Raw genomic sequence first — 72,089 nt, 5'->3', positions numbered from 1 at the left:
GCAACTGTCTCACAGGGTTATAGAAAGCAAGCCTCTTCTGAAGATAGGTAGGACCCAGGCCATATAGGGCCCTATGAGCAATAGCCAGGGTTTTGAATTTTATTCGAGACTCCACCGGGAGCCAGTGTAGAGAATGCAAGTGAGCACGCACACTGCACCTGCGAGGTATCCCCAGCAAGAGTCTGGCAGCCGAGTTTTGAACAACCTGCAATTTGTTCAGGAGGTAGCCGGAGATGCCCACATAAAGTGCATTGGCATAGACCAAGCGTGACAAAATCAAAGCACGGACAACCGTTTCTTTGGCAGGTCTAGGAAGAACAGGTAGAAACTTCCTCAAGGGTTTCAATGTGCAGAAGCAGGTCCCAACCAGCTTTTTGACCTGGGTAGAGAAGGACAGATTCTCATTGTACCAGACCCCCAGGTTTTTTGCAGCAATACCCATTGCTTTAGGCAAGGGGAAGCCGGGGGACCATAACCTCTCTCGAAAGTTAGCTGGAAAGACGCCATGCAAAAGGACCTCTGATTTCTCTTCATTATATTTTAGCTGTGCCTGTGCGAGCCACCAGAAAACCGAGGACAAACAATGTTGAGCTGCCAGAACCGAGTCATCTTCCTTTCCCCAAGAAAACAGAAGCTGGCTGTCGTCGGCATAGGCCATCACCTTAGCCCCTAATGACTCCGCTAGGTAGATCAGCGGAGTAACATAGATGTTGAAAAGAAGGGGACTAAGGGCAACCCTTGTGGGACACCAGTAGCTACCTGCTGAGATACGGAGACACAAGGTGGAAGCCAGAGCTGCTGTGAGCGGCCTTCGAGTAAAGATTTGATCCAGGACCAGACAGAGCCAGTTATCCCGATCTCCGAAAGTGTTGAATGCCGCAGAAAGATCAAGTATAACCAATGCAGCTCTCCCGCGGCATCCAAACACTCGCAAATTGCCTCTGTCACCTCCAGTAATGCAGTCTCTGTTCTAAACGAGGCACGAAATCCCGATTGAGCCGGATGCAGCAGACTCGATACCTCAACAAAATTAGTCAGTTGATTGGTAACGACCTTCTCACAGACCTTGGCCAGGCTTGGCAAAAGTGAAATGGGGCGATAATTTGTTGGTATCATTGGGTCAAGAGACAGCTTCTTGAGGAGAGGGAGAATTTGCGCCTGCTTCCAGGGTGCCGGAACAAGACCTTACCTGCAAGGGCATATTAACAATTTTATTAGCTTCGGGAATAATGGTATCCGCAACAGCGGCCAGAAGTCTAGTGACACAGGGATCAGTCGGAGAGCCAGATTCAAAGACTTAAGAATTTTGAGAGAGCAGGCCAGCTCAATAGGCTCAAAAGTTGACAGGGTATTGATAGGACCAGCGACCGGCAGGCAGAACAAAGAGTCGGTGGATGCCATAGATTCAGAAATAAAACTGGCATGTATAGCGCAGATCTTGTCCAGGAAAAACTTCGCAAGAGTATTACACCAGGTCTCCGAGACTGGTGAAGCTCGAGCTTGGGCGCTAGGTGACATAAAACTTTTCACAATAGAGAATATTTCTTTGGAGTTTTTGTTGGCATGATCACTACGTAGAGAGAAATAGCAACTTTTTGCGGGTGCTAAAGCAGTGTAGTAGCTTTTTTGTTTAACTCTAAGTGTATGTTTTGTTAGAAGGCAGTAGCCGCTAGAGCGCCATGCCCTTTCCAGTATTTTACATTCATGTTTTAAGGCTTTCAGATCTGATTAAAACCATGGTTTGGACGGAGAATCTCTAGCCAGCTTAGGCCGGCAAGGTGCAGCGAGAGCAGACACTGAAGCAGAAATCCAGTCAGTAAACCTGGAGAGATTACCCTCGAGATCTTGCTGGAGAGTAGGCCAAGACGCAGCCAAAAAGCTGGAAAACTGGGTAGGGTCAATTTTGGTAAATATTGGTGGACGATAGCCACCAAGCTGCCTAGCGGACTGGGTAACTTCCCAGGAAAAACATATGAGAAAGTGATTGGACCAGGAAACCGGCAGGGGTTTGCCTACCTGAATCGTGTAGTTAGAGCAAACGGGGTCTAAGTTATGGCCCCCTGATGGGTGGGGTGGGCAACGCATTGTGAGAGATGGGCCAGTTGTAGGGAGCTAAGGAAGTCAGCCGAATCTCCTGCATCATATTGATCGAGATGAAGATTAACATCTCCCAAAACCAAATAGCGAGCGAAACGGAATGCTCGCTCTGCCACCGCATCCCCACATGATTTAAGAAAAGCATCCGATGGAGTGTGGGAACAGTAGATAAGAGAGCCCCCTAGTATGAGATGGGACGAGAACTGTATATTAAGTCCAATGCCTTACATTCACCCCACATGCCGGAGGCTTCACTATGGACCACCCAGCCATCCCTATGCAAAATCGCCAGTTCGCCCCCTCTTCCAGCTAGGCGGTCCACGTGATAAAGCTTATAGCCTGCTGGTGTCACAATGTGATTGGAGGAAGAATCTAGCCAAGTCTCAGTGACGAACAGCAAGTCCAAAGAATTATCAGAGACCAAGTCGAACACATCCATATAATGCTTCCTTAAGGATCTAGCGTTAATAAGGGCAGCACTGATACACAGGACCTTTACAGCTTCATTAGGCAGAATACCCGGGGACGTGGCAGGCGTCAATATAAACCCACAGTCTGAGCAAACAAACTTCGACTGAGAGAACATAGAAAAACCGCTGTGTGAATGACAAGGGGAAGGCCGGAGTGTCTTCAGTAACTCACCCGGTAGCTGCAATGGATTAACAGCAAGAAGCCTGACTCAGGCAGCATAACTGGCCCTTGGCACAGACTTGACGCTGACGTGCACAGACAGGCTTGCCTTAGGCGCACCCGCTGCGCGCGTTCGCTGCGCATCCGAGTGGAGGCCTGTTAGATTTGGGGTTCTCTAGTTGGCACAGGTAGGTACTTGTGACATATAGGGACCCTTGCCTCTAGTCAGGGTAAGGGGGTACACTCCTAAAATAACCCCTGCTCACCCCCTTGGTAGCTTGGCACGAGCAGACAGGCTTATCCCAGAGGCAATGTGTAAAGCATTTGTGACCACATACAGTAACCCAGTGACAACACTACAGATGGACACCACACAAGGTTTTATATAAAAAATAAGTATACTTTATATAGATTTACCACAAGACCATAAACGACAAAAATACACAATACTGTTACTTTAAGATGGTAGTTTTAGCTTAGTTAAGTTCAGTTCTTAAGATGCGACACTTTGCGTCAATGTACCTTACGATGATTTGCGCTTCCTCGACAAGCAATGTCGCAGCAAGGAAAATGCGACAAAGTTCCGGTGGAAAAAAATAAAGACGTGAAGATCTTCCAGATGCGGCACACTTCTCCGGGGATGCAAGAAGTTCTCGGTTTTATGCGTGGACTGCAGCGGCGACACCCTTGTTCAGAAGTGCGTCGGCAACAGCTTCAGCTGTGACACTCTTCTACCACGTTTGCATGAAGCTTCCTCACGATGCGACAACTAAAGCAGCGACATCCTTGTTCAGATATGCGACGGCAGCAGTTCCGATGTCGGCGCGCTTCTTGGGGGATGCGAGGCGCTTTCCTCGATGCGGTGCAAAGTGACAGTTCCAGCGGCGACACCTTTGTTCAGTAGTGCGACGGCAGCAACAGCGACGGCGACACGCTTCTACCTCGTTGAGAGACTCTTCTAACAATGCGGTGCAGTGCGACAACTCCAGCGGCGACACCCTTGTTCAGAAGTGCGACAGCAGGCAGCAGCGACGGTGACATGCTTCCTCTGCGTTGCGAGACGCTTCTCTCGATGCGGTGCAGTGCGACAATTCCAGCAGCAACACCCTTGTTCAGAAGTGCGACGGCAGCAGCGACATGCTTCTTCTTTGTTGAGTTGCGTTTCCAGCTTCTTGCGAAACACAGTTCTTCAGAAGGCCCAAAACAGCAGCAGTCACTTCCAAAAGAACTCTGGGGAGCTGGGGGTTGAGGTTTGTTGTCCCTGAGACTTCAGCAGGAGGCAAGCTCTTTTCCAAGCCCTTGGAGAACCTTCACAAGTTGAAAGCAAAGTTCGCAAAGTTCCTTTCTACTCTCTTTGGCAGTAAGGCAAGCACTGCAGGCCAATCCCCTAAGCAGCAGTTCAGCTTAGGAATAGTCTCTCCTCAGTTTCTTCAGGTTCCTCTCCTCAGCAGAGGTTTCTTCTTGTAGTCCAAAAGTGATCTAATTTCTTGGGATCAGGGTCCCAATATTTATACCCCAAAATCCTTTGTTCTCTGAGGGGAGAGGGGCCTTTGCCCAGTCCAAACCAGTTCTGACGCACTCTGATTACCAGACTTCTCCTTTCCTTTCACAGTGCAGGGCAGAAACATCAGACGCCCCACAGGAGGTGGAGCCAGCATTGTGGAAGGCAAGTACAGCCCTGTAGCACTTTGTTGACAAGACTGCTTCTCTTCTTTCAGTGTGCAGGGCAGAGACATCAGCCGCACCCCAGGAGGTGGAGCCAACATTGTGGAAGGCAGGCACAGCCCTATTCAAGGTTCAGATGCAACTCCTCCCTCCCATCTAGATGCAGATCTCTCTATTCACCACTGGGCTCACTCATCCTGTCTCTTGGAATCCCCCAGTCCTGTCACTCACAAACTCCAGACAAGGAATACACAACCTAGCAGAAGCAGGCTTGAAAGGTTAGACAAGAAAATACCTACTTTCAAAAAGTGGTATTTTCAAACACAGAATGTTAAAATCAACTTCACTAAAATATGCATTTTATCATTCTGAGTCCAGGCATACTAAACTCAAATTTCTACCATGTTCTCTGAGTCAGTTAGGATTATAAAATGTAATAATTCTAACAGCCAATTCTGGCCTATGGAGAACAATTTTTTTAAACATTCTTTTAAACACCATTTTCCTTTAGTTTGTTTTTAACGTGGATGATTGATGGGAATCTATAAGAGACATTTTGCAGAAAGGTTTATGTTTTTAAACACCATCTAAAATCCATACACAACGCTTCTTTTAGATCAGAACAGGACCACACATATGAAAAATGGGTGTGGGTCACAAAGATTAGTTGCAAGAATATTAGTGAGCTGCTGTTGCATAACAATATTGAAAACACACATCACTATCCTCAAATATTTTATGTAAACATATTTAGAATTTGGACCAGTGTATCTGTGCACTGTCAGTGACCTAGATAAACGTGGCATGAATGAGTTGAAAATGCTTCTTAAATTCAAAGCTCTTCTAAACAGGGGCCCACACATTACTCTTGGCTAAGGCCTCTGAAATCTTTAAGATGCCCCAGTGAGAAGTTGGAAAGGTCTGCTCAATTTGCCATTATTACTTAATCTCACTATTGAAGTAGTTCCAGTGAACATCCTTTTAATGGATAACAACAGCTCTTTATTCATTTCCATGTCTGCCAACCTCCATCATAGTCTTTCTCTGGATACCAGATAGAATGCTGATGTAATATTCATAAATGCTACATCTAGTGGCATCTGTTTTACCATTCTGTACTTATGCAATATGTGTGGAAAAACTAAAGACTGCAGATAGACTTGGAAAGACCTCAAGGATTAGATTCAGGGTGGTTTCATCTTCACTCCAGTCTACTTCCACTATAAGGATTTTTTTGGAGTAAAGCTAGTAATTATTGTTGATAAGACTAAAAGGTCTCTATGATGATTTTGGCCCACTTCTGTTATACAAAGGAATTATAACACTATTTACCTCAAGGGCAGACTTATATTTATGTAAAAAAACGTGTAATGTAAAGGTTCCCTGCAGGCCTATAGATGTTTAGGAGCCTCAAGAGAAATCATATTTGAACCAGGGTCTTTCCCTTTGCCAATTCTGGTATTGTCTCCAAAACATTCTCCTCCCTGATTAGTATGACATACATTGCTCCATACGTAACCTTCCATGTTAAGCCTTTATTTGGGTGTGAGGAGCTTGCCATATTATTTTCTTCGTTGTTGTCAATACAGGGAAGAAAGTTACCCAGTGAAGTGAAGTTAGCTTCTAAATTTGCCCTCATTCCAACTACTCTTGCTGTGATTTTTTTCAGAACTTTTGTGGTTTTTTTTCTGCAGCCATGTCTTCAAGGGAATACCACCTCATCATAATATGCTCCTGACTCAAAATTGTACATGCTTACCTGGTCATATTGATCGCCTTGATATTGCTACCTTTCCTCACACATGGCTATCCTCACAAATATTGACAGAGAATCCTTCCTCCTCCTTAATGTATTTTTATGTTTACTCCCTGCTCACTAACATTCCCAATAGTACTGCTGGAAAATTGTGCCAGGTGCATGATTCAACGTGTACTAGTGGGAAGATTAGTTGACTTTTCCAGAGGAGTCCTGTTTCACTGTCAATTTGAAAACTGACATGACAATTCGACTAAACATTTTGCCAGGCCTAATCCTTCCTTTTTGATACTTATGAAGCCCTAAAGTAGGGTTTATTAGCCTTAAGGCAATGTGCATTGTATTTAACAGTAGCACACATGTTTTTAATGTTTTTACATGTCACTACAGTGAAAAAGGCCCAACACTGTTTTTCACTTTAGAAAGGCTCGCTGTGCCTACAAAACACTGGGTTACTTTATTAAACCTAATCCAAGCTGGCTTCAGATTGGCACTAGATTGAAAAATACTTCAAACACTAATTTTCCTAGCAAAACAAAATCCAACTTTATGCAAAAGCAACATTTTGTCTATTTCAAAATTAGTGACATTTTAAAGTCACTAATCTCCTGCTGTTGAACCTGGACTTGGAAATAAGGTTTGGACTAGAGGAAACCTTAGGGCAATCGATAGTCCAAGGTCCTAAGGGTACAGAAGAATTAGAGCGTAACAGTACGCTGGGCCTGGACATTTCACCAACTTCTTCAGCTTCAATGTTGGATATAATGTTATTGATGCAAAAAACCCTGCAAGGTCTGCTCGAAGTGACATTGTCTAATAATAAAACACTAAATTCCCATGAAATAAACTGAAAACAAACTGTAAGAGAATTACAAGGCATCAGAGGTTTAATGCCATCGGTGGTTAGACCTGTACTTGACAGTCCCTCTCAAGGTGGAGATGGGGAACCCGGGCAAATGAATAACTGTAACGATGTCTATATCTCCAGATGTCCAATGTTAATCAGGAGACGGGGGAATACCCTTGGTATAGGGGAACTAGCTCAAGGATTCATCCAAAAAGACAAATCTACCAAAAGGGGAAACAAAAGGGCCTAAAGAAAGGTGGGGAGAAGGGAACGAATCCCTGTGAATTAGATCATGAAAGAGGGACTCCCCGTCAGAATAAGAGGTCAATTAGGGTGACAGAGAATCCCCAAACCAATAGACAAGTGGCAACCTGGGGGAAAAGAGCCCATCAAAAAGTCCCTCCTAAAGTGGAATGCGAAGTGAAAAAGGTGGCAAAGTGGGTAGAATTGCAGGAGGAGAAGAAATGCCCCGGGAGTTCAGGGAGGGATAGAAAAAACCTAGAAAATCCTTTAAATCCTACCATAAAGAAAGATATAAGAGGAAAGGGAAATGTGGGTCCAAGAGTATTAGATTCAGGTGATAAAAAATGGATATACTTTGAACCCTCTGAAGTAGAGAAAGGGAGGAAAAAGTTAAGAAAGATTATCCCACTTAATCGTTCAAAACTCCTTTTCGCTTTCTCAAAATGCCCTAGCCTGAAGGAAATTGAGACAAAAGACTTGAGACAGGTAGGATTCAGCTTGAACAATAAAGGCACGGAAGTTACAAAAGTCGAAGTTTACTCAGGGTTGGTAAAAACAGCAATTCTTAAAGCCGAAAAAGAAATGTTGAAGGAAGGAATAAGATTAATAACATAAATTGAAGTGGATAGAGCAAACCAACCAGATAGTGCCTTTCTGAATTGTCATGCGGGCCTGCGTAGAAGGCATGCAAGAATGATAGCAGGGGCACGTGGGGAAAGAGCTAATATTAATATAGTTGTAGAGAACCCCGAGCCAAGAAATAACTGGGGAAATTGGAGTTTAGTAGAAAACCTCACAAGTACACCCGTATGGGGTATGAACAAGTCTGGTAGCCTTAGTGAGAATGATTAAGGAGGCGGGTTGTCGCATAGCACAAAAGTCGTTTCATGGAATATAAATGGGCTGATAGGGCAAGTAAAGATTGAGAGCATAAAATCAGCCTTCCAGCAAGCAGATATTATCTGTCTGCAGGAAACATGGCTATGCGACAACACCCAGACATTTGAAGGATTTGTGCAACATCATAAACCCGCTAAGAAAAAAAGATTTGGTCGTCCTTCTGGGGGGATTATAACACTTATGTCTACTAAAATGGTAAACAAGGTGAAGTCTATATCTACAACTTGTAAATGGGTGTTGGTCAGTGAGCTAACCCTGCGTGTCTCTGAAAGGCCAAATGAACGACTAATTTTGGTGAATACATACATACAATGGGGCTCTCAAGAGGAGTATGAAAAGGAAATGGCTCTGTTTAAGGAGGAAATGAACTCGGTGTGTGATAAATGTGGGAATGATCTGCTAATTATTACAGGGGATTTCAACCATAATATATACCCTAAAAAACTAGATCCCTGGTTAAAAGAATTTGTAAAAGCATTTGAGTTAATGCCAGCACTATTCCCCACTTGTTCTATGACTAAACAAGATGAAGCCTTAGGGAAATTCTTGGGTTCAAAGGGGTTAATTAGTTGGTTGCTGCGCCGTTTTAATGAATACACTCAGAGCGGGTGGCACTGAGAGACGATGATGACATGGGCTTATTCAACAACCATTAGGATGACGGACTGATTTTAACAATAGAAATGTTATCTCCACAGACCATTATGGCCGATACCACCATCAGTGACGCCAAGGAACAACTAGCTAAAATACAGAGTGATCTGGGCGAGTACAAAACGTATATGGTGAACCAAAAAATAAAGGGACTCAAACGCAATCTAGAGAGATATAGCCACGAGTGGGCTTTCCCATATACTGAATATAAACATTATCAACCGGCCGTGGAACAGTTACATCAGGCAACAGGCCAAAGAGGCGGACGACGCCAAGGTAGAAGGGGCCCTAATAATTGGACCTTTGAGAACACAAGTAGTGTGCATTCTATGGGGTGACAAAGATCCACAAACCTCAGCGCCCTCCCCCGGGACCCGCGATAGTCTCGGGCATCCAATCATTTCTTGAACCATTGTCCCAGTTCTCAGACTTTTTTCTGAGGGAATGTGTTATTTCACAACCCTCATACATTCAAGATACTACTGATGTCATCAATATCATAGACACATTGGATTTTGACCCACTCAGCAATTCCTGGTTACCATTGACATAGAGTCCTTATATACCAGGACTCCCCAGGAAGCCACGCTCGTGGCAGCAGCGCGAGCCCTGGGGGAATGTGAATGGTTCTACGATGTCCCACAATCTTTTGTCCTACGGTGTACTGAAATTGCCTTGACCAGAAACTTTTTTGCCTACAACTTTATCTACAGGTGTCGGGCACTTCGATGGGTTCAACTTTTGCCCCCAGTTTGGCCTGTATCTATGTGGGTTTATTTGAGGCTAATTTCGTATATCATTCTGTGAACCCCTCACAGACCAATCTTGGTCTCTGGAAGAGGTTCATAGATGATATCCTCTGTATCTGGAATGGTACAGAAGATGATCTTATCCAGTTTTTGAGTTGGTTGAACAATCTGGATCCTAGTCTGAAATTCACGTGGACTTATAGTAGACACACAGGGGTCTATTTGGATTTTGACATCTACATACAAAATAATAAAATTCTGACAAATGTCCACCAAAAACCCACAGACAAGAACTCATTACTTCACTACAGGTCATATCATCCTCGCGCTTTGCGCGATAATCTACCAGTAGGGTAATTTTTAAGGTATCACAGAAATTGCACCAGGTTCAAACATTTGTACGACAATCTGATGACCAGAAACTTTTTTGCCTACAAGGACCAACTTTATTTACAGGTGTCGGGCACCTCAATGGGGGCAACTTTTGCCTCCAGTTTGGCCTGTATCTATGTGGGTTTATTTGAGGCTAATTTCGTATATCATTCTGTGAACCCCTTCCGGACCAATCTCGGTCTCTGGAAGAGGTTCATAAATGATATCCTCTGTATCTGGAATGGTTCAGAAGACGATCTTATCAATTTTTTGAGTTGGTTGAACAATCTGGATCCTAGTCTGAAATTTACGTGGACTTATAGTAGACACACAGCGGTCTATTTGGATTCAGACATCTACATAGAAAATAATAAAATTCTGACAAATGTCCACCAAAAACCCACAGACAAGAACTAATTACTTCACTACAGGTCATATCATCCTCGCGCTTTGCGCGATAATCTACCAGTAGGGCAATTTTTAAGGTATCACAGAAATTGCATCCAGGTTCAAACATTTGTATGACAATCTGATGAGTCGGTTACTAAATTGGAGCAAAGGGCTTATCCCCTCAAAATTATCATACAGGCAAGGAAAAGAGCCTTCAACACCCCAAGGTCAGTGCTGCTTGAAAGAAATAAGCGTGAGAAAGTGAGAAAGGGGACTGCATCCCTGTGGTAACAACTTTTGACCCAATGTCCACTAAAATACGGGGGATTATTAGGAAACATTGGCCCATTTTGAATACAGCCACCATGAAGATGCTACCTTCAAGGTCTGCTTTTTAGCGTTCCTTCAACCTTCGAGACAAGCTGGTCCACACTTGTCCGATTCAAAACACAAAAGAGACAGGAATGCCCAAGGGACATTATCCCTGTGGGGGTTGATCAGTGTGGGAGCTAACTGAGCCCCTCAAATCTGTGACCTTGTCCAATGGCACAATTTGGCATTTGAATAAAATGAGTAATTGTAACACTCCCAATGTGATCTACAGGCTAACATGCCCCTGTGAGCTCCACTATATAGGCCCAACAACACGCAAGGTGAAGGTGAGGATACAGGAACACCCTAGTACCTTAAAAGCCAAGAAGTTAACAACCAAATTGGTACAACATTTCATTGAAAAAGAACATCACCATAAAAGTATCAAGCGGGTTGTACTGGAGAAAGTGGGTGGTGACAAAATCAATATGGAACTGAGACTGGTACAAAAAGAAGCGCGTTGGATTTATCAGGAAAGAGTGGACCAACGGGGCGTCAATGATGTTTTTGAGTGGAACAAGGTTGGCACATAAACCCTCCTAGATATGAGACTATAAGGAAACCATAGCAATATCTAAGACTGAACAGCTAGGTGGACATCCTTGGTGTCAATGATGATGGTGTGCAGGCACTACAATAGACCCGGGTATTTTAACTTAAATGGGGCATTGGTGACTATGTAAGAAAAACATTGCTATAGTAGGCATGACCCCATATAATGCACAAATATATCAACATCAACATCATGCACACATTGAGACCGGTGTACTAACAGAATTAAGATACTTAGGATACTTGGGGTACCTTAATTGAAGTGCCTGATGGTTGAAAAATGTCCTTTGATGAATTACTTGTGAGACCCATACTTGTAACCAAGGAAAACGCTATAACAAACATCATATTAATATTAATGCAGAGGAATTATTGAAAGCAATTACGAATTGGAAAGGAGTCTTTTTCCATCAGCCTTATATTCACATCTAAATAGAGGTGATCATTGTACTTCTTAAGGCACACCAAGATGGCGCCCGCGTTCGCTGCGCCAGGCTCGGCGTAGTCACACTGGATGACGCGTACACATCACCTCCAGTTGGACGTAGGGGCGGGACGCACAAGCCAGCGTCTCCGCTGCCTTCTTAATGGACACCACCACAACACACGAGGGAGCGGTTGATGTACCATGCCGTTTTCTAATACACCCAGTAAGGAGTAGCAGGAGGGGGTACTGCAGTTCCAAATAGTTTTGAAGTGACGTGCATGCACTCTTTGAGTGGTGCACGGGTGGCACCCCAGAGGCATAAGTCCCGTTGTCCCAACCATGAGTATTTAATCTTTAAAAATGTCTTTTTAACATACTAGCAATCCGCGATATAGGCGGGCTGATTATTACGGATTACCACGAATTTTGGCGCATTAGTTAACAACACGCAGAAATGGCACAAAAGCCCCACTTAACTATAAGATAATTATTTCAAGACTCAAATTGGTGCTGCGCCGTTTTAATGAATACACTTAGAGTGGGTGGCACCGAGAGGCGATGATGACATGGGCTTAATCAACAACCATTAGGATGACGGACTGATTTTAACAATAGAAATGTTATCTCCACAGACTAACCGATGGTAGAAGGGGATAAAGACTGTGACAAAGGTCACGGAAAAAGGGTCACCGGTATGCCCAACAAGGGCACCACAGCGGTAATCATACAATGGCTAATCGTGTGAACCAGTATGTGTGAAGGGGATTTACCACTCCGGAATGTACTAACTATCTGTTGTCTGTGTTTTTAAATTGTGTTCTCCAGGTACTCATTGGCTGTTGAAATCAAAGCAGAAAGGTGAGAACTGACCCTCGCCCTGAAGAAATTGCCAAAAATTATTAAACGCAATGAAACATGTTGGCCTTTTATACAGTTAGAAGGCAACTGAGTGTCTTTTAATTGAGCAAATCCACGGCACAGAATAAAGGATGATAGCTAGTGACGGTTTAGCTAATTTTTAATATAATGAGGTGGTCCTATTAGTAGTAGGTTCAACTTTGTTTGGGGTCAGGAACTAAGCAACAGGGGAACACGTCCTATTGCTTATTTTAACAGTCAATAACAATTCACTGACTAGGGATAGTATTTGCTCACTACACCTGCGCACTTTATTTACATACTACTTTTTTGTCTTCACACTTTTTTGTTGGGTATGGAGGTGCTAATGATGAGAACCAGAGTCCACTGGTGAGAACCTATCAGTGGACTCCCATGGGGTTACTTCCGTGAGGCACTCCATACCTTTGTTAACTTTTTCTTGTGTTTTACATGTGTTGATTTTTTTACAACATTGTAGAATGATAAGTGCCGCACCACACATCAGGATGAGTACAGTAAGGGAACACAACGTATAAGAGAGCAGAGATCCATGTTGGCATATTGGGATAGTGACAATTGCCAGTTTAGTACATAAAGGTTTAGTGACTACATATATACATCTGGTCTACATATTAGGGTCAGGTCACATATATTGTGTAGTATTGAGTGAGTGGGGGGGGCTTGACCTGATCCTTATTGAACCCCTCAAGCTCTATGTTGAATAGATCCTCCTACATCTGACCTGCTGATGACCAGTCAACAATCTTTTCTTTAGAAAATCTTATGAGCCACAAGGTAAACTTTCCACCGATACAAATCTGGTCCCTACATCAACCAGCAGAAGCATGCGGTTGGCCTTAACTTTTGATTTGGACTCGATCTAGCACGGCTAGATAACCACAATTGGTGCTTTGTGCTTTTAGGTATATTTTGACTTAAAGTTTCTAAAAATCATTTCTCCTATTCCCTACATTAGATTTTTTGTCATTATGTTGTCTATTTATTCATTGAATTTTACTCTATGTTTATAAATTAGTGTAGAATGTGTATTGTGTTGTGTTTTCTACTTTTTAACTGTTTTGTTACTGATAAATACTTTACCCCTTTCTCCTAAGTAAACCCTTTCTGCTCTGTGCTACAGTTACTTAGAGTTGAGCTCAGGATAAAATTATTTAGGCTGAACTGAAACTGGTACAGAATTGTGACATAATTACTTGGTGAGACATCATATCCCCTCAAACTAATAATCCATTGTTCTTACAGGCACCCCTCTGCAAATCCCCCTTTTTATTTATTTTTTCTCTATTGGGGAAATACTTTTACCATGGAAAATGCCCTTTCCCAACACCTCCACCAAATCTGGTGGTGATCTGTTCTTCTTCCAACCTGAGGGGAATTAACTCTAACTCTGTGCTCAAATAACTCTTCAAACATTTCCATGGGGAAAGGGACCAAGGAGAGTTTGGGAATGCCCACAAATGTACGTGTTTGTGGGTGTTCTCAAATTTCTAAGGCATCCAGGGGCTTATTTACAAGCCCCCTGCGCCACCAGTATGTCACTTTTCCAATGTTAAAAATGACGTAAAAGTGGCACAAGAGGCTTGTAAATAAGCCCCCCTATATCTTGACATGCTCTCTTCTCATCCCTTGAGTCTGATTTATTAGTGCAGATTTCTCTGCACTTTTGGTGGAGAAATCCACAGTCATAAATGGGTGCAAGGAATCCACTTTGTTTATAACAACCACCTGTCTACATTATCAACCCGCTTACTGCGGCCGTTATTTCGGCGCAGTGCTGGGCGTTCTACAGAGTGGGCGGGGCCACGTCGGCCGTTGAACGTTCGCCGCACCAGCCAGGTAGTGTTCCGAACGTTCAGCGGCCGTCGGCAGCATCAATGGGGTTAAAAGGCTGAACCTCATTTTTGCTCAAAACCTATTGTTTGATATAAAGTTGCTATCCCGACAATATTCTTTGTTGTAACAATTCTCATCCTTGAAAGCATACTTATGAAGCAATTTGGTTTTTTCACTTAGCCAATGAGATTGCCACATTGCATGCCCACTGAGATCACATATTTCTATGCACCAATCATTGTTTTGGATCGTTCTGACATTTGTTAAGGCAATTCTTTTCATTCAACCCTCCTAATTAACTAGGCAGCCAGCTGTACACCATATTTATTGTGTTCCTTGGGTGTCAAATTTTTGCACAAATGATATAGTAAAATACCTTTTGTCCGTTAGTCTCAACCTCAATGACCCATAATTCAGTCTGGGCACAGTACTTATAACCAGTCCAAATTCAGTTCGACTCCAGGCAGACTGTCTGGAGGGAGTGGTTCACTCTGTATTTATCATTTATTTGATCTTTGGCTCCTACTAAGCTGGCCTGCTCCCCCACTGATTTTACCTTTGCAATTTCACTTTTAGAGACATTTTCATCTTTTCTCACATGTTGTTGATTCTCTTTTGCTGTTCACTTAGTTTGCTGCTTAGTTCCTTTATTTATTTGTGGTGGTTCTCCTATGATGCAGAAACAACATTAATTTTATGACTTGGGGAAATGAGAGTCTCCCTTCCTTCCTTCTATTGCAGCATTCAGTTTCATCACTTCTTTATTTTTATTGTGCATCATTGTCCTCTAGCTTACTAAATCTTCTGTCTTTTCACTCCCTGAAGATTTTTACCTGATACTACCCCTCTTGGCAGTACTGCTAACTTGACTTTTATTTCATTTATATCTTGCATAACTTTGCTTAGTAGTATTAGTGAAATGATCACTTATATTTAACATATGGTTCTCCCACAGTTCTTGCTCTGGCTTACATTTTCCAAAGTCCAGTCTCATAAAGAATTTAGTGCACTCTGCCCCAAAAAGTTTTCACTTTACAAGAATAATGAACCATAGGGTGCCAATCATTAGACCAATTTCTGCTGGGCAAGGATATTTAAGTGCATATCAGTTTATTCAGTCAAATAATTTTACATGGCTTGCACTTCACTGTATGGGAAGGTCAATCTGGTGTGCACCTCAATCTGCCTCATAAGCATAAGAAGACTTATGTGTCCCACTGACCCAGACTCTGGCAGTTCTCTGACATTTCCCAGAAGAAGCTCAACAATCATCCTCTCACTTTCTGAGCAATTATTGGATGTATTTGGGTAAGAAGTACCACCATATCTACCACAATTGGGTTCCATCATGCCTCATGCATTTTTCATAACTTGGACTATATTTGACAGGGGTTGGCATACAGGATTCAGCCATTCTTTTAATATATGTAGTTTTTCCAGTCTGGATGATCTTTAAGATCTGGCTAGGTGCACCATCAGCTGAGTACATGAAAGATACTCTGTCCTTCAATCTATTTTGTATTCCAGTTGTCACTCTAAGCTGAAAGGACAACCTTTTCAAAAGCATTGAGTTCATCTTTTCTCCTTGTTCTCTTTACCCAGCAAGATCACACTTTCCTCCTACTCCCACTTGTGTGTTACATAGGCCAAGAACCACCTCTCTACAATTTATATACTTTCGCCCACTGTCTTTTTGCACTGGAGTTATAGTTGTAAATCTTGTACCTCTAAAATATTTACACTTTGCTCAATGTTTGTGGGATTTGTGTTAGAATAGTACATTTGCCCTCCCCTTCATTTATGCACTTTCTATGATGTTTGTTGGACAGGAGTTAGAATATTAATTTCTACAACTCCAAATTATTCACTCGCTCAATGTTTGAGGGATTGGAATTAAAATAACATACATAAGCCCTACTTTAATTCATTAACTTTCTAAATTGTTATGAGAATGGAGTAAGAATAGTGTTTTTTAAATTCCCCCTTTAAGTAATGTCTTTAAAAGTTAATGGTTTGTGGCTGCATTAGTAAATTGAAAATACAATTATTGAACACATGTATAAATAGTTTGATTCATGATTTTAGTATATTATTACATTAAACCATATTTCATATTACAAATGCAACATGGCATATTGTGTAATTAATCCAACATTTAATTTATATAATTCACAGGTCTATATTTATTTATTTATTTGAACTTATAATGCGCAACAGCTACCCGCAGTGGGTTTCCCGGCGCCAGGGATAGACAAAAGAAGAAAAAGAAGACACAACAACAGAACCATGAACCAGCTAGAACGATAGGACAGATCTATTGGAAGAGCAGGGTCTTAAGTTTTTTCCGAAAGCAAAATAAATCAGTCTCAGATTTCAAGGCGATAGGTAGTCCGTTCCAGGATTTGGGGCCTAGATGGGAGAAAGACCGACCCCCCATCTTTACAAGTTTGAATCTTGGAACAACGAAATCGCCATTTGCAGAAGATCTCAAAGTGCGACTGAGTTTGTAGGTTTGGACAAGACTCTGTAGATATTTTGGGGCTGAGCCCTGCTTAATTTTAAAAAGATAACACAGGGCTTTAAATTTAATACGGCTCGGGACTCTAAGCCAATGTTGGTCATGGAGAGCCTGTGAGGCCGAAGATCTCCTCGGAACATTACAAAGAAGTCGGGCCGACGAATTTTGCACTACCTGAAGTTTATTGATGGAGAAGTGTCGGCACCGAGATGGATACATTTCCATAGTCCAGGCGGGAGATTACTAGCGCCTGGACAAATATAGAATATACACTAAATTAATTCAATGCATTTTAAATGTAATTAGTTGGGTTACACAAATAGGTATGTTTCTAATTACAGCTGTTTAACATTAAATATACTGTTAGTATTTATTGAAGATGTATATGCATGTATATACATTTTTTGAGGAAATATAAATAGTCGTTTTGGATGAAAAATGTGTTTAAAATATGTATGGTGAAAAATGATAAATAGTTTTTTCATAATTTTGTATAACAAATACATTTACATAAACATGTAAGTATTCCATCACTTTTTTCAAACTTTTACATGTTTATACATATTTTTACTACATTAACACATTGTATACAGTAAATGAAAATTAATATATTGTTTTAATTTTTCAACACAATGACGGCACTGTATAAATAGTCTTTTTTATTTTGATTTCACTATCATTTGTTTCCAGAGTGAGTCCACTGTAGAGTATTTTTTTCATGTAATTCCCAGCAAACATTAAGGAAAGCTGCTGCAAGTCCCTGTTTATTCAGTCCAGGTAATAAAACGTGTTGACAAAAATACACACAAGAACAAATATATATAATCTAAGTCATATGTACTTTCAATAAATAGGTTGGGTAAGTGTAGTTTGAGTGATTTTAAGTGCAATACATTGTTTGAAAACCTATTGTTTAATGTTTATTAGTGTAGTTCAGTGCATGTTTATTGTTTTGGGGTTAGAATTTAGTGGTTGATGTTTATATTGTGGTTATTAACAAAGTAATATGCTTTTGTGATTATTATTTGTGAGGGCACTTAGACTATGAATGGTTTTAGTGGTGGGAGTGGCAGTATCTAATTTCAATTTTGCAGGTCCAGAAGAGCATCTGTTTTAGAATTGTGGTTCTTCTAATTTTTATGGGTCGTTTTAAGGAAAATATGGTCGAATTTTTAATTTAAAACTTTGTTGACTCTTTCTAGTTTTTGTTTATTCAGAATTTCTTTTAAATTATTGTGCAGGGTTTCTAGGGCATCATTTCGAATATTTTCTGTGGATAAGGAATGTCCTGTCTAAGTGTTCCACAGCTTCATTTAATTCATTTATTTGAGTTCTTTAGGATTATGGTTTGTGTGACCTTTTGAATGTTTCATAAGTGATGTCTTTTATTTTGTATGTTTACATGTGATTGCAATTTAAGATTTTTATTATGTTTTATTATCATATTCCAGTGTCTATTACCCCCACCCTGCCCCGCCTTACCGCCCCACGGAACTCCCTCCTTGGGCCGCTACTGGACTATGGCAATGCTCTTTACAGTGGCATCTCTATCCAGCTCCTCAAAAAACTCCAGACTATACAGAATGCTTCAACCACACTCATCCTGGACATCCCTAACGGACCCACATCACCATCCCACCTTGGAAACCACCATTGGCTCCCCATCCAAACAAGGTGCCCGTTCAAGATCCTCACTCACCCCTACAAAGCTCTGCACTATCAAAGGCAGGCCTACATCAACCAATGACTGAACGTCCACCTACCCGCAAGACACCTGTGCTCCTCCTCACTCGCCTGTGTGCACAACCCTGCACAGCTGTCGCAGCTGCAGCGGGGGCCGTTTCTTATATATCACCGCCAAGACCTGGAATGACGTACCCATCCATCTTCGAACAGCACCCTACCTGGCAGACATCAGGAAGACACTTAAGACCTGGCTATTCGACGGAGATGCCGCACCCACAGCACCCAGATACCCTTAAGGGTGACAGTACTGCGCTATACAAATGCTAATTGATTGATTGACTGATTGATGAGCCCTGAAATGTCTAAATCCCTATTAGTAATAATTTAGGGAGGGCACTGTCCTTTCTAGTTGTACTGAGTGTATATTCATATTACCCAAAGGATCACCTATTAATACTATTTTAGATGTTTTGAGGTTCATTCACAAAGGCATGTAAGAATACATAAAAGAGCACCGAAGAGTACTACCTTACGTACAAAATAATATTGAGAATAAGCCTGTTAGGGTAGGTTTTGATAAATGCCACAAAATGGCTTAATTAAAGCAACATTGGAATTCTCTTTGTTGGTAGGTTTTAAGACCTGGTTTAGATATTAGCGGACAGAATACTCTGTCACAGCGGTGACGGATATCCTATTCGCCAAAGTATAAATCCCATAGTATGTAATCAGGCCCTTAGTCATTTTGTTTATCATAACATATTTAATGTTTATTGGTATTTTGATAGGTGAAATAAAAATGATTTGCTCTTTTGACGTATTTATGTGTTGAATTCTTGGTAGCTTGAAGTTTGTGTGCGGAAAGAGTATAGGCAAAGGGAATATTGTCCACATATAGCCTGCTGCTCTTTATCTCGTTGTCTTTCAGACCCTATAACCACTACATTCTTCTGCAATAATGCAGACCTTAATTTGGAAAACAAAATTATTGAGGAGGAGACAGCTCTTATATTTACATTTGTGTTAAAACTCTACAAACAACTAAATGCACTTCCTCCATACACTCAGTGGAACACAGAAGGCAGGTATATTGCAGGCCGTGACAGACTATGTCAGTGCATTGGGGGAAACTGCAGGTCTTGACAGACTATGTCAGTGCATTGGGGGAGGAGGCATGCCCCCCAGCGGATATTAAAAAAGTGTCAAGATGAGAGTAGATGGGTGAAGGAAAAATTGTACTTCCTGGAAGGGCACCTTCATCCTGTCTCTGCCTCACTCGCCGCAAGAAGACTGTGTGAAAAGATATTCCTGACGTGGGGGCTAATCTCCATGAGCTAGCTATCTCTCTTTAAGGATCCCCTGAGATGACTGACAGGAAGATCTGTGCCTTGGATTACATTCCAAAATGTTACCAAGGCATGGGAAAGATGCACCACACATACCTTCAAAGGCAGGGGGAAGAGAGTACAAGCCAACATGTCTAGGCCAGGAAGACGATAGATGCAATAAGTAAACTAATCCAATGTAATTTCTCACAACTAGTACATGCACAAGAATCTACAGAGGCGCCTCAGCCTATATGGGTGTCAGGATTGTCAAGCCTCGAGTCAGAAAGAGACTTTCAGTGAGCACGGTCACGTTGAAAACGGGAAACATCACTTACAACGAAACTATTACAACGCACTACCATTACAATGCGGTCATTACAACGCAAACTATTACAACGCATTGCACTGGGGGGTGCTCTAGGATAGGGAATAGGTTAATTTACTATCCAATAACCTTCCCTAGAGTCCACGGGGACTGGAGTTGGAATAGTAAATTAAACTATTCACTATCCAACACCCAAAAGCGCTATGCGTTGTAATGGTATGCGATGTAAAAACCGCGTTGTAAAGGCATGCGATGTAAAAGCATGCGTTGTAACGTCATACATCCGTTGAAAACATGTGGGAAAATCAAGAAGGCAAAAAGGCAGAACAAATCGACAACAAAGAGTAACCATAAAATGGCCGCCAGAAGTCGATTGCCAGAGTTGCAAGTCAGCGCTCTAGCTTTTGATCGCAATCACCATGATCCAGGTGAAGTGCCCGTTCTGTGGCGCACTTCACCTGAACCTTGAGGAAGGAAGGACGTCTATCTGAAAAGCGCCGCGATGTAGTAGGGAAAACTTAGTAGCGTTTCTAAATAAACAAACCTTGGTCGAGTTTGAGGCAGGGGGAATTCTTTGAAGCCCGCAGTAAGACTGTTCTGAAATTTATTTACCAGTATGGTGAGCATGCGCATGTTCATAGAGGAGAAGCTGTGGTAGGAGGCATGCGCATATTAGTCTAAGATCCTGAGGTACTGAGCATGTGTTTCGTTTGACCGCAACTCTCCGTAGTACACGAATTCAAGAGCCAGCGCAAGTCAGTAGAGGAAAAGCCTGGATTGTTGCGTGTACTGTTTATAGTGCTATTTTTTACAAAAGAAAAAATGATTAGCAGTAACAGAACAAGCAGAGAAGATAGTAGGGCTGGTAGCTTGATGAAAAAAGTTATATATCAGTTGAACAATACAGCTTCTTTAGTATTTCATGTTTTGAGTGAATATAAAACTCTAGTTGGGCTTTTTGTTTTCAGAAGACAGTATTAAGAATATTAAGAAGCACAAGTATAACCAAGTGAAGGTGAAGCAAGATCCCAAAGTTAAAATAGATACTTTCCTAATACAGAATCCAATATAAAATGGCAGCAGTAACAAGATAGGTGAGGAACCTGCCAGAAGTTAACACCTAGGCAATTACGTTGGTCATTGTATTTTGCTGACTAAGACTTCGTCATTACTTATCGACCAGGCTCTCCAAATGGTAAGGCAGACGCCTTATCCAGATTAGGTACCGAAGGAGTTTTGGAAGAGGTCAAAGATCAGTCGATCATTCCTGCAGAGAAGGTGATTGGAGCAGTCCTGCAAGAGTCACTGGAAGAGAAGAATCAGAGTTTAATGACTTTCGAGGAAATGAAAAATTGGGTAGAAGAAGATTTGAGACGAGAGATTCAAGAAGGTTTACCGTATCACAATGGAGCACTCTATTTGCCCACATCAGACATGCAGCAACAGGCCTTGAAGGAAAGTGACAATAGCATTCTGGCAGGTCACAAAGGCATTTCCAAAACTGAGGATTTGGTGAGACAACGTTTTTGGTGGTACACAGTAAAAATATCGAGTTGTAAATATCGACCTACATACATATCGAGTTAGAAATATCGAAGGTAAAGAATATCGATGTCAAGAATATCGTTGGACAGAATATCAACACCAAGGTAAGTAATATCAATTTTTTTTATATCGATGTAAGTAATATCGAAGTCAGTAATATCGATATCAAACATATCGATGTTAGTAATTTCGATGTTACTAATATCGATATTTGTACTATTGTTATGTATTTTGGTATGTATTTAATATGTATGTGTTATATGTTTTTTGTTAAGTATTTTACTTGTTTAAAGGTATATGTGAACTATTTTCATATATTTATAATGTTATTTTTAAGTCAATGTTATGTTTTAGTACCGGAGGGGGTTGTGGGTTTATAGGGGAATAGGGTGGGAAGTAATTTAAATATATTAAATTAATTATTATTTTTTAGGAATTTTAAATTAATTTTAATTATTTTTTGCGTTTAAGTTCTGTAGTGGGTAGTGGGTTTATAGGGGAATTGGGTGGGAAGTATCTTAATTGTAATTAAGTAATGATTTATTTTTAATTATTGGCATTGATAAATGATGTATTTTTAATTAATTATTAATGGGCGATTAATAATTTTAATAGTTAATTAATTGTTTAATTGGTCATTAATTTTTCTAATTAATTTATTTAATTGGTAATTAATGTTTGTAAATGGTAGTTAATGTTTGTAATTGGTAGTTAATGTTTTTAATTGGTAATTAATATATTTAATTTGTAATTAATTTTTGTAATTGGTAATTAATTTATTTAATTGGTAATTAAAACATTTTTTATTTGAAATTATTTGTAAATAATTGGTAATTAATGTGTTAGAAAAAGTCAATTTTGGTATACAAATAATTTTATTGTTTAATGTTTTTTAATTGGTAATCAATTATTAATAATTTTTTTTGATTTTTACAGTATTTTATTGCTTAATATTTCTTATTTGGTAACTAATATGTTTTAATTAATATTTGTTGTTAATTTATTGTTAATTATGTATTCAAATCTATATTTTTGTAATATTAATGGGTATTTTGAAATGATGTTTAGTTATTTAAAAATGTAAATATTCATACATTTAAATATAAAAATTATTTCTAAGTATGTTATATTTAATTTTCATGGTATCCAATTCTTTACTTACTGTTGTACTCTCTGGAGTTGGAATAGAAATTTTTACCTCTACGCTATCCAACGCATTTCCTACTGTTGCACTCTCTGGAGTTGGAATAGTAATTATTACCCCTACGCTATCCAACGCTTTCCCTACTGTTGCACTCTCTGGAGTGGGAATAGTAATTTTTAGCCACCCGCTGTCCAACGCTTTCCCTACTGTTGCACTCTCTGGAGTTGGAATAGTAATTTTTTATCCCTACGCTATCCAAAGCTTTCCCTACTGTTGCACTCTCTGGAGTGGGAATAGTAATTTTTACCCACCCGCTATCCAACGCTTTCCCTACTGTTGCACTCTCTGGAGTTGGAATAGTAATTTTTACCCCTATGGTATCCAGCGCTTTCCCTACTGTTTCACTCTCTGGAGTTGGAATAGTAATTTTAACCCCTACGCTATCCAACGCTTTCTCTACTGTTGCACTCTCTGGAGTTGGAATAGTAATTTTTACCCACCCGCTATCCAACGCTTTCCCTACTGTTGCAGTCTCTGGAGTTGGAATAGTAATTTTTACCCCTACGCTATCCAGCGCTTTCCTTACTGTTTCACTCTCTGGAGTTGGAATAGTAATTTTAACCCCTACGCTATCCAACGCTTTCTCTACTGTTGCACTCTCTGGAGTTGGAATAGTAATTTTTACCCACTAGCTATCCAACGCTTTCCCTACTGTTGCACTCTCTGGAGTGGGAATAGTAATTTGTACCCTTACGCTATCCAACGCTTTCCCTACTGTTGCACTCTCTGGAGTGGGAATAGTAATTTTTACCCACCCGTTATCCAACGTTTTCCCTACTGTTGCACTCTCTGGAGTGGGAATAGTAATTTTTACCCCTACGCTATCCAGCGCTTTCTCTACTGTTTCACTCTCTGGAGTTGGAATAGTAATTTTTACCCCTACGCTATCCAACGCTTTCCCTACTGTTGCCCTCTCTGGAGTGGGAATAGTAATTTGTACCCCTACGCTATCCAACGCTTTCTCTACTGTTGCACTCTTTCGAGTTGGAATAGTAATTTTTACCCCTACGCTATCCAGTGTTTTCTTTACTGTTTCACTCTCTGGAGTCGTAATAGTTATTTTTATTTTTATGCTATACAATGTTTTCTCTAATTTTGTATTTTCTGGAGTGGGAATAGTAATTTTACGTTTTACGCTATCCAATGTTTTTACTACTGTAGTTTTTTGGGACTTTAAATAGTAGTTTTATTTATTATTTAGAATGAATTTAGATAATGTATTATGTTATTAATTTAAAAAATATTGAAAGTATATTTAATTTTTTTAATTTATTAAAAATAATTATTTAATTTTTTATGTATTTATTTCAAGTGTGGAGATCTATTTGTAATTTATATTATTTTTAAACAATTTATAAGTAATTAAAGTAATTATTAAAATGTATTATTAAGTAAATATATAATATATATTTTACATATGTGTTTAATTAATGTTATATTATTATATATCTATTATTTATTAATTGTAAACATTACTAAATATTTTTAACAATGTTTATTTTATTTATAAGTATTATTTACTTTATTTTACACATTATATCTTAACAGATATAAAACGATATTTTTAATTACGATATTTTTAACATCGATATTTTTGTTTCGATATTTTTGTACTTACCATGTTGTAGATAGGATGTCGATATACGTGCCTTCGAAATTCCAGCATCGATGTTTCTGTATGTCGATATTTTGTCTGTCGAAATTCTGTCATAGATTTGTTTTTGGTGGCCAAACGTGATTAAAGATGTACGTCAATATATAGCAACATGTGAGATTTGTGCAAGGGGAAAACCGGAGCGGCAAGCTCCCAAAGGGTTGCTGCAACCCTTACCCACCCCACCTTACCCATGGCATACTGTCACACTAGATCTAATAGTTGATCTGCCCTCAAGCCAAGGTTATGATACCATATTGGTGTGTGTAGATGCTTTTACAAAGATGGCCCATTTTGTACCTTTAAAAGGGGTACCCACAGCTAAAACTTTGGCATTCACCTTTAGTCAAAGTATTGTTCGAGCACATGGAATTCCAAAGGTTTTAATATCTGATAGGGGTTCTCAATTCTTGTTCCATTTTTGGAAGGCTTTCCCCAAAAAGATTGAATATTGAAACTAGGTACACCACTAGCTATCATCCTGAATCTGATGGTCAAACAGAACGAACAAGCCAAGAATTGGAACAATATCTTAGTTTGTGTTTGTTAGATCAAGAGGGTGATTTGCCAGATTACTTGTGGGCAGCTGAGTTTGCACATAATAATGCAAAAAACGTTTCTACTGGTCATTCCCCTTTTTATTTGAACACCGGAAGACACCCCCATCAATCATTAAGTTTTCAGGAAGTTGATGTTCCAGCAGTTTCAGATCTAGTGGAACACATGACACGAGTACATAGATTAGCCACAGAAAACTTAAACAAAGCTAAAGAAAGTTACAAATATTATGCACATAAAAAGAGAAGAAAAGAACCAGAATTACAATTGGGAGATAAGGTTTGGTTGAACACTAAGAATCTTAGGCTTAAGGGAGTCAGCAAACTTCAGCCAAGATTTGTGGGTCTTTACTTGATTGAGAAACGATTAAGTGCATTAAACTATCAGTCGAGTTTACCAAAGGGGTTACTTGTTCATCCAGTATTTCACGTCTCCTTATTAAAAAAGGTGCCAAATGATATACGAATCAGCAAACCCCCAAAACCAATTCACACTGAGAAAGAAGAGTTTGGGGTGAAACAGGTTTTGGATGCTAGAATACGGAAGGGACGATTGTACTATTTATTGGACTGGAAAGGCTATGGTCCAGAAGAAAGATCTTGGGAATTGTCTTCAGAAGTTCATGCCCCTCGATTAATTAGGGACTTTCATAAAAGATTCCCAAACAAGCCTAAGCAGAGAGGAAGTACTTTGAGGGAGGGTACTGTCATGATTGTCAAGCCTCGAGTCAGAAAGAGACTTTAAGTGAGCACGGTCAAGTTGAAAACATGTGGGAAAATCAAGAAGGCAAAAAGGCAGAACAAATCGCCAACAAAGAGTAACCCTAAAATGGCCGCCAGATGTCTATTGCCAGAGTTGCAAGTCAGCGCTCTAGCTTTTGATCGCAATCACCATGATCCAGGTGAAGCGCCCGTTCTGTGGCGCACTTCACCTGAACCTTGAGGAAGGGAAGGAAGGATGTCAATCTGAAAAGCGCCACGAAGTAGTAGGGAAAACTTTGTCGCGTTTCTAAATAAACATACCTTGGTCAAGTTCGAGGCAGGAGGAATTCTTTGAAGCCGGCAGTACGATTCTTCCGAAATGTATTTACCAGTATTGCGAGCATGTTCATAGAGGCAAAGCTGTGCACATATTAGTCTAAGACCTTGAGGTACTGAGCATGCATTTAATTTGACCGCAACTCTCTGCAGTACAAGAATTCAAGAGCCAGCACAAGTCAGTAGAGGGAAAGTCTGGCTTGTTGCACGCACTGTTTATAGCGCTATTTTTGACAATTTTACAAAAGAAAAAACGATTAGCAGTAACAGAACAAGCAGAGAAGATAGTAGGGCTGGTAGCTCAATGAAAAAAGTTATATATTAGTTGAATACAGCTTCTTTAGTATTTCGTGTTTTGAGTGAATATAAAAGTATAACCAAGTGAAGGTGAAGCAAGATTCCAAAGTTAAAACAGATACTTACCTAATACAGAATCCAATATAAAACGGCAGCAGTAACAAGATAGGTGAGGAACCCTCAGAAAGACAAAAGAAAAGAGGTTAGCATTAGACACTGAGTAGAGAATTAACTATTTTCACAAAATATCTAGTTACAGCTTATTAGAAGATAAGAAAAAAAAACACAAATAGAAGAGAGGCATTGGTTACATCTAGACGGGGTAGGTGAACAAGAGTGTAGTATATTCAGCCTTAACATAAACAAGAAGGGAGTTTAGAGAGTTAATTAGTGTTTTTTCTTTACAGTAAAATTCCTACTCGTACTAACCAGAAGAAGACATGAGGAAGAAGACGTCTGAAGCTCGATAAAGAATCAGACGTGGTTTGGCTGTCTCTTCTCTGTTCCATCCCCTTTCCCCTTTGCTCCGAAAAAGTTCCGAGCCCGATCCCGCTGACTCTCATGCTTTCTGGCTCTGGTTCTAATGAAAGCTCGAGGAGCTGGATACTTCTACTGCATTGTTTGCATTTCTGCTACAACTCTCACGGGAGGATCCACAATAGTGCTCAACTCCTGGTGTTTTTGCTGATCGCGCTACAGATTATTCTGCCTCTGCGATGCTGGTTTCAAATAAAAATGGGCCCGAAAACAACAAAAAGCTGGCACAAAAGAGGATAGAAACACCAAGGATTGTAAAGACCCGAAAGATGCACCCGGGGTGGCCAAAGAGAGGAAGAACAGCTGAAAGAGCACCTGGTGGCATTGGTAATGGACACTGGAACAACCCAAGGGCAGACACTGCACGGCGGCACCAAAAAGAAAGGTGAGGAGACTAATATGCTTGATGCTGGTGTGGCTGGTCGGACAAGATTACGGACAGCCAACGCTGGCGAGGGCATTCTGCGCCAGCCATCAGTAATGGAGGCTTTCGGGATGTCAATCGCGATAGTGGTCATTCCTGGGAGCAATATGAGCTTACCGCTTAGTCACCCTGCTTTGACTTTGCCCCCGGGGACTGAAGCTGCTCCACAGGTTGCCCCACAGGCGGGAGACCTGGCTCAGATCATGCAGAAGACTGCTCTTTCCACTACCGCCCAGCTGCATTCCGGGTCTGGTAGTTCTTCTTTTGATCTTCCGCCTCAGACAGGAGATAGTACTGAGCTGGGCTCGGAGTTAAACAGAGTGATGCAACTTGTGGGAAATGGGACAGATGGGGCAGATGGACTCCATTCAATGCCAGATTTGAGCGGGAGAACCAGTCCGCAATGGCATGTGTGGCATTCGGCTCTCGCAATAATGCCCCAATAGGTGACACGAATGCAGAGGCTGAGGCTGTCCCTTCCCTAAGTTAATCCAAGCTCACTCGAGTATATCTGTGCAAACTTATCCCAATATGGAAACTCCGGGCACCGAGGCTGGGAATATGAACAGCACCTCCTGTGAGCTGGACAACCAAGGGACTATTTCTACTTGGTCAAGCACCCCCTTGCTCTCCCCAGAGGGAGATAAGTTTTTCTCACTGAATGACGATTCTGACACATCCCAGATCAGTGAGCAGGAATCATCACAGGAGAGTATCTCAGGGGAAAAGTCCCCGGCCACGCAGAGGAAGCATCACAGCCAGTCCAAGTCCTCTAAGCGACGGATTTGGACCAAAGGCCAATCCTCGGACTCAGCTAATAGACGGCTTGAATGGGATTATTCTGCTTCAACTCTGGCAGCGGGCCTGAAGGAGGTACAGGCGGAACTAACGACACTGGCAGCACACCTCCATCTCCGCCTCCAACACTGGAGTTACTGTACACAACTCTTAAACAAATGGAGGGCGAGACCCAGCAGGAAAGCAAGAGGTCGCAACTCGCTACTAAGAAGCTGCAAGGGGCAATTCGCAAAGCAAATAAACTATGCTCTGACATGCCTGAGTGGATAATCCATGTAGAAGCATGAACTGTTGCAGGGGAGGAGGAGGTCGAGAAACTGCAAATATTTAAAGCTGCTCAGGAAAAACAAGCACAGGATGTAGACTGGAAACTCGAGGATTTTGAGAACCGGCATCGCCGAAACAATGTCCGGCTGCTGGGCCTTGAGGAAAATGTGAAGGGAGAGAACATTCTGGCCTTTGTCGTGAAGCTATTGAAGGGTGCTTTCCCAGATTTGGCCCACTGGAACTGGGAGATGGAAGTGCAGTGCGCACACCACTTCCCAATGTTCAGGAAAACGCAGTCCAAAAATCAGGGAGAGCAACCAAGAGCGATATTGATCTTCATCGGCAACCTAATGCTAAGGCAGGCAATTATAGACCGAGCCAGACCTGACTCAAAAAGGACAGTAGAGGGGCATACCTTTTTCGCTCGGTCAGACTTTTGCCACAGAACGGTTGAGCGGAGATGGAAGTTACGCCAGAGGATCACCCCATTTCAGGGGGAGGGTTGCAAAGCCTTTTTGCTCTTTTGCATGACTTAAGGTTATCCACAAGGGGAGGGTCAGAATGTTTTTCTCAGAGATAAAAGAGTTTCTCACGGAATTAACCGAATCTCGAGGGGTGAGGGCCATGGCCAATGCAGTAGAGAGGGAAAAGGGTCATACAGGGAAGGACTGATGTTTTCTTCTAGATGGTAAAAGTGCACCACAAGATGATAAATTTATAAGTGTATGAATGGATATGACCATCAATGTAGTATGGACTAAAGGGCTTGGGGAGAAAGAAAAGTGATGTTAAGAAATGTGCTGGTTGATTACCATTGAGGTCACTTCCTTGCTGAACTGCGGGGTCGGGGTTTGTCACTACTTGTTAGATTGATTTAAGGATGTTTGCACCGGGGTTCTGAAGTATTTGGAGTATTTTGTTTTTTTGGGGGGGGTCGCTCAGGGGGGAGGGGGCAGGCGCTGCCCAAGAGGGGGTCATCTCAGTCATATCTCGGTCATTATTGACCTAATTGCCTGTAAGGGAGGTAGAGGGGTGGGAGTTGGGGGTGGTTCGGCCTGGGGTGTCTTTGGAAGGGGTTGGTGTGGGGTCAGCACAGTGTATGGTATCCCGATTAGCGAGGCTAATGAAGGGGCAGCAGAACTGGATGCAAGATGGACGGGCTAGGTTATCTAAGGAGGCTCGAACAATGAGTATAAAGGGAAAGGCAGGATGCAAGAGATTACTTTTAAGAAGGATTTACTATAAAGAACTGAGAAATCTTAAGATATGAGTCTACGGATTTTGACAGTGAATATATGTGGGCTCAATGACCAGAACAAGAGGAATAAAGTAGCAACATGGCTGAAATCTCTTCGGGTAGATTTCCTATGTGTCCAAGAGACACATATAGAGGGCAGCACAGCTCGTATAATGGAACAGCTCAGGTTTAAACTGCTGGCACACACCACGCAGGGCCCTCGAACCCGGGGGGGGGGGGGGGGGTGGCAATTTTTACACGGAGGAATGACGTCAGGGTTCTCAGAAAGTCCGTAAACCAATGGGGCCGATGGGTAGTGATTGAATGTCTGCTCAACAATTTTAAATTTACACTTTGCTCACGATATGGCTCAACATGTGACGATACAGAACTCCTAGAAACTTTAGATTCTAGCCTGGTAATATGCCCTGCTCTGATAATTATTTGCGGGAACTTTAATATTAATGGTCTGGGCATACGATGGGGTTTGCTAGGAAGTATGTACTTGGGTAAAAAAAGAAAGGTTGGTTTTGCCCTAACTAACCTAGTGCCTCACATTTGAAACCCTCTGAGCCAGGCAGCACTTTTGTCTCTGCCCCACATAAGGTAGTTGGATTTTTTTTTTCATTTCAAAACAATTAATTATTAACTCTGGCATAGGGATGCACCCCCGTATTATATCGGATCACAACCTGTTAATTTTGACTGTTAATTTTACAATGATAGAGAAAAAAATGGTGTCATGGACTTTCGAACGGAGGCTGTTATACGACCCAGATTATATTGTATTTATGAAAAGGTGGATCAAGGAATTTTGGGATTTTAATCGGGGGAGCACTAGTGTTGGAATTGCCTGGGACGCTTTTAAAGCGGGGGTAAGAGGAGAGACAATAAGCTACAGCTTAAGTCGCCAAAAGAAGGAACGACTTTGGGCCCTGGCAGTTCAGAAAGAGTTAAATAAACTTGAAGAAGCTCTAGCTACTTCTATTTGCACTGGAGGAGTGACGGATGGAATCTTATCCCAGCTGGCTATAAAGAAGGCTGAGGCGGGAGATCATATTGCTAAGAAGGCAGCTGAGGTATACTTGTCTAAAAAAGAGCACTGCTATGAATTTAACGAGCGGGTGGGACATACTCTGGCCGTAAGAGTTAGGCAAAAAATGGCAGCTGGGGAGATATCCGAAATCTATGACGCCAACAAAAAGTTAATAACAGATACATTGGGTATTCAAGAAACCTTTAGGCTATTTTATCAGCATCTATATAGTAGAGGATCATTAGTGGCATTCACAAATTTTTAGACAAGGTAACTATACATAAGGTAGACCCTGTAGACCGGGATGAACTTGTGAAGGTGTTCTTTCAGGAGGAAATATGGTACGCTCTGCAGGATCAATCAGAGTACTTGTAGAACGCGCTATTTACCCGTGAGGGTCCCAAGGCGCTGAGGGGAGGGGGTGGTGCTGCACTGCTCGAAGAGCCAGGTCTTGAGAGTCTTCTGAAGGCGAGTAGGTCTTGGGTCTGTCGTATGTGGGTAGGGATGGTGTTCCAGGTCTTGGTGGCGAGGTAGCAGAAGGATCTGTCACCGGAGGTCGTTCGTTGGATGCGGGGGACAGTGGCGAGTGCGAGGCTGGCGGAGCTGGCGGGTGGGGGTGTAGAAGCTGAGTCTGCTGTTTAGGTAGGCTGGACCGGCGTTGTGGAGTGCTTTGTGTGCGTGGGTGAGGAGCTTGAAGGTGATCCACTTGTCGACGGGGAGCCAGTGTAGGTCTCTAAGGTGGGGGGTGATGTGGATGCGGTGGGGGATGTTGACGATCAGTCGGGCGGAGGCGTTTGGGATGTGTTGTAGTCGTCGTAGGTGTTTGGATGGGATTCCTGCTTAGAGTGCTTTGCCGTAGTCCAGTCTGCTGCTGATGAGCACCTGTGTAACCGTTTTTCTTGTTTCGGTCGGGATCCACTTGTAGATGAAGCAGAGCATGGGAGTGTGTTGAAGTAGGAGGAGGAGAAGGCGTTGGCTTGCTTAGACATGGAGAGGGAGGTGTCGAGGATGACTCCTAGGTTGCGTGCATGGTTGGTGGGTGTTGGTGCTGTTTCCAGTGTGGTCGGACACCAGGAGTCGTCCCAGGCTGAGGGGGTGGGTCCGAGGATGAGGACCTCCGGCTTGTCTGAGTTCAGCTTCAGATGGCTGCTTCTCATCCAGTCGGCGACGGCCTTCATTCCCTCGTGAAGGTTGGTTTTGGCGGTGTGTGGGTCCTTGGTGAGGGAGAGGATGAGCTGGGTGTCGTCGGCGTAGGAGATGATGTTGAGTTTGTAATGGCGGGCCACTTGTGCGAGGGGGCCATGTAGATGTTGAACAGAGTCAGGCTGAGGGATGAGCCTTGGGGGATGCCGCAGATGATGTCGGTGGCTTCGGATTGGAAGGGTGGGAGGCGGATGCTCTGGGTTCTGCCGGAGAGAAAGGACGAGGTCCAGTCAAGGGCCTTCTCTTAGATTCCGGCTTCTAGGAGGCGTGTCTTTAGATTGCGATGGCAGACCGAGTCGAAGGCAGCCGACAGGTCCAGGAGGATGAGGGCTGATGTTTCGCCGTTGTCTAGTTGGCGCCTGATGTCGTCTGTGGCGGTGATGAGGGCTGTCTCGGTGCTGTGGTTTTGTCTGAATCCGGATTGGGATGAGTCCAGGATGTTGTTGTCTTCCAGGTGACGGGCCAGTTGCTTGTTGATGATTTTTTCGAAGACCTTTGCCGGGAACGGGAGCAGGGAGATGGGCCGGAAGTTCTTGAGGTCCTTGGGGTCTGCCTTGGGCTTCTGGAGGAGGGCGTTGATTTTGGCGGGCTTCCAGCTTTCCGGGAATGTCGCTGTTTCGAAGGAGATGTTTATGACCTTCCGTAGTTGGGGTGCGATGTCTGCGTCTGCTTTGTTTAATATGGGATGTGGGCACGGGTCTGACGGAGACCCTGAGTGGATGGAGTTCATGAACTTGCGTGTCTCGTCGTTGTTGAGGTTGGACCAGGAGGTCAGGCAGATGGCGCTGGTGGTGTTCACAGGGGAGGTGGAGTCTGGCGTAGTTGGGGCGGTCGTGGTGTTGAAGCTGTCGTGGATGTCAGCGATCTTGCGATGGAAGAAGATGGCTAGTGAGTCACACAGTTCTTGCGAGGGTGGGTTCTCGTTGGTGTTGGCGCTGGGGTAGGAGAGTTCCTTTATGATGCTGAAGAGTTCTTTGCTGTTGTGTGCGTTGTTATCCAGGTGGTCTTTGAAGGAGGATCTCTTGGCTAGTCTGATGAGGTGGTGATGTCTGCGGTTTGCATCTTTGTGGGCTGCGTGGTTGTTCCGTGTGCGTTCGTGGAGCCATATTTTCTCCAGTTTCTGGCATGCATGTTTAGAGGTCTGGAGTTCGTCTGTGAACCAGGTGGCTCTCTTGCTGGTGTGGCTGTTGGAGAGTTTCTTGAGTGGGGTGAGGGTGTTGGTGCAGTCATCGATCCACTGTCTAAGGTTGCGGGCTGCGGTGTCTGGGTTGGTGGGGTCAGTGGGTGGGTTCTGGGCGAGGGTGGTGATCAGCTAGTCTTTGGTGACTTTGCCCCAGCAGCGGCGAGGCAGCTTTTGGGTGTGGTGGTGCGTGGTTGGTTTTTCGAAGGTGAGATGGATGCAGTGGTGGTCGGTCCAGTGGAGTTTGGTGGTGTGGTTGAAGGCGATGTGGGTGCTTGTGGAGAAGACGGGGTCCAGCGTGTGGCGGGCGGCGTGGGTGGGTGCAGTGACGAGTTGTCTAAGGCCGAGGTTGGCGACTCAACTTGATCAGGGTGGCGGAGTTAGCGTTGTTGTTGTTCTTGAGGTGGAAGTTCAGGTCCCCGAGGAGGATGTAGTCCGTGGAGGCGAGCGCGCGGGTGCTGGCGAGGTTGGCGATGGGGTCGCTGAACTGAGCCCGGGGGCCGGGGGGTCTGTAGAGAAGTGTTCCACTGAGGGCGGTGTTGGGGTCGGTGTGGATCCGGAAGTGTAGGTGTTTGGCGGTGTTGTGGGTGTCGTCTACGTGGGTGGCGACCTTGAGGGTAGACTTGTGGATGATGGCTATTCCTCCTCCGGTTCCATTAGCGCCATCCCTGCGGGTGATTTTGTAGCCGTCCGGGATGGCTATGGCTATGTCTGGCGCCGAAGAGTCGTTCCACCAGGTCTCGGTCAGGAAGGCAACGTCTGGGGCGGAGGTGTCGAGCAGATCCCAGAGCTCGATGGCGTGTTCTCGTGCGGAGCGGGTGTTGAGGAGTATGCAGCGGAGGTGGTTGGGTCCCGTCCTTGGAGGTTTGGTGGTTCGGTCTCAGGTGAAGTTGCAGGTGCGGGAGGAGAAGGGTCCGTTTCGGGGTGGCCTGGAAGCAGGTGTGGTTTACGCCGGCGTGGAGTGCGTGGAGGCTGCTGGCGTCGTAGTGGAGTCTAGTGTTGTGGCGTTCGCAGGGGCCAGGGGTTCTGGCACTAGGCACGGTCCAGGTGCGGACGGGCACAGACGGGCTTGCCTTAGGCGCGCCTTCGGTGCGCTGGCGGCACACCCGCAGCGTGTCCGCTGCGCGGCTGTGCAGCTGCCATCATTTTAAGGGAGGTGGGAGGGAGGAGCAGCTAGTAGGTGGGAGGCAGGTGTTAACGAATGGGCGCGGGGGGGCGGGGCGGCAGGGGCAGTAGCGGCAGGAACGGCAATCAGGGGCACGGGGTGGCGAGGAAAGACAGCACCCAGGAATGGGCAGCAGAGACCGAGGGTGCAAGGCTCTGGAAAGGCAGTCGGTCCGGATCAGATTCCGTTGGAGTTTTACAAGATTTTTAAAGACTCTATCGGTCCAGACTTTATAGAAGTTATGCTGCTAGCCCAAAAGGGTGGGTTGGTCCCTGAATCCTGGGCGGGAGCAGATGTTGTTGTTTTTCTGAAGAAAGGCAAACCAGCTAGAGAGCCGGTCTCATACCGTCCTATTACATTGCTGAATAGCGATGTAAAAATCTTCTCTAAAGTTTTGGCAATGCGATTAAATGGGATTTTAAAAATAACTATTCACCCCTGTCAACACGTGTTTATAATGGGCCTGGGGGACCACACAACACGTGCGTCGGGTGATCACTCTTTTTCATGCAATGGAGATCTCAGGAGATCCTATGGCTGCTCTGTTATTAGATGCTGAGAATGCATGTGATAGGGTGTCCTGGGATTTCCTCTGGGAATCAATAAGATGGTTTGGGTTGGGGGAAGGGTTTATTAAGTCTATTCAAATGTTATACGCTGCACCTACTGCTTGCTTAAGGTTAAACGTGAATTACACTCTTCCTTACGGAGAGGGACACAACAGGGGTGCCCGTCCTCACCACTAATATTTGCTGTCTATTTGAATCCCCTAATAAGGTTATTTGAGTCCAATATCGGAATTTGCCCAGTTGTAAGTCAGGGGGTTGAATGTAAAATCCTTGCCTATGCCGACAGTGTGGCTATTGTCACCGCAGACCCACTCTCAGCACTGGAAGTGGTTGAGTCTATTGCACTATACTTTGGCATATATATAGTGGATCTGCACTTAATAGATCTAAAACTCAAATAGTAAAGAATCAGTTTTCCAACTATGAGGATCCCTCTGTCGTAGAATCGGCAATATATCCAGGCATAAAGGTTACATCTGATTTAGAAAAGTTGGTGGCCAAAAATATGGAACCTGTAATCAGGAAGGCTAGGCTTGACTTTGACAGGTTATATAATCTTCATCTCTCTTTGGTGGGACGGTGCAATGTCATTAAGATGATGTTTTTACCTAAGATTTTGTATTCGTTATGGGCAATCCCTTTGGAATTTCAAAAATCCTGGTTTATTATTTTGGCGGGTTTAGTCAATCGATTCATTTGGGCACATAGAAAAACTAGGAGGGCTTTACGGTTTATGTCTTTGCCACGGGAAAAGGGGGAGTTTTATGTTCCTGATTTCCGTAGTTATTATTGGGCAGCTGCTTTGCAATACATGGGGATTTTAGTTGGGTCATGTCCCGGGGATATGGAAGGGGAAAATGAGCTCCCAGGTGCTTACAAATTACTATTGGGCGAGCATACCGAGTACTGTTTTTGGAAGTTTACAGAGCCCAGTTCTTATAAGAGGACAATATTTAAGACCTTGCTATCGGCTTTTAAGATCTGGGGGGGCCCTAAAAAAGAAGATTGGTCTGGGGAGACTTAGTCATTATAGGGTGCTTTACAAAAATCCCACCCTTCCGGAAATCTTCTTAGACGAGACTATGGCAGGATGGGCTAAAAAGGGCATCCGAAAGGCTAGGGACCTAATTTGGAACGAAGGATTTCGTCAATATAGAGATTTTCAGATGGAGTTCGGGCTTTAAAGGGGTAATTTTTTTAAATATTTGCAACTGCGTAGCTTTTTTGGCAAAAAAATTGGGGGGGCAGCGGATTTAACACCAATGCAATCATTGATATTATGCAACATAGTGTTAAGGGGTCTATAAAGCTAATATATGCAGAACTGATTAGCTAAAAACTGGATGATTTAATTAAACACGGAACTAAATGGGCTGAACGTGTAGGGGCTGCTCCAGACGCACTTATAAAATCTCTGGAACTGGCCCAGACTGTTCTGTGCTCTGCCGGGCTTCAAAAGTAACAATATAGAACTCTCTATATTACACCCCGGCTAATATAGCATAGTGGGGTGGGCTATCGGGGACCTTGTGTCCTAGATGTGGGGGGACCGAAGCGGATTTAGTGCACATGTTTGCATCTTGCCCTCGACTGCAAGGGTTACTGGAATTCATTAGGGAATTCATAGATCGCTCACTTGGGATAAAAAGTATATTAACCCCAGAACTAATCTTGCTTGGACTTAGCAGTACGAGATTAAATGAGATAGCTGGCCAATTCCTTTTTATTGCTATGGCGGTTCTGAGGATTAATACTGCTTCTGCATGGTTAGATCCTCTCCCCCGACCTTTCAGCAATGGGTGGCTCGGCTACTCTCTATATACACACTAGAGAGGGCGATTTATGAAAGGAGGGGAAGAAAGCGAAGCTGCTGGGGCAGAATATCTGTGCTCCTATAATTACAAGGAAAGAATCAGACTGATTCAAAATCGCAATGTAATCAAATCCATCATAAGGCTGTTACAAACTGGTTAAGTATAATCAAACTATGGGCAATCTTATTTACGCTATATCCTCTGTCGCTATAATTGGCTACTTTTTGTTCAGCTATATTTTGGTTGCTTGTCTCTTTACATATCGCCTAATTATTTGTTTGATCTTGTGATTTAGTCTTATCTCCCCTAAACCTTGCATTTTTTTTCCTTGTTGTCTTGTTTATTTGGTTAATGTCACTGTGCTGATACCCTGGGAGAAAAAGTGTAAAATCTTAATAAAGAATTTTTTTTTTTAAACATGTTTTCTGTCTGACATACAATGCATTAATATGTAATTATTTTTTTTTAAAACAAGAAAGAAAATGCTTAAAATGTTGATAGTTTTTATATGTAAATAGAAAATAAATAGTTTTTGTTAAATAAAATTGGTAAACAATATAAGCTGTCTTTTTGGGAATGGGCTACATAAAATAAATGGTGTCTCAGTTTAGAGGAAAAATGCAAGTGGGTGGACAAATTATAAAAAGTGTAAATAAAACGCAACACTTTAGGAAGCCTAAAAGCTTAACATGCATTTAATGGAAAAATCATCATTCAAGCACATTCGATAATCGAAAATTGCCATTTCAAAGGACCACAGCTTTCACCCAAAATCACTTTGGAGCATGTCATTTTGAAATCTATACATAACAGTAGAATGCTAGAACACTTGATTCGTACTGTTATTTTAAGTGAAACCAAATAATGAGCAGATTGAAGGAGCTGATGGTAGGATCTGCTCCCAAGACAGAATGCAAGAAGTCCTTGAGAACAGGATACTTACAGGCACATGCATCAATGTAGGCTTTTGTGATTCCTTAATTGTGATTATTAAGGAATCACAATTAAGGAATTGCAAAAGCCTGTGCATGTAGGAATTGCTATAAAATGAGGGATTCCCAAACATTCCTGAATTGCGAGTCGCAAATTGCGAGTCACAATTAAGGAATGGCTTCCCATTCTTTCCTATAGGCTACAGGCCCAAAGGAAAGAATGGGGAATTGGAAGCGCAATTTCAAGGGTGCAAGGGTGTTAAAAGGACACCCTGTTGCACCCCTGAAGTTGCTCTGCATACACATGTTGCGCACACACATTCTCCAAGGGCATGTGTGTGTGTAACCTACAACTTTGAAAAATGCATTTAAGTGCATTTTTCAAAGTTTTTGTAAATTAGCATCAAGTTCAAATTTAGGGTATTTTGCGTCTCTTATTAGCAAAATCGCTATTTGCAATTTCATCATGGATTGCATTTAAGGAATCTCAATTTGCGATTCCTTAAATGCAATCTCAATTTAAGAAATCGCACTAAATTGTGATTTTTTAAATTGCGAGAGCCTTACAGTTTGATGCATTGCAGAAGACCTTTTTGCAGACGCAAACAGCCGATTTTTGCGAATCGCACCATTTGCCCTCGCAAAAAAGGTTGATGCATGAGACTGAATTTTTTTAAAAAAAAATGCTAATTTGATCAGTTTTTGCGAATTCACGCTCTTCAGTGCCAGTGTTTAAAATGAGGCTACGCTTACTATTGGATGAAGAAAATGTGCAGTTTTATGACTAAATAAAATGGCTTCTGTGTTTTAGAAATACATGCAAGCATTTTAGGATTAATGCACTCTTCTGATTAATATAAAAACCATATAAAAATCCTAAAGTTAATTGAATCTATACATGATAAGTCACACATATTGGCATATTCCTATTAAAGCAATAGTGTGAAGACACTGGAATGATCGATTTCAGTTTCTCAAAACTCATAGAGAATTGTCATTGGAGCAAGTTTATATCAATCAATCAATCAATCATAAAAATTTGTATAGCGCGCTACTCACCCGTAAGGGTCTCAAGGCGCTTATATACAAAGGGGATGAATTAAAATGCCCATAGAGAGTCAAAGACTTGTTCCATAAAAATAATTTTTAAATTTCACATTTAAAAAACCAACTGAACTATCCAAACCGATAATAAAGTCATACCCACCAAGGCAGCTGGGGTATCAGAGTCAAGTTCCAGGCGATGGTCCTGGCCACTCTATGTTTCACTCTTCACACACAAATGTTAAAGAACACCTGACAATGCAGGCTTTAAATGGCTGGCCCTGGCAGACTAGACACCTAATGGGAAGAAGGAAACACAGGTATTGAAGGAGAAACAGGCGGGACAGATGAAGTGGGAGGCAAAACAAGTGGAGTAGAGGTGGTTGGAGGAATCTGAGATGTTATACCTGCTATCAAGGAGGTCAAGAGGATCCATAAAGTTTGAAGCTGTTCAGTGATTAATTCTCAGAGACGCCAGACCTCTCCAGCTAAGTCCCCAATATCTCGAGAATCAATCCCTGAACTTCTTTGATTTGCCTCAGGATATCCTTGAAAGCAGTCGATGAGACATACTGTTGTGGAAGGGAGTGGCCTACACAAAAGGGCTTTGGAGTGTTATAGGTTAAAGTGTCTCTGGACTGCTGGTGTTGTTCTGGAAGGGTACTTGAAGGAAGAGATGAAGGCAGTACAGGTGATGCAGCTGGAGGCACCAATTGTATGACAGTCTTTAGATGTTAAGGAGGGTTGTGTACAGGCCAGATAGTGGCAAGACCAACTATTCAGGCACCAGTGGTGGTCTTTCTAAAGGCCAAAATGAGGCCCACAATCAGCCTCCTCCTGGCTTGTGGTGGCCACATCCATTGCCCCCACAGTTGACTCTACAGCCTCCAGAAGAATTATTGTGTTGACTCATCTTGTTTATTTCCAGGTGGGTGCACTCACCCTGCTTGCGTGTGCTTCCTCCTCCTAGTGGTAGAGAACTGTTGTGCCCAACTTGCAGTCAAGGATCTTCTTTCATGCCTGTGTCTTGTCCAATGGTGGGTGACCAAACAAGTTCACTAGTAAGCAAGGTGAAAAAAATGTTTTTTTAATTCAAATGTTTAATTCTACCTATCAAATCATCTTCATTTAAAAGGTGTATTACATCCCCAAAACCAAGAAAGGATATTGTGTAGCCTTTACCACACTTTTAACAAGACAATATTTATTTGGTAAATTGAAACAGGTATTCAAAGGGAAAAGAAAATGTGTGGAAAGAGGGTTGATTTTCTTTGCATAAAGGTAAAGGTTTACAAAACACTTTGACTAAATGGAAATGTTAAGTATCACAAATGTTAAACTTATGTTTTAACAGGGTCGAAAAAAATACATTTGAGAGCATTTCCATTATGTCATGATAAGATAACTAGTAAATGCAACCAAAAATACATAACATGCATGTTAGTATTTGTAAATTTTCATTTCTTTCATAACACACAAAGTCTGCAGGTTAAATACAATAAGGAATGTTAAAGCATAGTTTATACTGCACTGTCAAAACTCAGGTGCTCCTAAGTGATCATACACTTATCGCCTGTCTGCAGCTCAAACTCTTCCAGCTAAGTGTAAGGTGTCAGGGAGGCCACTCTAAATATCTTAGTTTAGAGTGTTTGTCATGCTGGGGTATCGAGAAAGTGTCTGGACAGACACACCCAGAATCTTTAACTCCTAGCTGTCCCGGGGTCCACTGCTACATTTGCATGTCATAAAGAACTGGGCCTGCCTTATATTTCAGAAATTATTAAAGTTAATCTCCTTCTTTTGTGGCACAAGGTGTGGTCCTCCGATGAGCCCGGTTTTAATTGAGATGTGATTAAGGACTGTCTCAAATTGGAAGGGGTATCCAGGATTTTATGGATTAAATATGTAAAAGAACTGTCGTACGACATCGGCCACCCGGAATACTTTGATTCTCCAACTTGTTTAGAAAGTATATCGAGGAAGAACCTGAAACTAATATGTTTAAACTATGTAAAAAAAGAAAAGCCTTCAGTTATGGAGAATCATTTGATGTTACGGTGTAATGGTATTCAGCCCTATTTGGTACAGGTTCAGGGATGCTACCCACGCATGCTGTTAACACGTTTCCGTGGTGGGTCCTTTTTTAGAATGATTACCTTCCCGGAGGTAAAACTCATGGTCCAAAAAGTTGTTACCATGCCCATGTGACAATGTTTCCATTCAATCTATGTTACACTGTATCTTCTTCTGTAAATTCTATGACCTTCCAAGGAAGAGATTTTTAATACCTATTTTAAAGAAGTTGGAATTTCGACAATGTAGAACGGCATATTTGAGGCTTCAAATGTTAGAGAATGAATTGATTATGTTTGCTGTATCGTCTTTTTTAAAAACTGTTACTAGATATAGGAATACAATGCACTAATTCTCTAGTCTTCACTAAATGAGTTCAACATTCTTGTGTAAATAATATACCCAGCTTCTTATTTTTTAACAATGATCCTGGTTTAAGAAGGATTTAGAAGAATATTGTACATGTAAATATGTTTGGTATATTTTATTCTATTTATTGTGCTTTTATGGTTTTTAAGAAACAAAATCGAATAAAGCTAATTTTGATTGATTGATTGATAGTCTTTAACTCATGTTCAGTGACAAAGCTCCTCCAAGTACTCTCGGCATTCCTTTCCATGCCAGATGTGAACTCCAGCTGTACTGCAGTGTGTGTTGATGCCCCTCCAAATTTTGCGTGTGCTGCATTTCTCAGCAGAATCTCTGGACCCCCATGAATCTGAAGATATTTTTGGAAGACCCTTGACAAATAATCTCTAATTTTACATAAGAGAACAGTGAGGCCTCTTATCTTGTCCATCAGCCATGTTAGGGGATTGGATGAAGAAAGAAGCAGCAGGATGGAGGAGGATGTTGTTGAGGTAAAAAGATGGCTCAAAATGCAAGTTAAATGATCGACTTTCTCTTCCTGTATGCAATTTCCTGTAGTGGTCGGTGGAGATCTCCACCCAACTTCGTAGCTCTCTGCCTCATGTACACAGTATACAAGTCCACATGCAGGAGGTAAAGATGTGCATATAGAGGAAAACCCTCTGCATGTAGGAATAAGACCATTGCATATAGAGAAACCCAACAAAGTCTCAGACATCTGAAGAGAGATTATTTGTGTGCATCATGTATGTGTCAAAGTAAATTTTGGAGTATGTATGTTCTAAAATATGAGTGTGTTATATGAGAGCTCATACTTCCATATTGTTAATTAAAAATGTTTGAATTGCCAATTTATTTTGTACCAAAGAAAAGTATGTCCGCTAGTGGTATTATTTAAGTTAAACAGAGTTTCATGAGGAAGGCATTAGCAGCAGCCGCTCCATTAGAGTTGAGGAGCACCACCCCCTCCCCTTGCTACCACCAGGAAATAAAACAATAATAACATGTGTTTTAAACCCCTTTTATTATCATTTTACTTTAATCCCCTGGTGTTTGGCCGGCCTTCTCAGGTCGACCAAACCCTCATGCGCAGTGAAGCTCTATCCAGCCCCAGCTGCATTGCTAGGGCTGAATAGAGCAGGCACAGGCTCCCAGTCTGTCTGGGAGCTCAAGTTGCCGGCACTCAGGCCTATCCTGAAGCTGCCAGCATTTTGGACCAAAATGGTACAAAGTAAACTGTCCAAACTGATACAGGTAGGTGAAGAACAAGGCTGAATACCTAAAAAAGTAGCACAATATCTGTTCAACAAAACCCTAGGATGCCACTAATGTATGTCCTTCCGAAGATTCATAAGGACACCACCAACCCACCTGGGAGATCATAATTTCGGGGGTCAATTCCATTCTAGAGAGACCAGCTATAGATATCAACACTTTTTTCAAACCACTGGTCGAAGCAACAACAAGCTTTTTGCGAGATACAATGCAAGCAATTATGATCCTGGAAGTCCATCCCTTCAACCAAGAAGCGGAATAGTTGGTGACACTTGATATTGGCGCAGCGCGGCTCCAGAAATTCTTCATAAACCACCACCTATAAACCCACGGAACTACTTACAAATTCCTTCAACTGGGCCCGTCCTTTCAACCTAACATTCATACGCACATTTATTCTGTACCGAGGATTCAGTATTGGTTCAAAATGGAGTCGCGGTGCTATAGTGGAGTGCCTGAACTAAACTTTATACATTATTTACAACTGCAGTTTTATTTCTAAATACCATGGTCTTCATTAAAGTAAGGGAAAATAATATTTCCCCACTATTCATAATTAATTTGGATCTGCTAGTAAAAGTTGACTAAGGAAGTATCAAGTCCAGCTTAATTCTTCATTTATTTAATTTTTATTCTCGAAATTTCAATTCTCCTAGCAGGATCTTTACTTTTAAAAGACTAGAGAAAATAATTCAGTTTGCAATAAAATGCTGAAAGAAAAGGTTACATTTTCAATAACATTCATTTATTAGCAATGACAGCAGACGGAAATAAGACTGTGAAATTTTACCCAAATGAAGAAGCGAAGACATCAATACAGAATGTAATAATTCCAAACAAAAACCTCTCTGCCTCTCTCTCCCTCTCTGGACTTCACACCCATTCAAAAGTTAAAGTCGAGAAAAATTTCAAAGTCCCTGCGCCTCAATGAAAAATTGTGCAGACCGACAGCAGCACGGAGGGCAAAAATCAAATCGAAAAGCAAGCCTTTTTTCAATGTCCCAAACGTCCTTTTTATACCCTTTTTCACTAACTTATCTATCTAAATTCGTAACTCTTAAGTTCTGAAATGTCTGTGATTGGTCAATTTGGAGTCGAATGAGCATCATCTCATCATTCTTTATTCAAATTTCTGCACCGTCATCATCACGTTGCTGCAATTGGGGTGTCATTTAAATTGATATTAGTCTCTTTATTCCCACGGGTAGAATATTTGCTTCGCTGTCATCTTGGCTTAGGCCCCATAAAATGGCCACGCTGTCTTTGACCCACACTGTTCAGTCACAGGCAGCTTGCATCTCGATTCTGGCACCTGCGCACTTCTGTCGCCATCTCGGAATTTCAATTCATTTTTTCTTTCTTTCTCATGTGCTCGCTTAGGCCTCAATTTAGGAACTATCATGGAAACAAACACAAATAAATGTAAGTTTATGAAATTAAGCACTTTCTGTTTACCTCCCCCCTTCTAATGATAACCCAGTTAGTATTTACCTAGCTTTAAGCGATATTTATGCGTAATTTGACTTACCAGTCTTCATGATTTAGGCCACAAGTACACAGACAGAAGCACATTCATGCATTTTCTTTTTAGATTATAATATATGCGTACATTTTATGACACAATATTCGACAAATTAGTAAATTATTGCTTCTGCAAAAACATGCAAATTAGTATCCCACGTGTATTTGTGTATGCAATTTACTCTAGGTTGGTTAATTTAAAAAAAACATTTGTTTAGTATTTGTCACTGTTATGGAGAGTTAACTTTACAAGGGGTATACAAAAATTTTGTTTTCCACCTTGCTCCATCAACTTCCCCCTTTGGTGATTTTATCACCAAATTACCACCCAAAATTGTGAAATTTTTTATAACTCAACATGTATCAAATTCTTCTAATTAGTAGTTGGTATAATTCTAGTTTCTTCTATTTTCTTTGTGTCTTGATAAATCCTCTCTTTATATTGCTCCATCTCAATATCACCCTTTTCTCTCTCCCTGTTTTGTTGTTCTTCAATCTTTTTCTTCAAAATTCTTTTTACATTTCTTCTTTGTCTACATTGACAACTAAGTCTCAAAATTAAAATCACTACTATATTTATAGTCACTGGTATTAGTTTTTTACCTATTATAGATTTACTTATTTCATAAAACCAATTTCTAACTGCTGATAAACTTCTACCAAGTTTTTCAAGCACACCTTCTACTTCTAATGGCTCTATTTCTTTATGCAACTGGGTAATATTCGTAATACATTTCTCAATGTTCTGACTTTGGTCAGGGATATAAGTACAACAGTGTTGGACCTTCAACATTCCACAGACTCCTCCCTCTTTTGCCAGTATTATATCTAAGTGTGTTTATGAGAAGACAAGGGAACCCTAAAAGTAACCAAGGACCTAGGGGAATATAGTATTATATTGAACAGTGGTCCTTGTAAGAGAAAGGATTAGATCAAAGTAATACATATAGAACACAATGAAGTCTATATAGGCTACCCAACCGGGTAGAAATGTATTTATAAATTGTGTTCTATATGTATTACTTTGATCTAATCCTTTGTCTTACAAGGACCACTGTTCAGTTTTATATCTAAAGCAAGTCGATTTTGCATCACCATACTTCTCATAGCAAACATTTCTGTATTAACCATTAGAAATCCTCCAGCTGTGTCAGTTGACAATGTATCTACAATTGTTGACAATTTTCTTATTCGGTTTGCATTAAATGATATGCCCACTGCTGGTATTAATGCTCCAAAAACATCACCTATTATTTCGATGACACTTTCTCTTTTACGACGACTTAAAGGTTTGCCTATTTCATGAATTACATTCGTACATCTGTCAACATGAACATATTTTGGAAAAACCAACCCAACTTAACATGAACCATACCAATGGTCCGGTAACCTATAATAAGCTTTGTTTCCACACAAGACGTATATACCTGGGAAAACTGGATCATTTCCACCTTTAAATCCCCATCCCCCTTTGATAATATATGTGTCTTCACATTGACTTGCTCCCACAAAATAATTGTCATACACAGTATTGTCTCTTTGAATACATAACTTCCATTGGTGTATCAATACTTATAGCAACATTTACATTGTGTCCTTCAATATTATCATCTGAAAATACCCATTTATTTGATTTAGTTTGTTTCACTTTTTCTCGTCTTTTATACTGTTGTCTCCTTTCTTCAACCATATTCAAGAAAGCTGTTTCCTCATTTCTCATTTTACAAGTCAAATTATGTTTAAAAGCATAATCCTGAGTCAATTCTTGGGTTTCCCAAAAATATTCACCAAAACATTTTGCAGGCTTAATTTTGTTGAGTTCTGCGACAATTTTCAATTTTGCAAATACATCATCCGAATCTGAATAATAATATTCTAATTTACCAGATCTATAGGAAAGACTAGTTATAACACTACAGGTCACATCATATGTCAATGGCAAATGGTGGTAGGTCACACCTTCTGACACAGATGCAGGCAATTTTACACAGACGTAACAATCGCTGGCATCCATTGTCCTCACATATTCAGACAACAATTTTGAAAAAGTAAGCCTAGAGAAGTCACTCACAGAATTATCTTGATGAATTTCAGGCCTATATACATGTAACTTTTTATCTTTTAATTCATTATTTGTATCTATCAGACTTTCATTTACTTTCGATTTTTCAATGTCAGGAGCAAAAGAGATAAAAATAACAAGAATTAACCATATCATCATTAATATTCCAGTACAGATTAACCACATTCTACACCATTTTCTAAAGATTGAACATTTTGATTTAATCGTTTCATTAGTAGCCAAATTCTTTTTTTTTACACAGATGATAATACAATCTTTTTACCTTCAATTGTCTCTTTACAACCTTGTTTAACTTCCAATGTTCCTTCAAATTCAATTACAGTTTCACTTGGACATATACTTGGATATATATATCCCCTTATTTTCACAGTGACATATTAGAAGAAATTATTTTCACTTTTTTATGTTACAGCCTTCTCACTTTCTTTTTCAACACCTTGGTTATACAAGCTTTCTTGTCTGCTGTTTACTTCCCTTATTGGAGGTAATACCATGTAAGTCCATTCAGGTTACTTGTATTTCTGGTTTGGTCTTCTCACCCTTTTTGGCCTTTGCCCAACTTCTATTTTCTTTCCCAACAGTTCCTTTGACTGGTTATTTCATTCACTTAATCCTCTTGGACCTTTGTTCTGTTAACCAGTTTAATCTTTAGTCCATCAATTTCTTTAGGCCAATTATCTCCTTTTCTTTCTCTCTTTATTTCAGGTTCCGTAGTGTTTCGTTCTACTCTCCAAGTTCGTTTTCTTAAACTTCTACTTAGTTCAGTGTCATCATCACTGTCATCATTTTCTGTCTCAGACCTTTCTATAGTTTCATTTATAATGATTTTCACAGGATCTGATTCTTTTCCAGAATAAGAATTGTCTTTAGTCAGTTCTCTCACTCTCTTAGGAACTTCTCCATACCTGGTACATGGAAGCTCATCCTCATCGTGAGTTATTTCCTTTTCACCAGTTTCGAGATTTCTGTTCCTGCTTTCAGAGCTTTCAGACTGTCCTTCAGTATTACCAGCCTTATTTTAACTTAGCTCAGTGTCCTTGCTGGCATTTGTTTCTACCAAATCTCGACTTACAGTTCGATCTTCAATATTTGGTACTTCAACAATTAAATTTTCTCCTTCTGATGCAGAGCTAGTATCGGATATTTCCAGACGTCGACGAACACGTCGAGCTTCAGTATCTGGATCTTTTTCTGGTTCACCTTCAGTGTCTGAATCAGTGGTGCTTTCACTCTCCTCCTGCAGATTTTCAGGCTCTGGCACACGAATAGTGTGACTAGCATGCACCCATCTTTTGAGTCCAGCACTCTTTACTGCAGTGGTACTAACAAGAATTACTTGTCGTGGCTTCTGCCATCGAGGCACCAAACAATTTCTTCTCCTGTGAACTTTTATCCGCACCAAATCTCCAGGTATTAGATCATGAGCTGGATATTTTTCATTCGTTTGTGACTCAGTTCCCACCTGATGGAACACAGAAGTTACTACGTCTGACAGATTTTTGCAGTAATCCAGTATGATATCATCATTTAAGCTCAACAGTTTATCAACTGGTACATATGCTTGTCTCATTACTCTTCCCATCAAAATCTCATGTGGACTTAATCCTGTTCTCTTGTCAGGAGTGCTCCCTAGGGTCATCGGAACAAGTGGTAAGGCATCGGGCCATTTCAATCCTGTGGCCAGACACATTTTTGAAATTCTGTTTTTTATGGTTCCATTTACTTGTTCAACTACCCCTGAGGCTTCTGGTCTATAAGCACAGTGCAATTTTTGATGAATGTCCAGTGCTTCACAAATCATTTGCATTAGTTCATTTTGGAAGTGGCTTCCACGATCTGTTTCAATTGTTACCGGAAAACCGTAGCGTGGTATTATCTCTAGTAACAGGAGTTTTCAACAGTTACTCCACCGTTTCTCCTTGTGGGAAATGCTTCAAACCATTGTGAGAATAAACAAATAATTACAAGAACGTACCTAAGTCTGTTACATGGTGTAAGCTCAATGAAATCCAATTGCATTCTAGTGAATGGACCTCCCTCCCGACCTATGGTTCCCAAACTTACAACAGTTTTCCTCCTTGGATTCAGATGTTGACAGACTAAGCACCTCTGGCAAAGGCTCTCAGCAATCATCCTAAATTTTGGGTTGTACCACGTCTGTCCAAACAGCCTAATTATTGAATCTCTTTCTCTATGGGCTTGACCATGATACATTCGGGCCATGTTTGAAATCATGTTATCTGGCATTACTGGTCTTTCATCTTTGTAAACCCAGATTTCATCCTCTTCTCTTTGTCTACAGCCTGCCTTAAACCAATTATCTTGTTCTTCTTCACTAGCCTCTTCCTGCATTTGTTTTACCTCCTGCCATGTCTCTACTACAGTTGTTAGCATTAAAGGACTTCAAACATGTTCAGTTTGTCTATCCCGATTAATGGATGCTTGATTTTTAGCACAGTATTTTGCAATTGAGTCAACATATTTGTTGCCTTTTGTGATATAATCATCTCCCCTCTTGTGAGCAGTGCATTTGACTACTGCTAATTTATCTGGTAATTGTATGGTATAAATCAACATTTTCACAAATTCAGCATTTCTGATGGGGGATCCTGCCGAAGTCATATAACTTCTTTGGGACCACAGTTGACCATAATCATGGACAACCCCGAATCCATACTGACTATCAGACACTATGGTAATCCTGATTTATTTTCCCAACTCACATGCTCGAATCAAAGCAATCAACTCAGCAATTTGAGCCGACCGGATTCCTTCCAAACAAGATGCCTCCAAAATGTCTGCTACTGTACAAACGGCATAGGCAGCACTCAATACACCCTCATCTGTTCTCAGGCATGATCCATCCACGATCATCACATAGTCATATTCAGGTAAAGGTACATCTTTGATATCGGACCTTGGTTTGATGCAATACTCTAGTGCATCCAAACATTTATGATCCACTTCATCTCTTACTTCCACATTCATGGAATCAGGTAATAATGTAGATGGATTTACATTTACACATCTTGAAATTGTAACATTGTCTGTACCTAGAATTGTCTTCTCATATTTTGTCATCCTGTTATTAGTAAGACACTGCGTCTTACTCCTAGTGAGGAGAATCTCCACAGAGTGAGGTACATATACTCTCAACGGAAATCCCATCACTATGATTTCACTTTGTTCAATGCTCATGCTTGAGGCAGCTACTCCCTTTAAACATCCCGACAATGCCCTTGCAACGTGATCCAAAACAGCAGAGAAGTATGCAATTGGTTTTCTAAGTTTTCCATGTCTGTGTATTAAAACTGACAATGCACATCCTTCCCTTTCCCTGAAATATAGCTCAAACTCTTTTTCATAATCTGGTATCCCCAGAGCTGGTGCTTCACATAGACTCGTTTTTAACTGTTCAAAAGCTTCCAGTTCTGCCTTGTTCAGAGTTATTGGGTTTTTTATATCTGCTTTTGTCAATCTTTGTAAAGGTTTTGCTATTAGTGAGAATCCACAAATCCATTGTCAACAATATATGACCATTCCAAGGAACATTTTCACCTGTCTCTGTGTTTTTGGTGGTTTCATTCCCTGTATCATTTTGATCCGTTCTAGAGTAACTTGTCTGATTCCCTTTGAAATCTTGTGTCCCAAATATTGCACTTCTTTTTGACAAAACTGTAATTTTGATGGTGACACTTTATGTCCTTCATCTGCCAAATGATTTAACAAGGTAACAGTATCTGTGACACATGCTTCTTTTGTTTTTTATGTCAATAACAGGTCATCAATATATTGGACAAGAACTGATTCTCCAGGTAGACTTAGATCTTCTAATGACTTCTTTAATAAGATTAAGGGACTTTCAGTATAAGCCTGAGGAATTCAACACCACGCTAAAATACGATTTTTGAATTGGAATGCAAATATTGGCTGGCTTTCAGGCTGCAATGGAACAGTAAAGAACGCATTACATAAATCAATGACTGTATACCATTCTGCATCATGTGTAATTTCATATAAAATTACTGCTGGGTTTGGCACAATTGGACAACATGGAACGACTATTTTGTTTACCTTTCTCAGGTCCTGTAATATTCTACGGACTGCTTTCTATTTCTCTCAAAATTCTTTTTGAATTCGGGTAACTCACTCCTTCTTTCACAGAAACTTTTACGGGATCTACATTTTTCATCAATCAAATATCCTCTCCTGTAAAATTCCACACATGATCTTTAACTACCTCTTTCAGCTCTTCTGGTATTTTTTCTCGTTCAAACACAGGAAACATCTTATTCTTTTCTGCCTCAATTAGTGTCATTGTCATTTTATACAGACTATCCTCATCCGCAGTCTGGAGTTCTATGCCATCTGGTGAACAATAAATGGCACAGTTCATTTTGCACAATATATCCCTTCCGAGGAGATTGCTGTCACACACAACAAATTGATGCATGTCTTTGAAATTTCCAATTTCAATCTCAATCGGCTTTGTTAAAGACGTTTTGATCTGCTGATTTGCTACACCTACCACTTGTATATATTCACCCGAGAGAGGAAGATTATGAATTTCCACTGATCCAACAGTAGAATGGGTAGCACCTGTGTCCACTAGGAAAGTTATATCTACATCATTCACGTTTCCATTCACATATGGACCAGACTGATCTACCTCCAGAGTAGCGCCAAGCACGCACTCTTCTCCCTCTCTCAGGCACCGTCAGAAACTATCATCCGACTCGCTTCCGTCCTCTCTCAGGCAATACTGCGGACTCACATGCACTCTAATATTTCTTATTACCTGATCTCCTGTGCAGAATCCTGTCTCTGTACTGTATCTCTGTAGGTTTACACTGTGAGGAAGTGGAGGTTGTGGCACCTGACACTGTGGATTAACTACCTGCTGCTGTGGCGATGGTTGCTGAATTATCTCACTCTGTACCTGTGGATTCAATTATGTATTATCCGGATTAACTTTTGGTGGAAACTTACACTCTTTCTTCCAATGCTCCAACCTGCCGCAATCATGACATGGATATTTCTTTTTCAATTCCTCTATATTTCCCGTTAACTTTGGTTTGCTAGGATTCCCTTTCACTCTATTTTGGTGTCCTTCTGCATTTTTATTTTCTAACTGAGCTGCTTGATGTTTGGCAACCTTTACCTGCGCCCACATCGCTTTCTCTTTGAGTTTCCTTTGTTTAACTTCAATTTCATCACTACAATATTTTGCATGTCTCAGGACCTCGTCCACTGAACACGACTGCCATCCCATTAAATTATGCTTAATCATTTCCCCTATTTCTGGTCTTACTCCAAACACAGAACGATATACAAAATGACTCATATCCTTTTCATTTAATTCCTCATAACCACTGTACTGTTTAAATACCAATAACAGTCTTTCATATAATGCATGAACTGACTCTTTAGCCTCTTGTATTGTTCTGTCTATTTTTACCCAATCTGTCTCTTTTGGTGGAATTTTATTTTTCAAAAACACGATTACTTGATCGTATTTCCGCCTCACTTCAGGTCCAGGAGCACCTGTCACTTTAGCTCGTGGATATTCTTCTTTTGGCCAATCCACTGTAATCTTACATTCTGACCATAAATCTGCCGGTACTACAATGTCAAATAATCCATCTAAATCTTCCCATAACAATTTTGAAACTTTCACAAATCGATCTACTTGTCTATACTAAGCATGGGCTGAAAATCCGTTCCGCTCGCGGAATTAGCAACTTTTTGGCAATTTCACGGTCCGCGAATCGCGCGAAATTGTCAAAGAATTCGCAATTCGCGAGTTGGCAGATTTATTTTGCTTGGTCGCGCTTCAAAAACTACAATCTCGCGCGCACGACTTACCGTGATTCTGAGTTTGCCGAGTTATTTTCCTCCCGGTTTCCGTGCGCTGCACCATTTTCGATCTTGCTGCGTGATCGCGCGAGACTTTTCGACCGCTAGTACGTCATGGCGTGATCGCACGAGACTTTTCGACCGCGAGTACGTCATAGCGTCCCGCCATCATGCACTGCGAGACTTTCAGAACGCGAATACGTCATAAGGGCCCGCGATCACGCATCGCGAGAGTAAACAATTGCAAACACGTAGATGCGCCGCGCAGCTGACATCCGGCGGGAGATTTGAACATCTCACTTTCCCGAAATAGCAAAAATTGCAATTCTGCAGAAGAAATCTATAGCTGGCAGCATAAACCTTCTGAAATTGATGATTTGGATCAGAATAACTCCTCAGATTGACATTTGGCAGCACTTTTTTGTGCAAGGAGTGCATTTTTGGGGGGGTTGGGAGGAAAGAAGTGCCCAAGAGTCTCCAACTTCCTGTTCCTGTCCAGCCCGCTCCTCCCACTGCTTTGTCCATGTCCTGGTCACTTTTCATTTGGATCTGGAGCTGAAAGGATTACTCTTTGTGGCTGCTGCTGGATATTTGTATTTGAGGACTTTTTGTTTGGATCACTTTTGGAGTTGAGATTTTACAAGTAAGTTGGTGTTGTTTGTTTGGGGCATTGCAGTTGCTGCAACTACAATTTATAAACTTTTTCACAACTTTAAAAAAAATTATTAAAATATATTGTGGGTAGCAACAGTAACTAGTAGGCCCAGGGTTAGTCATGGGTGCATGATACAACTGTTTCTGTGAGTTTTGTTGAACTTTAAATATCATTTATGGCATGGATGGCATGGAATTGAATAGCTCACTGTTATTACATCTATGTGGATGTTTTTGTAATTTTGAGGTGCGTGTTAAAGCCACACTAGCCAGTAGGCCCAGGGGTAGTCAGTGGTGCATGGGCCAAGTCTTTCTGTGTCTTCTCTTGATTTTAAACATCATTTATGGCATGGATGTCATTGGATTGGGTGATTTTTGTGTTTATTTCTATTTTTTGGGTGTTGTTGGGGCCTGGTCCAGGGCCTGGCCATGTGGGTGGGGGTCTAGGGACCATTTTGAAGCCAGGCAGTGTGATTTGGGCCATAGGCCTGCACCCAGTCTGCTTTGCATTCATCCATTATGCCCAGGGGTACTCAGTGGTGCATGAAACAACTCTCTCTGTGTGGTCTCTCTTCTATTAATTTAAAAATCCATTTTGGATTAGAATTGCAATTTTTATTTTGGGTCTTTCCGTTTTTGGGTGTGTTGTGTTAATAATAATAAATGCCTAGTTGCAAATATTAATTGAAGCACGACATATGCAACATTTATTTAACTGATGTTCCTCTTGCTTCCTTTGCTTTAGGTGCCCAAAGACTGACAACCAGGATTCATCCTCATCATCATCACTTGTAGTGCCAGGAAGAAGTCCTGCTGCGGTGTGTGCACAACGTCATGTGACGTCACATGTGGTGGCCACAGACAACTCTGCAACTCGTGCAACTGCGTCCTGCTGTTCTGACATCTGAAGAAGATGGGCCCAAAGAAAGGTGGCCGTAGCTTCTCTACCAAGAAAGTTGCCAGTGCCATTGCCAGTAAGAAGGAGCAGAAGAAGCAAGTAGCGCCACTTACTAAGTAGACTGGTGTGCCGACAGACACTTTTTTGTGAAAAAAAAAACTACGCCTGCAGCAGCGGTGTCCGCCGGGGACCAAGAAGGGAGCAGCACCTCCGCTTCATTGGTCTCAGTGCCACCAGGCCAAGTTAGGTCCAATTCCATGAGTGCCGCAGAGGCAGCCTCTTTAATTGCTCTTTCACCATCGACCAGTGATGTTGGCGTTGACTCATCGCAAAGTAGCATCCAATCAACGCAGGGTGTAACTCATCTGACGAGTGTTCAACCACAGTCGCAACGACAACCACAGGTTCAACAAGGAGAGGCGCAAGGAGAGGCGCAAGGAGTGGCACTAGGAGAGGAGCAAATAGTGGTGCAAGGAGTGGCACATGGAGTGGTCCAAGTAGAGGCGCAAGTAGAGGCACAAGTAGCGGCGCATGTAGAGGCGCATGGAGAGGCGCATGGAGAGGCGCATGGAGAGGCACAACTGCCCACAATGCTTGTTCCTCCAGAAGTAGGGGCACATCAGGAAATCGAGATTCATGCGGAGGTATCAGCCGAGCAAGCCACTCCTCCTGATGATCCATTGTCTTCCAGATCCCCAGCAAGGAAAAGGTCAAGGAGGGCTAGTACAAGTTCTTCTTCAAGCCCCCTTCCTTCTAATGATCTAGATCTTGATTGGCAGCCACCAATGCAGTCTGAGAGGGAGGCACGCCATGAGCCGTCAAAGCTAGGTAAAAGGAAGGTTCCCGCAAGGTTTTCAGTTATGGGTGATGACGAAGAAGAAGTAGAAGTGGTGTATTCTGCTGCTGATGAACAGTCTAATGTTGACGACCCAGTCATCACAGTCATCACTCCAGCCCCAGTGGGCATGCAGAAATACATTTTTACCCTACCCAAAAATGCTGCTGTGCAGGATGTGTGCGGCGTGGCACCACTGGTACCACCTCCAACACAGGTAACACTAACTACTACACCAACACGACCTACAGCTTCCATATTTTCTCGTCATAAGGTCCGGCAGGGACCTCGATCCAGCTCGACCTCCTTTACCTCAAGTAGTGGTGCTGTAAGTGCACAGCAGAGTCAAATTCCGCCATGCCCATCCTCCACTTCATCTGGCATTGAAACTGAAAGTAGCACCTCCACCACCACCAGAAATCTCCTGTCCCCAGTTTGGGACGTCTTTAGTATTAGCAAAAAGGTGGAAAACCTAGTCATTTGTACGATTTGTAAACAAGTAGTTAGTTGGGGCAAGCTTGGTACCAACTATAGTACCGGAGGCCAGAGAGGTCATCTAAAAAAACACCACATTATCCAGTGGTAGGCGCACCTAAGTAACATCCGGAAAGCCAAAAGTACTCAAATGTATCCATTGATATTGCATCTGATGACGAGGAGCTGATCGTGCAGGGGGGAGGTGATGAACCAAGAGATTTTTTTCTGGTACACCCAGTACCCCTGGCAGCAGCACTGAAGTGGTAGCGCCCACACTCTCCTCTACCCCAGCAACATCTAGGAGGCACAGTAGTCTGGTAGAGACACCAATGCAAAAACGTACATCAATGAGCCTAACTCGATTGAAGAAGTCTGGATCGTCACCGCATATGAAAACGGTCCAGACCACCATTAAAAGCATGTTTTGGTCGGAGGCGCCATTTGAACGCAACCATCCAATGCAATGCTGGCTAAAATGTTAGCGCTGGACCTTCTCCCTTTTTATTTCGTGGAAGGGGTTGGGGTTTCTAGAATTTGTGGCAACAGTCTGCCCTAAATGGAAGGTTCCTAGCCGGTCCTATTTTGCCAGAGTTGCGGTTCCAGCACTACATCACGATGTGCTGGAGGTGATTGGGGCAGCTTTGCAGAAGAATGCTGTTCACACTATCCACCTGACAACAGACATGTGGACCAGTTGCCAATCCGCTGATTACATGTGCATCACTGCACACTGGGTCTCTTTTGCAGGGGTTAGAGACAAGGTAGCTGCAGGTGTTGACAGTGTCACAGTTTTTCATGCTACTCGGAAACATGCAACAGTATCCATGTTTGCCATGGAGAAATCTCATACTACAGTAAACATTTTGGAGGAGTTTAACAGTAAGGTCTTTGAATGGCTGCAGCCAAGAAAGCGTATGATTGGTTATGTTATGTATATTGGCAGTATTATAGTTAAGGCCATGTCTGATGGTTGCTATTTCAGAGTGTCGTGTTTGGTGCACAGTATTAACATTGTTCAAGATTTCTTGAAAAAAGAAAACACAGTCAGCAAGTTACTGACCACTTTTCGAAGAATCTGCACACATTTCAGCCATTCTTTTAAGGCCCGGAAGCAGCTGAGGATCAGTCAACGTTAAACGTAGAGTGCCAGTCAGAGGACTCATCCAGGAGGTGGCAACACGTTGGAACTCAACCTTCTACGTGCTTGAGCATCTGTTTGAGCAGTAATTGGTAATCAATGAGTATGTCTTTAACGCACGGGGTGCTTCTATGAAAGACATGAGGCTAGAGGTTGATGAATGGGACCTAGTTAAAAGCCTGACAGACATGCTTCGTCCTTTTGAGGTGTTCACGCGTGAAGTCAGCAGGGAGGACTGTACTTTGGGCAAAGCTATCCCATTGTTGCACATGCTAGAGCACCAACTGAAGGTGGTGTCTTCAACGTTCCGAGTTGATGCTGAAAAACAAGACGCATATCAGTTGGCGGAGAGGTTATTAAACCGCCTAGTTAACAATGAAAGGCTTAAAGCAATACATTCAGAACAACATTACATTTAAGCCACTATTCTGGATCCACGGTACAAAAAGGCACTGGCCAGCAATACATTCATTCCTTTTTATGAAGCAGATGTTTACAAGTACAAACATTGGCTAGCTCTGTCAGCCACTCGGTTCAAAAAAGAGCGGCAGGAAATTGAAGGAACCACCACAAGTACTACTGAAGCAGCAGGCCATCCGGCATCAAGGTCCACTTCCGTGGCCGAAGGCAGTCACTTTCCCTCAGAGCTGTTACCGACAGCAGCAACCGTATCATCATCATCACCTGCACCAGGCCCAGCCATAACATTGTCGGAAGCAGATTGGATAACTCATCATGGGTTTGCTCGTTCCAGCGTTGATGCGAAGGCAACAAATGGTACACAAAGTGGAGCACCCATGGAGGACCTTGAGTGGATGGCACAGGCCTATCTGGATGACCCAACAGAGGTCTTCTTTGATCAGAACCCATTGGTGTATTGGTATGGGAAAAGGCCTCAATGGCCACTGATCACCAAGCTGGCTCTAAATTATTTGGCTTGCCCACTCGCAAGTGTGTCTTCTGAACGTGTTTTCAGTGCTGCTGCTGCCATTGTAACTTCAAAAAGGACCCGCCTCTCGCCCAAAAATGTGAAGAGGTTAACACTGATCAAGATGAATCAGCACTTCATACCACCAGATTACAAAATACGTGAATCCACGCAGGAAGAAGAGGACACCGACTTAGGTGACGGAAGTTCTTTTCAGTTACCTGACCTACTCCAGGTTCAATTCACAGAGTTTGAGGACAAGCTCTACTTCCCTGACACCTAGGCCTGAAATACTGACTTTCTTTTTATTTGTCCTTATTCACTTTTATTCCTTTGTGTCTTTCTTTGTTTGCAACTTTTACCACAACAAAACTCTAATCACAACAAATCCATCAGTAGCACTGTCTTTGTCTTATTTACTTATTGAAGGTGCCGCTGTCTGCATTCCTGAAGTTCACAAGTTTACAACTCAGTCATGCTCCTCCATCCTCCTCCTCCAGACTCCCCCTATCCATTTCCCTCAAGGCAGATGGCTGGATTACGCAGAATCAAGAAACTGTTGCTTCGTAGACGAGTCCCCTCAAACGAAGTGGGACTGGAATTACTGACTATTTGCTGACTGTTACTTCTGAAATTGACATGAGAGGCTGCCCTGTGGGCCTTCACCTTAAGAATAAGATGTGGACAAAAAGTGGAACAGGTAATGAAAGATGAGATGGCATGCAGTGGACAACACTGGCTGTCTAGCTATGATGAAAGCAATTGCTGTTTGTTTGTTGTGCATGAAATGAATCATATGTGTTCTGTTATTATTTAATCTTTTACACACTAAATATAACTCAAGTCTACTCTGTTTTTACCTTGTTTAATGCAAATTGTACTTCTACTGCAGGGGCCACTACGTTGCATTTTTTAATATGGAAAATGTCCTTGGACTAACTGTGTGTAGACTGTGATTGCATTAACAACATTGAGTTTGCCAATACCATGATGATGATGAGTCTTGATGATCAAAGTTACATAATATCTTTACAGTCACTCACAGGGATGGATGGATCATCATCGTCGGTTTACGGTAGAACTATGGCCATTTCGTGAGTGGCAAACAGGTAAACAAGTCAACAACAACCACAGCAGAACTACATGTCTGTCTAGTCGTGGTATGGAGTGGTCGAGCCAGTGTAGTGTTGTTATGCCAGAGTCCAGACAGCAGTTCATGTAAAATTGCGGCTATGTGGCTTGCTGCATAAAATTAGATCTGCTTTTTCTGTCTGTGTCAAAGATGTGTGCTACATGGAGGTTGGTTCACTCAGTGGTGCCTGCCTTGACCGTCTGCATGGCCCTGGCCTGCTGTGTGCTAATCACTATCCTTGAAAAGGAGACTCAGAGTACGCCCTTTAGAAATTATGCTTGTATGTAATACTGTCGCCTCTTAAAATGAAAGTGTTATTTTTGCACTACATTACGTACCTTATATTTTTCTACGTGGTGTTTCAATATCCCTTCCTGTTTTTCCATCGACAATTACAGCCGGCTTTTACCCTGTGAGATGGGAAAAAAATGAACTCAGGCTTACCATAGCAATTCGCAATTCCGCATCTGCCAGGCAGGCAGTGGACAGTGTGTCTGGTCACCAAGATTGATCGACGGAGCGTCAGATGGAATGGAGGAGTACCGCGAATAAGAGGAATGGCTGGCTGCATGCAACTTCCCAAATGGAAAAGGAAAACTACAGCATACAGTTACAGTATCCTCTTCACTTCTCCTTATCTTTTAAATAATGTTATTGTTGTGAACTTCTATGAGTGCGACTCTGTACATTTGCTCTCTGCTTCAAATTCATCCCTACAGCTATTTGATTAGTTTCTTTGCTATTTTTAAAACTAATTTAATGTATTAATAAATATTTATTCTCTCTGAGGGCAGAATGGCAAGTGAAATTGCATAATTACTGCAGCCCTGTACTGTCAAATTGTTTATTCATAGTTAGTAAGTTGTAGTAAGTACTACTTTTCAGTAACCTAACCATCCATTGAGCAAACAACTTCATGCATGCAGTGCACTTCCTTTATGTCCTTAAAAGATTTATGGATATCTTCATATCCAAAGATTTGTTTTTCTTCATTTGTTGTTTGTCCATGCTGTGCTTTTTTTCCTCTCTCCACAAAACTTTCCCCAAAAACCCCATTCCCATCCAATTTTCAAATCCTAACCCTCTTCCCCTGGGCTGTGTGGTTTTCATTGAGGTGTGACTAAATGACAACAATAATTCCACACACTTGCTGGGGAGGATAAGGTCAACGCAACAGAAGATCAATTTCAAGGCTGGTGAAGGAATCCGAGGATATATTCTTATTCCTATTCTGCCTGACACACACCCATGAGAATTTGCAAATCAAATCAGAATTTTATGTGCGCCATCGAGTGGATTCATCATCAACAACATCCTCCTCCTACACATGACGAATGCTTACGCTGCTGTGTCCTTCCCCTTCAGTACTATTTCTTGTAGTAGCCATTCTCCACGCAACTAGTAGTTATACTTTGAATACTTTAGCATTGCTTAGGCTACAATTTATGGAACTGTTCTTGTGTACTGTACTATCTATCGTACTGTTCTAATGCTCCGCTCAGGCCACTCAATATTTCATTTCCTTTTTTTTCATATGCTGCTACTGCCAGTGTGTACCTCTACTACTACCACCACAAAGATGACATTTCATAGGTCCAGGATTCCATAGACATCCTTAATCATCATTTGCCATGCAGCCATCCCTGTGCCTAGCCCTATTCTCAAACACGAATCACAGGTAAGATAAGCATTTTGGGGGAGGAAGAATAATGGAGTAGGAGGAGAGGAGAGACTGATGGTAGTACTAGTAAAGTAGTAGGACAATTGAATTCACTAACTCTGTCAGTGGCTCTTTTGTACAAATTTGGGCGATTAGACAATTTGAATCAACCAGCCAGTTAAGTTTCAGAAAACAAATGTACAGTTAAGTTAACCCCCCTGCCTCCCCCACAAAACAGTAAAAAAACACGTATGCTATGTTTAAGTTGAAATAAATAATTATTTGACCCTAACAAAAATAAACTATCCCACAAGAATACCCGACCCACCCCTCTCCCTAACCCCAACCAATGTCCATGAAATCAAATGTCCCTAAAAGTCCAAAAAACAACAATGCCCAATTCCCCCCCCAAAAGTCATTAAAAAAGGGGCAAGGGACAGTCTCTCTACTTCCGCCGGCGGTGTCCTCCTGTGGCCAGGTGGTCACACAGCTCTCTCCGGAGGTCCATGAGCAGGGCTTTCTGCCTCGCCACCTCCTGCTCAAGGTAGCGCACTCGCAGGGTCAATCGGTGCACACGAGCCTTGCACTTGCAGGTACTGTGGGGGGCAGCTGTTGTTTTTGCTGCTCGGCGGCGGCGGGTGGCTCCCAGACCACGGCTCCGTACCACTGGAGTTTTGCACTGACTGTATGACCCAGGGGCAGCGGAGGAGGATACAGCTGTCGTGGATGTTGTTGACTGCGACTGCGAGTCATCCTCCTCCTCCTGGGCCACCAGCCGCCGATATTTGGCGACAATTGCCTCCAGCTTCCATTGCCGGGCCCATATAGCCAACTCTTTCCTTGTTAGTTTAGAAGGAGTATCTATATGAAAAAAGAAAAACATACTGTAACCAATGCTCTTTAAGATTAACACAAAATAGTTCAGCAGAAAGTTGTGTCACAGTAGCACTAGCAACTTGCAAGCACAGTACATAACATTTGTGGCATGTATCTATCTAACCTCCCACTTCGTCGGCCTCTGCTCTAAAATTAGTGGGAGTTTCAGGAATTCTACTAGCACTATATGGACTCACTACATTAGACTCAGATAGTAGACCAGTCTTCTTCTTCTCTCTTGTTTAGCGAAATTAGCACATAAACTTGTGGAAGCCGGCATAGTGCCAGCGCAGTCAACTTGCACCCGAGAAAAACAGACGCAAGCCCTGATGACACAGACTTGCGTTACTGTTACCAGTCCAGTACAAGCAGATGGTGAAGCTCTTACTTTTCTATTACGGGTGGCACTGGCCATACTCTGTTACAAGGGCTACTGCTTCATTAATTTAACTTTCACCCTGCCCTGCCCCTGACTACTACAAATGGAAAATGAAGAAGATAAATAATATGATCATCTATCCCTTCACAGGATATTTGCTTATATATGGGATGACTTTAGGTGATTTGTTTTTGATTGAGTGAACACTGATAGGCCACACATGAATGACAGAGTTGTAAAAAGTTTTTTAACAGAGGTAGTGAGTGGTCCCCGTAAACGCCGGAGGAAGGCACTTGTGAGTTGTGACTTACTTGACTTGATAATGTGAACTATACAATATAGATACACAATATATGCTGTGCTTGCAAACTACTGTTAGTCATGGTAGTATTCTGAAAAATGTAATTACAACTTCTACTTTCCTTGGCTTTGCTACTCTGGCACGGAGGTGCAGTGTTACATGCTCTTCAAAGTAAAACTCTTCATACAGTGACCGTCTACTCTGTCTACATACACCTATGCTATCTATGAGGAAGATACCATCCAGGTATCCATCCATTCAAAGTAAATGTCAATCATTCTTCTTAATGTTTCAACTGGACAAACCTTACTTTTTCTCACCTTTTTATTTTATTTTGTAAACCGCCAGCTATGCATCCGTGCTTGACTTGCATTTGAATTTGAACCAAAGGATATATTGCGCACACATACAGTTTCTGTTTCACCCACCCAGGCAGTCCTCTTTTCTTTCTCCTTCCACCCATCTCTGCTTCAGCCTTCAACCGGCCATGCATCAGATTCCCAGCCACCTCAGGCAGCATTCAAAAACACGTATCATTCTTTGCCAGTCATTAATTTTAACTTGCTCGTGCTTCCTTATACCCCTCTTTCCCTTTTTAGGTCTCGCTGGCGTTGCAGCGCGAAGCGCTGCCGCCAACGAGACTTATAGTCGCCGTGTTTGCCTCCAAGGGAGACAGACCTGGAGACAGACCTGTGCACGAGTCGATTCTAGTATGGGCACGAGCCGATTCAGGTCTGTGAACACGCTTCAGAGTGGAACAGCTTGTGCGCGTTAATTAATGCGCAGCACGTCAGGCGCCGCAAGTAACAATTATCACAGCATGAGACCGCACTTATCACAGCATGTCAACAGGCGCCACAGGCTGCTGGAGCACTCAACTATATTTAATGCGCAGTTGAGTGCTCCAGCAGCGTGGGGCACCTGGCATGCTGTGATAATTATTACTTTGGGGCCTCATGCTGTGATTATTCTCACTTTCTGATCGGGAGCAGGCGCGGCATGCTCTATTTGCAGCACTGAACATTTTCAAAGAAGGCGAATCAGCGACATTCATTGGAGACACGACCTATTTGAAGACGCTTGTTTAACAATGGCGGCCACCACATCATTCATGGGACGCTGCCCTTGAGGTAAGTGACTATTTCTTCTATTTATTTGTTGCATTGAGAGTATTTCCACCAGGTCTCTCCCTTGGCCACTTCTCTCGTAGTCTCAGGGTGCCAGGCGGGAGAGTGTTATCTAGAGTCTCTCTCTCCCCCGCTTACTCTCACACTGTCTCTTGGTACAGAGCAGTGAATGTTTCCCCAGGTCTCCCTCTCTCGTCCATGTCTCTTAGTCCTGAGCGGGACAGTGTTTCTAGAGGTCTTGTTAAGTTGTGGGCTGAACTTTCCTCACTCCCCGCGACCCGTGTGATGCTTCTCGTGGGGTCCTGCTGCGGGGAAACAGGTGGAAGAGAGCCCATGGGAATGAAGCGGGGTCCAGTCGGCAATACATGGATCCTCTCACGAGCTTAGACCTGCCAGAATGCACGACCTGCCCCGGGAGGTAAGACTGGACCGCGACGCCTGCCACTTTCCCGAAGGGCACAGGGAGAGCCCTGAGCCATCCTCCTTGTCTGCACTGCCCCCCTCCCCCCAGTCCTCTCATAACTTGCTCTGCCATCGAAATAGAATGTGCCTCGAAGCCTGCTGTACCGTAGACTGCCTGCCTCGCACCCTACTACACACCATTGCGATCACCGCATACTGTTAACCACCAAAACACTTACCGCTCAGTGGGTTTCCCAAAGCTTGTTTGTTGTTAAAGCGCCCCCATGTCGCACTTTAATTTTAATGCCGGCTGTGCTTTTCTTTATAGCGGCTTGCCGCATTTACTTTAACACAGCATTGTTTTTTGCTAAAGAGCCCCCACGGTTGCAAAGGCGTCCACACCCCTTTCTGTATGCGACGCTTGCCCGGATCACTTTAGAAATTACACAACTCCGTAGGCAGTGGTGGCGTGCAGTGTGTGGCATCAATTCCTGGTTCCCTCGGTCTCACTGTTACGGTAAAATGCAGCATTTTAATTGCAATATTTATGTGCTGCTTGTGGGGTCAGTTTTACGAGCGCCGCACTCCATCACCTTTCTTTCACACCCGGCGAGGGGGGTTCTTGCCACGTCCTCTGATATCAATGATGAGCACAGTTTTTCGACTGTCTACGGGATCTATAGCTTATTTTGCTCACAGGCGGCTCAATTTCAGATGATAATTTGGGGTTTCTTTAGGACATCTCTGCCGCTACAGTTAGGATACTTGTGTCTGTGGCTCCGTGAGGTGCCGTATCTAAATTCAGCTTTTTCGACAATAGTTTATTGCAAACAAGTGTCTTTCTTTAAGGGGAGTGACATTAATACCAAGTTTCTCTACTACCGAGGTTATTTCCGTAGTCAAGGCCCCCACTGCTGAAGTCACCAACAAAGTAATAGACACACTCTTGTACGTTTTATTTGTAGTGGAAGGGCAGGTAGTGGAGGCCATTTACTCGTACCCATAGTACATCATACTATTTTGCACAGATGAAAGAGATGTGTCCCTGGCTGTAACAGGCACTGGTTGGCCCTTTCCTGGCCCGTACTTCGCTCTGGAACACCCCGTGCAGCAGTGTGCCAAGGTCCGTTTTATACATCTACTGCTGCAGGTAACTATGCGTGGAGGCTCCTCTTCCCTGCCACAGTGCAGGCTGGATGTTGAAGTCCTCAATACAAGAAGACAGGTGTTCCACACAATGATGTGCTAAAGCGTATTTTATAGGGCTACTGCTTCAGGTACAGTTGTGTGAGTGCCCCTCCTCCTCCCTGCCCCAGTACAGACTGGATGTTGCAGTCACGGAACAACACCACAGCACCACCCAGCATCACTCAGCACCACAGCAGCACCACTCAGCACCACAGCAGCACCACTCAGCACCACCGCAGCACCACTCAGCGCCACCCCAGCATCACTCAGCGCCACCCCAGCATCACTCGGCGCCACCCCAGCATCACTCAGCGCCATCCCAGCATCACTCAGCGCCACCCCAGCATCAATCAGCACCACCCCAGCACCACTCAGAGCCACCACAGCACCACTCAGCGCCACCCCAGCACCACTCAGCACCACCACAGCATCATTCAGCACCACCACAGCACCACTCAGCACCACCACATTATCACTCAGCACCACCACAGCACCACTTAGCACAACCACACCACTCAGCACCACCACAGCACCACTCTGCAATCTCAATAAGTAAGGAATATAATAGCTTACCACTGGCCGCCACTACCGTGGCATCCCCCATAGCAGTTCCTGCTGGCTGTGGCACCGCATCCGCCCCTGGAGTGACCACCTCCGCGCTGGCCCCGTCACTGGTAGTGGGCTGTGCCGATGGTGTTACACCTAGAAAATACATTTAATATTTTTAGATGCCATATACACCACTCCCTATTTTGTCTAGGAATTAAAAAATATGTTACTAGTACTACATAAACAAATTTAATAATTTGTGACTCTCTAGTCTAAACTAAAAATTTCCCATTCTTAAGGGAAGGGTGTTTTTTATTTATGTCTAGCCATACATGTGATGCTACACTTTTTGGCACAACTGATGAATGCTTGCTTTTTAACACACACCATATTTCTCATAACAGACAGAAGCTTCCCTTCTACAAACAAGACCAATATCATATGTTAGTCAGAGTCGTCATCATCACCACCAAGACTTTAAGTTCCAACCAGGTGAGGGCTCTCCCTCAATTAATGTGTGAAATCAGCCACTTTTCAGTTTTCAAGCGTTCACCGTTTATGAAGATGGTTTTAATAAATGTTTTTATATAATGCACGATTGAAATGTATTATACAGAGTTCACAGAGCTGGTTGTTTTACTTTTAATAAAGCTTTAAAACTTACATAGACTCTGTGGTTTTTGGTCATGAGTGAGCGAGCGAAAGGGTTTGCAAATTGCAAGCATGAGTCCGTGACTCTGAGAGGTCGGGACTCTGACTCCGTAGTCTTATGTTCTGGGTTGTATAATCATTGGGGATCATCGCTGCATTCAGGAGCTAAATAATGACTCTGACACACTAGCTAGTCAGTAAGGAGATGGGGGCTGCAACTTCTGTTATGACTGAGGTATGTGGAAAGTCTAACTGCGCCTATTATAACCAATGCCCTATTTCTTGTCCATAGTTCTGTATGTGCAGAATAGTCCCTGCAACAGTAGTAGTATGTCCTCCTATCCAATCACAAAGTAAACTAGTATCTTATTCATGGTGGCCATTGACATTTTATTATTGGGAATTGTCAAAGTATAAACATGAAGAAGACTTCAATAGACATTATGGACAACCCAGAGGACTGCACTCAGTGCCTAGAGCTATTGCTGAATAGGAGTTTTGTTTAACGCCTTTTGCCAACTGTGCAAGTTTAGCTAGCTACATAGGCAGAGTCATAAAATAGTAGTAGCACAGAGAGTCATAGTAGAGGCAGGATAAGAATTTAGAAACAGTCTACAAGAAGATCAAAGAGGATTTTGGAAAAAATAGAATTATGATGAACGTTTGGAATAAATAGGTGCTGTAAAAGTTAGAGAAGTATAATTATTAATATTAACAGGAAAACTTACTGGGGCCAGCAGAGCAGCCCTCGGCGGACCGATCCTGGCCTTCCTGCTCCGCCGGCGCTGCCACTGCCACCTCTGTCCTCTCGCCCCTGGAGGGAGCTGATTTACATGAAAGAAAGACACAAACATGGATGATTGTTGTCAACCAAATCAAACATTTCAAAACAACAATAACAAATTATTTTGGGTAAATAGACAACAATTGCACTACATGTATTGACCTATCTGATGTGGTCTACTAGGATATTAGTATTGTTGGATTCGCGGACCGTCTACTTGGAAAGTTATGTAACTCACTAAACCAACTACAAAAAGGTTCTACTAGGACTGGCAGGCAGCACTTCGCAGCACGCGAAGTGACAGACACAGTCCGCCATGATTGCAGACCACTAAAAAGTTTCCTACTAAATAACCAGTCATAATATACTCAAACCATCAATCCACCACCACTATCTCTTCTTAGTGGCAGGAGTACAAGGAAGGACTGGACTTGAGTCTCTAGTGTCTAGCATTACGCAGTTCTGTAAAGTACACTCATACATAATCACTCAGGCCAAATGAGCACAAAATTGAAAACAAGTAAGCATAGTAGCACTGCCAGTGAGCAGGCGAGCACCTGCAATCACAGAAACGTTTGAAACATAATTTACCTGCAATGTAATCTCTAATGTCTAGCATTACGCAGTTCTGTAAAGTACACTCATACACAATCACTCAGGCCAAATGAGCACAAAATTGAAAATAAGTAAGCATAGTAGCACCGCCAGTGAGCAGGCGAGCACCTGCAATCACAGAAGCTTTTGAAACATAATTTACCTGCAATGTAATCGGCAGCATTCTTGCTCTTCGGAAAAAAAAGATATTTGCAATATAATAACACAGAGCAGAAGACAACAAAGTAGTGATTAAATAGCTACTGGTACTCACCAAGCCCAGGGATCTCCACGCCAAGCAGGTCGAGCCGGTCGTGTTCCCGGTCCAGTATGTCCGACCACCGGTGTGTCACCTGGTTGTAGGTGCGCCGGACCCCAGACTCCCGATACATGGCCCGGCACACCTTACCCCATAGCTGGTGATGCTCCCGGAGGCCGTACCCGGTACCGGGCCTGCCGCCTGCCGCGACTGTCTTGGGGCGGTGGCGCTGCACGAAGAAGACCAGTGCGGCCACCTCCACCGTGCTGAAGATCTCCCGGGCATTTACTGCCTCCCCCCTTAGGCACCCGCAAGGGAGCCAGCTACGTGGTGCGGGTCACTTCCCCTTCAGGTTTATGCCGGCTCCCTTTGCCATGGTCCTGGATAGTTAAAGGAAAATAAAATAGGAAAGAATAGGGAAAATGTAAATAAAAGAAAAGAGAGTTAAAAAAAGCACAAAATATAGATGTACAAAAATAGAGTGATAGATAATGATTAAAAAGATTTTTAAAAAGTTTAAAGGAACAAAGGATTACAAAGATTGAAGGAGGATTGAAAAAGCATGCCCAGAACCATAGCAATGAATGAAAAACAAGATGGCCGCGCCCATTGCGACCGCGTGGATAAGTTTGCGCGATATTTCCCCCGCGAGCAGCAAAAACGGATGCGAACAAGCAATTGCGCCCCACACGTAGGAAATGCACAACGCGAGCATGCAACTAGCACCCGGAAATGGAAATACGCAACGCAAACACTGAAAACAAGATGGCCACGCCCATGTACGACCGCATGGGTAACTTCGCAGTAGCCGCGCTGAAAAAATCCACAAGTTAGCGGATTTTGCGGACCGCGAGTTCGCTTTCGTGCGAATCCGCGTACCGAGAAATCGCAAATTTCGCCCATACTTAGTCTATACCACTCCACTGGTTTCTCTCTCAATCTGGGGAAATCATTTGTGAATGATAAAATATCTTGTCTGCTTCAAGGCACATGTACATATCCCCCTCCAGGTATTTCTCTCATAGGAAATTCTTTTACCACTTCTTTCCCTTCAATTACTGGAAATGCTAATGTAGATTTATCACTGCTTTCCTCTTTTTTCTTTGACCAAATCATTTTCCATTTATCCATGTCTCCCCATTTTCTTAGTAGCACAATTAACTCCTTTATTTAAGTAATTTTTCCTGCCGTATTCATATTTTCTATATCTCTGTCAGTAAAATCCACACTATACGGTTTCTGCAAAATGTTATACTTTGTAAAATCCACATCAATTTCATTTGCTAAACTTTTGAAACTTTCATGCATACTTTTTGTTTTCCATGTAACACATTTACACATAAATGTGATCTCATCATCCTGGTAATTTTTCAATCTATCTGTACCAATTGTTCCAATTATTAGTTCCTCCATATCAACCTTTAGTCTGGCTACATTTAGCAATTTTGACTCAGTCTCTTTTAATTTTAATGTCTTTATACAGTCACTTAATTCTTGCTCAGTTGGTCCTACTGGAGTTTGTGTTTTCTCAGGAGTTACTGAATCTGATTCTGCCCCTGATGGGAATTTATACGGAAGACTTTGATTAAAAGTCAAATCTGGCGGTGTCATTTGGTTAGTACATTTAATTCCTGACAAATCTGGATAAACTTTTTCTTTTACTTTTTGCAAACTCTGATTTAAAGGAATAGTTAAAGATGGCTCTTTTATTTTCTGGTTTTCAAACACTGGAATTACTGGACCTATTGTTACCGGGACAGTTACAGCTTCTATATTTTTAGTAAGCTCCTGTATCTTTTCAGCGAATTCATTTGTTGAACGTATATATTCAGTAGTACTCTGTTGTGCTTCAATTTGTTGCTATATTCTATTTCCCATACTCTCCACTTCACTTCCTCGTTTAGGTGTTCCCGTATATCTTGTTTCAGTTGATAAAACATTTGGTTCATATCTCATTTCTACTCTCTAAAATTTGAACATCTTTTTGGGGTTTCTTATAGTCTATCCCATAGAGTTTGCCTGGTAGGGCGGAGGTCTCCTATTTAAGATTTCTTCCAATACTGCATTCTCAGATCCACAATCCTCATTTTTTTTTTTTTTTTTTAAATTGTTTTTATTGCAGAATTAGAAACAAGACCTCAGAACAGGTCAACCAGTACACTTACGACATAACAAAGCATATAGGCGACAGGGAAATCGTACACAGCCATTAAGCCCACATCCCGGAGGTCGGGCGGCGCGTCAGGTCATATTTGCAAGAAGATGTCACAGTGCTCACCTCACGTGGGTGGTTGGTTAACAACACTATTCGGTTTCTGCTTTTTACCCCCCTAAAATCCCACCCTCCTATGTATCACCAATCACAACCAAACATCCTGCGGAGGTAGTTTCAGTGTGTAGCCCCTATTGCAATGTAGTCCTATAGTTTCCTCTTCTGGTGACCATCTTGGGGATATACTGTTCTCGCCTCCCGGGTTCTGCCTTAGACCTCCGTGGGCCCTAGTACAGTGACCCAGCCCTAGGTCCCATCTCCCAGCACCCTCCGTGACTGTGTCGCTGTGCCTAACTACCCCTAGCAGACCCTCCCTTCCCCCCTCCACCCTCCCCAACTGCTGCTGATGTGGGTGTATGTAATCTGTAGTAGTAATGGAGCATGCCACTAATCGGGAGTAACTTTTGCTCGTTTACGCCTCATGGAGCCCTTGTCATTCACTGTGCTTCATCCTCGTCCTCTAACATGTAATCACGTAATGCTTGAACTATCATTTCCCATGCTCTCGCCATTTCCATGCTTTCATCGTTATCAGTCTTGGCAGCCTGTCGCATCCTAAGAATACTTTCGCAACCGGCCCATTTCAACAGCTCATCATCCACCTCCTCACTGAAGGGCCTTCTTTAGATTTCCAGTGCCAGGTGATCTCTCTCTGAGCCAACATGAGTCCTAAGTCAATAAATGTGCTTGTGATTTTCGTCCTCTTTGTGTGAGGGAACCAGAGCAGCAGACATGTTGCCATGTCGAAATCTACTTCCCTGTCCGTAACCATGTTCAGGAGTTCCCCCACTTCAGGCCAGTATGTCCCCAGTTTTGGACATCCCCACAACAGGTGATCCAGGTCAACCTCAGGCGCCAAGCACCTCGGGCACATGGCGTCATGTACCTGAAAGTACCGCTTAATCCTCTCCGGGGTCAGGTAAGCTCTATGTATAATGAAGAAGTGTACCTGCTGGAATCGGGCGTTTCTCGTGCCCTTCCATGTTCGTCTCAAAATATGTCCCCAGGTCGTGTCCGGTATGGGCTTACCTATACTGTCCTCCCATCTTGCCTTCAGCGCCAATAGTGGTTCCAGTCCCTCGTGTAATATTCTAGTATGGAGGCAGGTCACCGCCTTGGTAGTGCCCGCAGCCATAACCACGTACTGGCATGCCATAGTCGTCTCCAGCTCAACCAGCTCTCCCTTCCAGTGCCTTTGCATCGCAGCAACCATTGCTGCGTGCAGCAGAAAATTCCCGTCTGGCAGGCCAAACTGTTCCTGCAACGTCTGGAAGGGGACCAGTGTCCCCTCAAAGTATAGGTCTCCCACCATCTGCAATCCCAACTCCTCCCACTCTGATAACGGGGACCAATCGCCCCCATGCGGCAGCACAGTTAGCATCCCCAGTGGGATCTCTGGTGCATACGACCGGATGCTTTTCGCCCTCTTCAGACTCCTGTTCCAGCAGAGCCTGAGTGTTCTTTCCTCCATCGTGAGGTCCCTCATATCTAGTTTCTGTTGCATGACTATGTAAGACAAGACATGCTGCTGGATACCGAACCCCCGTTCGTGGTCTGGTCCCCTGAATTCCCTGGCTACATGTTGCGTCAATATCTGCAGTTGTGCTGCCAAATATATAATTCAAAGTCGGGGACTGCCATCCCCCCTTCGAGCTTGGGCCTAGTCAGGGTACTCAACGCCACCCTGCGCCGTCCGTGGCCCCACAGGAAGCCAGTCACCATCATATGCAGTTCTTTAAACATACGCTGTGGGATCCATATCGGCAATGTCCGGAAATAATAAAGCAGCCGCGGAAGTGCCACCATCTTCAATAGTGCCACTCGGCCCAGCACCGATAAGGGGAGGGACGCCCAAAAGGCCATGCAACCCCTCAGCGCGCGCATGTAACGCCCCACATTACCCTCTAACAAGTTCGCGGTCTCGTGATATATGCGGACGCCTAAGTAAGTGAAGCTGGAGGGCTCCCAAACCACCTCCACCGTGAGGGGGGGGGCACGGTGTGCCTTCCTGCAATGGAAAAACACAGGTTTTAGCCCAGTTCACCTTAAGGCCCGACATCTTACCAAATCTAGATAGCATATCTACTGCTCCCGCCAGGGCTCGTTCGGAGTCGGCTAGGTACAGTAACAGATCATCCGCATACAGTGATATTTAATGCGACTTCGTTCTCTGCGTTACCCCTTGATATATGGCGCCTGATCTTGCCAATGCTGCCAAAGGTTCCATCGCCAATGCGAACAACAAGGGAGATAGCGAGCACCCCTGCCTCGTCCCCCTATGCACAGGGTAAGCCGAGGATATTACCGATCCCAGTTGTACCCTCCCTGTAGCAGAGGAGTAGAGAACCTTCGTCCACCTCCTAAAACCTTCACCTATGCCGAATTTCACCAGCACCTCATCCAGGTACTGCCACTCAAGGCTATCGAAAGCCTTTTCGATGTCAACTGATAATATCACCGGGCTATGAGGTGAGTTCCTGGCACTATCTAGTATCTGGATCAGCCGGCGTATATTCATGGATGTGTTCCTGGTAGGGATAAACCCTGCTTGGTCTCTATGAACTAGTCTGGTCATGTATGGCAGTAATCTGGTGGCCAGGATATGGCTTAAGATCTTATAATCCACCGTCAGCATAGACAGGGGCAGATAGGATGTCACGTCCAATGCCTCTCTGCCAGGTTTCAACAGAGGACCCACTAGCGCCTCCCTCATCGATTCGGGCAAGTGTCCCCTCTGCCCAGCTTCCGAGTACACTATCAATAGCCTAGGTGCCAATATATCGATAAATTTTACATAAAATTCAATTGGTAGGCCATCCACCCCTGGCGTTTTGTTTCTGGCCATCTGTTTAATGGCCATTTTAATCTCTGACAGCGTTATGGGTACCCCTATGTCTTCCGCATCTTCGTCATCTAGCATCGGCAAAGGGACAGATTTCAAATAATCACCTATCTCAGAAACCTCCACCTCTAACTGGCAATCATATAAACCTGTGTAATAAGACTTAAAGCGTGTTAGGACCGCTAATTGCGAGTAAACTATGTCCCCTGTCTCCGTTTTTA

This window comes from Lissotriton helveticus, chromosome 6 (assembly GCF_964261635.1).
Source record: "Lissotriton helveticus chromosome 6, aLisHel1.1, whole genome shotgun sequence".
Lineage (NCBI taxonomy): Eukaryota > Metazoa > Chordata > Amphibia > Caudata > Salamandridae > Lissotriton > Lissotriton helveticus.
The sequence above is the reverse complement of the archived record's forward strand: the minus strand, read 5'-3'. Positions refer to the sequence as shown.